Below are 57,348 nucleotides of genomic sequence, written 5' to 3'. Positions count from 1 at the left end.
TGCCTTCCCCCCGCAGCCTCCCCACCCCCATTCGACCCTGGAATCAATAGTGGGCGCTGATTTTTCACAATTGCAGCTGTCTGATTCATCAGTGAATAATTAAATCAGAGGCAGCCAGGCCTGCCTGGAGTCGGAATATAGGGGCCCCCTCCTCGAGCCCTTCAAACTGGGGGTCAATGGGAAGCTGAGAGGGCAGCCTCTGCCTAAGCCTAGGCTGGGAGAGCTACCTAGAAGGGGAGCCTTTCTGTGTGTGGCTGCGGAACCAGAGCCAGGTGTGGGGAGCAGGCCTGACTGCTGGGGAAGGTGAGAGAAAACGGGCGCTCCACAGAGACCCAGCTCAGATTCAACAGCCCCTTCCTGTGAACCACAGGCTGCAAACCAACCACCACACTAGAGTCCCTCGCTCCCAGTCGCAGCTGTGATTTGTGCAGACACCCTTCTCGGGCTGACTTTCCGAAGGGACAGGAAATCCACCCTCGGAAAGCCAGTTGCCTTTGAGGAAGATAGAAGCGCCTAGAAACGGCATTGATTTAGACATCAATCCTGACCTACTCCCTCCTCCTCCCCACTGGCTGGGCCGTGCCGCCCCCTCCTCGCAAAGAGAACCTTCGCCAGCCCCAGGGCTACTGGACTCGGCTGGCCGGCAACCAACCCGGCTCACGCAAGACCCCATAGCCAGCGTACCTGCCCCCCAAGGTCTCCAACCTACCTCCACAGCCTCAATACCTGCACCCACCATCCACGTCCACCCCTCCTCCACGATCTGCACACCAACCTTTACAACCTCGATACCCGACTCTGTGACCTCCAACCCACCTGACTCAGCCTCCAACCGGTCTCAGTCTGGAGGCCAGCACCCAGGGCCTCCGTGCCCAGTCCCTACCTCATCGGCCTTCCTCTGAAGTGTGTGGAGCCTCTAATTCCACACACACAACCTGCAGCCCAAACACCGAGGCCTCCACACCAACCCCCAGAGCCTCGACGCCCTCCTCTGTGGTCTCCACAGTCACCCTCGACCGGTTGGGCTCCCTTCCCACCTTCTCCACCACCACCTCCAGCCCATTCCACTCCTCCAAGCTTGGCCCGCCCAAACAGCCAACCCCACACCAGGGCTGTTCCACTGCCCTACAAATGCTACTTTGGGGGGGGGGGGGGGGGCAACAGGTCTTCCGGGCCCTCCAGGTTGCAGGGTGGCTACTTTGCTCTCTCAGCCCGGGGTCTGGATCTCAGTTTTCTTCTCCACAACCTTACCGACTGAGTCCGGCCAGGGAGCACACTGGTACATAGTGCAAATCTTTCTTCAAGAATGACTATAGCCCCCTGGCCACCTGCAACTCCCGCGGTAGCTAGTCTTGATTTCTAACAGGCGTTTGCAAACAAAACGATTCAGAATTCGTAAGGTGACATCGAGACAATTTTGTGGTCATGAAATTCTCCTAAAACAACCTTAAAGTATTGTGTGCCTTTTAATAGTCTTACCCCGAAAGATCGACTCAGAATGACTTAATTTATTAAATTTCTCTGAGAGCAGATAGTCGAAAAGCCTTTAAAAAATGCGCGAGCTTAATAAACGGACAGAATGCACAGAAACATTTTTTAACCCCTGTTATATTAGTTTTCGACTAAAAATATCTATTTTAAAATCGAAATTTCTATTTCTCAAGTTTCAGTTCTGGCCAGGGTATAAAATACTTTATGCTAAAAATCTTCTCCCGTGGTACCTACAACAAATGAAAGATATTTTAAATTCATTTTCACTGAGAAAGTACTGGGCATTCGTAGTAATGAATAAATAATGTTAAGTCCTCAAAAATCGTGATTTCTAGAACAAATAAATGATGTTTTTTAGAGGTTAATAAATTTTTAAAAAGTGATACCGTACTTAGTGTCTCCAGGCAACTTTAAAAAAAAAAAAGCTCCACTTTCAAGGAGCTAAATTTGTCCTTTTTACAACCAACTGCAACTTTTGCCTTTCTTTAGAAAAGACAACAAAAAGATTTCACGCGCAACTTGACCGGGACAAAGAGACCTCACGCCCGGTCTCCTTTTGCAAGGTGACAACTGACAAAAAGAAAAACTTCATCTTCAGCCCATTTGAGTAGTGCGTCTGGAAACACTCTGCAAAGGGAAAGCGTAGCGGACCCGCAAACTCTCCTAACCGAGGCCGCGGGGCTTTGAGGTCAAGGTGACAGGTAATCCTGAGAACTGAAAGTCGAGTAGGAGAAATGCCTCGTTCTTGGGCTTCAGGTTACTTATTTATGTGTGCCATGTAATTTTAGTGAAAATTAACCTCCTCCCGTCTCGGAAAATGTCACAAGCTTCCCCAAGGAAGTCCTCCGTATTTGACTATTCGCAAATTAGAGCCCTCAACTTCCCCTCATACATTATTATTATTATTATTATTATTATTATTACTATTATCATTATTGCATTTTCTACAAAGAGAAAAATGTTTCTCCATGCAGCTTCAGCAATGTTAGCAGCCTAGAAAACAGACCAAGAGAAGGGTGTGGGTGCAAATTCCAGACAGAAAAGGTAGTGCTGGCCCAGCCTATAGTATCTAGATTCAGCTAAGGTCTGTCCAGCTCAGAGGATTCACTACCTTTAGAACTCCTCCAGCCGTGAAGAAAGGGGACTAGGGAGCAAGAGACAGTAACACAGACAGATAAACTGGGCACCTAACTTTAGCCGGTTTCAAATCTACGAGGAGAAAGATTGGGGTAGGGGACCTAGTTCTTGGCTTTCTTTACAACCAAGCAGGTAGATCCGTTGGTGTCTCCGCTCAACTGAAGTCTAGTTTTGGCTGCCTCTGCAGAATTGTCAGTTCCTGTAAGCAAGTACCTATGCTCTTTAGGTTGGTGGCTGTCCCTTCTCACTTGTTCTCAAACATCCCCCCCCCCATACACACACACCTTCAACTCCACCTTCTAGTCTTATAGTTAAACTTGTCATTCCAAGAAAAAGCTTCTCCTGGAACCCGGCTTCTTGTAGCTCCAGTTTTCCCCCTAGGAGGCCAGATAAGCTGGAAGGAAAGATTAACAGATGCCAGCTCTCTGTACCTCTCAGCAAAGCGTCTTTTGCCAACCTTCTGCAGTTAGGGGCAGTCATTTGAAGGTTCTGTTCACCTAGAAATACTTTAACATGATCCATAAGAGGAGGCAGGAGTTCCCCCTCCAAGGACTGATTTGACTTCAACCACTAGAAAACTTTTTTAAAAATTATTATTATTAGCTGGGCGGTGGTGGCGCACGCCTTTAATCCCAGCACTTGGGAGGCAGAGGCAGGCGGATCTCTGTGAGTTCGAAACCAGCCTGGTCTACAAGAGCTAGTTCCAGGACAGGCTCCAAAACCACAGAGAAACCCTGTCTCGAAAAACCAAAAAAAAATATTATTATTATTATTATTATTATTATTATATTTCCTAGATCAACAGGACATTTGAAAGGTGTCAGTGGATTTACAGGGTGAGAAGCTGAAAGGACTTGGGCTGGGCTTTAGTTTTAGTTTTCTTCTTCCTGTGTTCAACCAGCCCAAGCTTTCAGACAGAAGAAAATTGAAGCTAATGGAGATATCAAACAGAGCCACAATTCTGAAGGCTCCCTCTTCGCCACAAACACCTACCGTGCATCTGCACGTGTAATCACAGAGACTGGCCGGGTCTTCATTACTACAGACTCTGAGAAAAGGGAAGAAAATTCTCCAGCATTAAAGGAAGCCTCTATTATCACTATTATTATTTGTGTACAGCAACATAAGAATTCCTTTCTCTTCTTGAAATTCCCCCACAATATTAAAACGCCATTTGTTGTCCGATTCATATAAACGCTTGAGGCCTTACTGGAAAACCATTACCATTCAATGGCTGGAAAATTGCTCTCCTTCCTTTAAAAAAAAATGAAAGACAGAAAGAAAAAAGAAGAAAAAGGCTGTCGCAGCAGCAACAGCAGCAGCTACACACAGACAACAAAAACTTTCTCCTGCATAATCCTCCTCGCACAATGACAAAGAAATGATATTGACTTACCCAGAAATGGATGATGTGTTTGATAAGGGGGGGGGGCGCTTTTTGTGTGTGAAGATTTCTGTCCCGGAGCTATACAGACAGCTGCAATTCATGGGCGATGCTGATTGCTAGAAAGGCTATGGATTGGCATGGGGTCTGCAGCTCACACACCCTGATCAATACCCCTACACTCACACGCCAGATGGTTTGGGGAAGGGCAAAAATAAAATAGTCCAAAACAGCCCACCATTATCCCCCCCCCTCCCTCCTTTGGTACTGCTCTGATCAACGTAGCTGTAGCACAAATGTGTTGGAGTCAACAGAAAACCTGGGTATATGCTGAGCGTGTGGGTGTTTTTCTAGTCCTGTGCCTTCTAGACTAGGCTATGGCTGCTGTTGGTTTCTGTCTGTTTGTTTTGTTTTAAGTTAAAACAAAGCCGTTTGTATCCTATCCAGATTGTATTGATTTAGGGTCTGTTTGTATTTTTTGTGAATAATTTATAGAGTTCCTGTTTTAATTGAGTCTCCCCAGTTTTAATATAGAAAGTACAAATGGAAAACTGAGAGCAAATATTTTCAGTGTTCTCATGCCATTTCTAACTGAAGCTTTGAATATTTCCTCTTCCATTGTGCAAAGATCTAGCTGTCGAACATTTTTTTCATTCTCATTTACATTTCGGATTGTGAAGGATGTGTGACCTGCAGATGTGGATCTCCGAGTCCTGACACAAAGCCTGACACAGGTCCCCAGATTCTAACAGGAACGGCTGCTGGGCAGTACAGTTCCATAGACTATTTGTGAATCAAATGCTGGAGAGGGAGGGAGAGCAGAGCACAAACCCCTGACCTAAAGAACTTGTGAAGCTCTGACCAGAGCATGGGGCTAAACAAGGGATGATTAAAAAGTAGCTCTTCCCTTCTGTTTTATTAAAGACATAATGAGAAAGAAACACCAAAGTGTTTCAAAACATATTTCAAAATCTCATTAGTATTGTTACTGTTCAAATTATCATGATGTGGAAAATAAATAGTTTTTCCTTTTTAAAAAGGATGAAAAAGGGACATCTAAAAGCCAAATCAGTAACAAAAAAAAATTAGAATGTTGACTAAGCAAGCATTTTCATTATCCCTTTAATTGGGTCTGAGTTGGAATATAAAACGTCAAAGCTATTAGAAAAACATCGTGGAAAAATCTGCTTTAATTTAACCCAATGAAATTATATACAAAGAAGCCCAATGCGATTTCATCATTTTCCTGAGATCGTCAATATTGATTGAGAGGAGGTGGAGGGGGGAGAGGAATGGAGGGAGAAAGGGAGGAGGGAGGAAGCCAGGCAGTGAGTGAGAAAAAAATGCAGCTCACCTTTCTGTTCTCAGCACAGAAACACAGTTCCCAGGAGCAGAGATACCTCGGAGGTCTGGCAAATTAGTTTATCATTGTGAAAAATATTTAAGTGGAAATTTATATGCTCAGGGTTCTGTGTGTTTGCTGCATCAGCCTAGGGAGTCACTGGCTACCACTTGAGCCTGAAGCCAGGGCAACAGCAACTTCAGCATGGGAGTCCATCAAAGAGACCTTTTCCAGCCCTGCCCTACCCTGTAGTTTGGGGTCCTGTCACTGAGCACTAGGGGACCAAAGCAGGTTGCTGTCTGGAGAACTTTTGTTTTACACCGTGTGTGTTTCAAACATTAGCTGGTTCAAATTCTCGTGTGTCCAACCACCAAAGATACAGTGAAGGAGGCAACATGGGAAGAAACCAGAGCAACAGAAAACTGCATTATTTTATGTGTCTCTTCTGTGACATTAAAGATGTGAGAACTGGGGTGTGCTGCTTTCTTCCCCAAGCTTTGATGTCACCGAGGATGCTATTTGAAAGAAAAATTGGCAACATATTGACCAGAGCTCAATACAGTTGATCTATGAATAACATCACCGGTACATTCATAGGTGGTGGTGGGGTATGTCTGTAGCTGGAAAAAAGAGGAGACCCACAGAAAAGGTCACTTCGAGAACTGTTTTCTAAATGAAGTAGACCATTCCCTAGTCCCAAGAAGGCACATACAGTATTCTGGGCTGTCCTTGTTTTCTTATCAAGTTTTCTCTAACAGCTGGAAATGGTCGGAGGGGGCTGTCTTAAGAAGACCCCCTGCTCTTCTTTTGACAGCTGATCAAAAGAAAATAGGTCACGCTTCTCAAACTTATGTCCACCCTTCCTTAATTACTGTCTCTTTAAACAAAGGCAACATCTGCGCAACCTCGAGCTAGCTTGAATCTTCGGAGGCAAACGGAGCGCAACCTGCTTTGGAAGAGACTGTTACTTTTAAGGCTTTCAATGCCGGGTGTTGGCCTCTCTGGCTGTCTTCTACCACCCCACCACCCCCACACAGTTCGCGGAAATGACTACCTCCTCCTCTCTGACCTCCCGACCTGGGTTTGCCAAACAACGGGAATTCTAGAAAGACAAAAGTGTACTTTTTAAAGCTACAGCTTTTCCGAGAGCGTTTTCCCTCGTATTCAACGCCCCAGGCTCGAATCTTTTTAGAGACCAGAGTGGAAAATGCAAATACGAGCGGAGTCTTACCGTTACCTACCCACAGCACTAACCTAGGGTGGACGATCCTCTCTAGAATTTGAGATAATTGAGTGGTGTGTGTGTGTGTGTGTGTGTGTGTGTGTGTGTGTGTGTGTGTGTGTGTGCTGGTAGAGGAAAAATAAGCCAGTACTGTCCCCACTATTCTTGCCCCCAGGAGAAGTTTGCGAAGCTGTGAATATCAATAACAATATTCACCCCCAACCCCACTCTCTCCCCCTCCCCTTCCCTGTTCTCTGAAGGAGCAAGCATTTGGTCACCTCGAAACCGCAGCTTCTGGAATTTTAGTTTTGTTTTGCAATCTAGTAGGGCCCTTCTGAAGCCTCATAACTGGGAGATTTATGGGCTGGCCAAGTAATTAAATGATGTTATTGTGTTAAGTTTGCATGCATTAGGGCTGCTTGTGCCGCCGACAGTGTGAACCTTCCGCCGCGGACGCCTCAGCTCTTAGGCAGTTGAGGCGTTCGAGCTGCCGTCCCCGCATAGATTATGCACATCCCAGTCTCGGAAATTTACCGTGCATTAGAACACATTAGCGCCTGCATTTTAAAAGCTAGACTGCTAGCTCCCGGCGAGGGACTCTGGGGAAGTGGCTAGGTAGGAGACGCGCGTTTGTTTTGACCATACTACGAGCTTACAAGAGTGAAGAAAAGCTTTGAGGTGAGACTAAAGAAACCGAAGCAATCAACCCAAATCGCAGCTGCCAGAAAGAGGCATCTCTCACATAATCCCCCTTGGTCCTCGCACTCTTGCTTCTTTCTCTCTCCCTAGTACCCCCCTTCTTCTCCTTGACGCTTGGTTCCAGGAGCAGAAAAAATGGGGGGCGGGGGGAGCGAACCGAGCTGTCAGCCAAACCTGAAACGCTGGTCCCCGCCCCTTCCACATTCATTGGCAGCTTCTCCGAGAAGGTCTGCCTTCCGAGGTACCTACTACCGCGGATTGGTTTCTGTTGATGCTCATCGAGCACGGTCCCGCCCCGGGCCCGGGAGGATAGGTTGGCTGCTCCCGCAAGCGGCAGAGCCCTTCTGGACAGCTCCCGCTCACCCAAACAGAAGACGTCGGCGCCAGAGTGGGCTCGGACATGGCGAGGCAGCGCGCCCGCACAAGCAGCGGGGCCCGGTGATCCCTCCCTCCTTCCCTACCCCCTCCCCTCTCCCGCACGCACGCCCTGTCCGCCCCCACCCCACCCCCACCCCGGGCGCGCCCGCCCGCAGCCCGGGGCACACACCCGCACGCACGCCCCAGCACACACTCCCGCACTCCCACGCCCGCCCCCGAGACCAGTGGCCGAACCACGCCACGCGTGCCTAGCCAGCCCACCGGCAGCCCCCGCCGCTCCCACCGCCCCCGGGCCCCGATGGACTGAATGAAGGCTGCCTACACCGCCTATCGATGCCTCACCAAAGACCTAGAAGGCTGCGCCATGAACCCGGAGCTGACAATGGAAAGTCTGGGCACTTTGCACGGGCCGGTCGGCGGCGGCAGCGGCGGGGGCGGCGGCGGGGGCGGAGGGGGCGGGGGCGGGGGCCCGGGCCATGAACAGGAGCTGCTGGCCAGCCCCAGCCCCCACCACCCTGGCCGCGGCGGTGCTGGCTCGCTGCGTGGCCCGCCGCCGCCGCCGGCCGCGCATCAGGAGCTGGGCACCGCGGCAGCGGCGGCAGCCGCGGCGTCGCGTTCGGCCATGGTCACCAGTATGGCCTCGATCCTGGACGGCAGCGACTACCGGCCTGAGCTTTCCATCCCGCTGCACCACGCTATGAGTATGTCCTGCGACTCGTCCCCGCCAGGCATGGGCATGAGCAACACCTACACTACGCTGACTCCGCTCCAGCCGCTGCCACCCATCTCCACGGTGTCAGACAAGTTCCACCACCCGCACCCTCACCACCACCCTCACCACCACCATCACCACCACCATCACCATCAGCGTCTGTCGGGCAACGTCAGTGGCAGCTTCACCCTCATGCGCGACGAGCGCGGGCTTCCGTCCATGAACAATCTTTATAGCCCTTACAAGGAGATGCCTAGTATGAGCCAGAGTCTGTCTCCGCTGGCTGCCACCCCGCTGGGCAACGGACTGGGTGGCCTTCACAACGCTCAGCAGAGCCTGCCCAACTATGGTCCGCCGGGCCACGACAAAATGCTCAGCCCCAATTTCGACGCGCACCACACTGCCATGCTGACCCGCGGTGAGCAACACCTGTCCCGAGGCCTGGGCACTCCGCCTGCAGCCATGATGTCTCACCTCAATGGCTTGCACCACCCGGGCCATACTCAGTCCCATGGGCCAGTCCTGGCTCCTAGCCGCGAGCGGCCCCCTTCGTCCTCCTCGGGGTCGCAGGTGGCCACGTCGGGACAGCTAGAGGAGATCAACACCAAAGAGGTGGCCCAGCGTATCACCGCCGAGCTGAAGCGCTACAGCATCCCACAGGCTATCTTCGCACAGAGGGTTCTATGCCGGTCTCAGGGGACTCTCTCCGACCTGCTCCGGAATCCCAAACCCTGGAGTAAACTCAAATCTGGCAGGGAGACCTTCCGCAGGATGTGGAAGTGGCTGCAGGAGCCCGAGTTCCAGCGCATGTCTGCCTTACGCCTGGCAGGTAAGCTCAAAGGCATCGGTAGCCAGGCTGCTGGGAGAAACTGTACGTGCTCCAGGGGCTGGTCTGTGCGCGAGCTCTGGTCTTTAGCTATGCTCCCTTCTCTCCTATATACTTCCCCCTTTCTTCTCTTTCTTTTTCTTCCATTTTCACTTTCTCTTCTCCGCTTGTTTCTCTTCTCCCTTTTTTCTTCTCTTGCTTTCTCACTCATTGCCTCCGAGTTTCATTGCCCCCTCCCTTTCATTTGTCCTCTTATCAGTGTGCCAACCTTTCCCCTCCTACAGTGGGAGGCGGGATCGGGTCTCTTAGCGTCCTCTAGAAGTCCTGTTTTGTGGACTCAACGCGAATCAAGAATTGCCCTTAGCCCAAACCGGTGTACTTGAACTTTCTTAGGACAACACTCTTCTGTTTTCCAGGGTGCCTAGTCTCCTTATGTAGATGCTTTTGACTGTTAGGGAGTTTTGTTCCTTAGAAAGGGAAAAGAGTTCTTCACTCCCCTCCTACCCACCAAAGCAGGCAAACTTCTTTGGCCATTGGCAGGAGGTACACCCTTGCGGCTCCGGGAACTAACGGCCAGAACCTCTCTGAGGCTTTGGTGTTAGCCCAAGGACTTTATGACCCACTAAAAGAGCGGAGTCTGTCTGGCTCCGCTGTCACTGACTGTAGAAAAGAGGGTGCAAAGACGAAGGCTGGCGCGGCCGCATTCATCGCTTTAGGAAGAAGCACCAGAGTAAAGGGCTCCCTGCCTCACTAGCCTGCAGCCCTTGCTGGGCTACAAACTAGGGTTTGCTGAGGTTTGACAGTACTCCAAGATAGATTAAGCTCTTCGATAGAGGTGCCGAGAAATTAAGAAGCGAGTTAGTTAAGGTTTCTTGGCCGCAGCAGGCTGTAAGCTCCGCCTTTGCATTAAGCGGGCGCTGATTGTGCGCCTAGCGGCGGCGTGGCAAAGAAGGCGAGCAGCCGCGGCAGGGGACCGGTCAACTCGCGGGTTACATTGTTCTGGAGCGGGCACGGCTCTCTGTGCCTCCTCTAGCGGCCGAGAGGCGAGGTACAGCCCTCTATTGTTCTAGGAACACTGAAACCTCCGGTGTGGGCGGTGGGTGCAAGAGCAAAAGACGCAGCCTGGGCTGCGCAGGCTGACTCAGTTGCGGAGCTTTTGTGCACGCAGACCCCTTTCCGAGAGTGCCACCACCGTACTACCCCCAGGCCTGAACCGCCGACCCAGACGGGCTAGGTGTCCAGACCTCCCACTAATGAGGACATACAATACCCAGCTGCAAGCCTGACTGGGACCTCTCTGGAAAGACTTGGCGCTCTAGAACAATTAGTGTTCGTCTTAATTTGCGTAAAATCTCTATTGAGACTCGCGTGGTTCTGAATCGGGCGCTCACTGCTCACTAGCGCTCTGAATCTGTTAGCTCAGTTGTCCTCTCCGGTCCCCAGGACTTTCTTCCACCACCGAGCCGGGCTTGTCCGGTGCATCTTAAGGTTGCCTAGCAGGACTAGGTCACTGCTCCGGAGGAGGAGGCGTTTCCGCCTACAGCCCCCGCCTTTGGCCACTGCTGGATTTTGTTCACTGTTCAGTAACCTTCCCTGCTAATCTAAAAGGGTAAAGAAAAATAAAAACAAGCAAACAGAGAAACAAACAAACAAAAAGATTTGTTCCAGAGAACTTCATTCAAAATCAGTGGACTTCGGCACTTTTGGAGTTCAAAGTCGTCTTTATCTTTTTTTTTCCCTCCCTTGGTTTATTCTTTATCCTCTCCTACATTTTCTTTGGATTTGCTCCTGGCCCCTAGCAAAGGTAAAGCTGGAGGCCTGGCTACAGCTCTCAGTGTAGTAACGCTTTTGTTTTAGACTCCCCTCTCTCCAATACAGCAGGAGCTCTGAGGGGTCTCCAGCCTCGGCTGGCTTCCAGCGCTTGGGGATAGAAGGAACTTGGCAGCTGCTCTTTGGGGTACAGTAAAAGGCTGGAAAACAGCTGTTCTACTCTGGCCCATCTCGGAGCGCTGCCGCCCCCTCACGCCGGTCGGGCAAAGGACAAGGCTGTTGGAAAACGCTAGGTTCTGCCTGTGTACGTCTTGAAAGTTAAGCCTCGCCTTGCTATGAGTTTTTAGGATAGCGCGTGAGAAAGAGTGTGGTACCTGGGTCTTCTGCAGAGTTGCCTGGTGGTACCTGGAGGCAAGCTTTCCAGACCGTGGAGAGATTCTCGGCGGGGACGCCTAAGGGAGAAGTGCACTGAGGACCCGGCTTTGCTCAAACATTTAAATGTGAGTCTGTTTTATTACCCTAGGTGAAAAGGGACAAGAGCCTTCGCCTTTTTATCTTGCCATTTTATCAGCAACTACAAGTGTGTGGAGTGGTTATTATTACATAGGAAGCCTTTCAGTACGGGGTCAGTAGATTGAGTCTCTTCTCTTCAGACACTGCGGCAAAAGCCAGGACAAGTAAATAGGTATTATGTGCTCAGGAGAGTAGGGAACAGAAGCACGGAGAGTAGAAAAGGGAGGCCTTTTGATTGTTATTGATCGATGGGAAACCCCGCTGGGAAGCAGCCGGGACCTAGGCCTTTGGGACCCGGGGTTAAGCAAGCCAGTGACTCCCCGGGATGGCCAACCCAGTCCAGAACCTACACGACCTGGAGCCACATCCGGCTGCCCATTCATATTCTCTTGTTCATTCATATAGTGTTCTCTCTCTCCCTCTCTCTCTCTCTCTCTCTTTCCCTCTCTCCCTTTCTCCCTCCCTCTCTCCTTTTATCATTTTGAGACCCATCTGAGGGTCTCTGAGTTTAAAACCTTTGGTTTGCCCACCATCTCCAAACTCTAGGTCAAGTATATCCAGTCACCTGGAAGATTGGGTCTTCCACCAATCTGCCCGGTCTCTCTGCTACCTGCACAGCCAAACCCATGTTGCTCTAGAGAGGATGCGGGAGGATGCTAGGGAAGCTCGGAGTGTCGGAGTGTCAGAGTGTCCCAACTTAGAAGTCTGAGAAAGGAACTCTGTGCGCCCTGGGTGGTGAGAATAGCAAGTGGTTGCCACTGGCCGAATAGGCTGGGAGTGGCCCAAGACGGGATCCCGCAGGGCGGTTCTTATTAAGTACTGGCCTGAGGACAAACTCACGCAGTTTTGAGCATACTTCCTAGGGCTTTGTTCCTCAAGGGCCTCGGCAAGCTAAGAAGGACCTCCAGGGTTCAGGGAAGAACCTGAGTCCATCGCCAGGTGGAGGAAAACCGAGATTTTAAAGATGAGGGGTTTGGGGTTTTTTGTTTTTTTTTTTTCTTCCAACGCAGGAAAACAATAGCATGGCTGTTGTTACTTTCATAACTCGGATTTCTGCCTCCTGGGAGGTAACCTCCGAGGTTGGCCCTCCCGGAGTCCGACTCTAGTGCCAACTGCGGGAAGACAGTGTGGCCTTCTCCAAGACACAGTCCCCAGACAGTCAGGATGGAGCCCACTCAGTTCAGGCGGTCTAAGGCCCTTAACCAGCCCGATGTCGTCGGACACACTTGATGCCCGCCTTAGTGGTTTGGACGGAGCGTTGATTGCTCCTGCCCAGACACACGTACCTGCGCGTCTCCAGTCGCGCGGTGAGGGTGTTTAGATGACGCAGGAGAGCATTTTTTGCTAAATTGAAGGGCTGGAAGAAGGCCTGAACCTTAGAGTTCCTTCTGTTCTCCACTCAGCCTTCCCCACCATCTTGTTTCTCCAACCGGGGGGCCAGACCGCCTCTCCGGAGGACTTAGTTCCGGGACCCGAGCCGGGAGGCCAAATCCTACACACGTCCGTGCAGAACAGACTGATCTGTTAGCCTGCTGGCTGATCGGATTAATAACTGCAAACCTCACTACCGGTGTCAGTGCTTCAAGTCCCTAGTCCCCAAAGAATGCCTTCCTAACTCAGATTGCGGTAGCCTGGAGCTTGCGGAGGAGGCGGGACACGAGGGAGCTGAGTGATTCCGAGTTTGAGACGTGTTTCACCCCGCAGGGAGCGGTGGATTAGAGGGGCTGCGCACTTCTTTTTATTCCAGGCTCTCCACCGTGTGGTTATGTCACTTTCTCAAACAAATGTGTATATGGAGGGAGATCGATGCTGATAATGTTTAGAAGATTAAAAGAGCATTAATGCTGGCAACAATAACGTAAACGTGTGGACCCAGATTTCATTGATCTGGAACCTGATCCGGCGCGTTTCCAGTAAGTCCGACGTCGGCGTGCTCTTCCCAGAAGAGCGCTCGCCAGTGCCCAGGATCCCTGGCGCTCCGGCCACGCCACTTCACCAGCTGGGGCCCGGTTCTCAGATCTGACCACAACTCCTCCCGTGAGCAGTCGCCGGAGCCAGCTCCATTCTCGCTAAGGTTTTCTTAGCCTTGTACGGGACTGCTGGACCCCCTTCCCCACCCCTGTGCGCGTCCTGTACACTCTCCGCACTCCTGGGTTCTCCCCGTCCTTGACCATCAAAGGGACCCTGGCTGGTTCGTGTTCTCTCTCTCTCTTTCTCTCTCTCTCTCTCTCTCTCTCTCTCTCTCTCTCTCTCTCTTCTCTCTCTCATCAAAACTGTTCGGGAAAGCCCCCCTTAATTTTGAAATTCGTTCTCGATTAAGTTTAGAAGGAATGTGTCTAAAGCTGCCTGGAACGTCGCATCTCGGTAACAAACGCCTGGGTTTCATTCCCCAAAATGGCCCGCTCTGCGGTGGACCAACTGGGTCAACCAGGGGAAGGATCTTGTCTTCTGTCTTGACTCTTGACTGTGGCCGGGATCTTAGGGCAAAGCTACTAGGAGAACACCCACCCTGCACTTTCCCACCTGACTCTGATGCCACAGGCCCATCCGGGGTGTGTGGGGGGAGAGGGGGCTTGGGAGGAGAGGGGCTTGCGCTGAGACAGACGTCCAATCTGCCAGATAAGAAAACTCTAGAACTTTTTCTTTCCGTCTACGGGGGGGGGGGGGGGGGGGAGCTACGTTCTTAACCCCTTTCCTTGCTAAATGGTGGCTTGCTCTTTGAGAAGCATTGCTGTGGGTTTTCTAGGAGAGGGCAAGAGCTGTTTTAGTATATATATGTTAGTTCTGTATATATAGAGAACTAATATTTTCTTTCAAAGAGGTGTTTTCCTACTTTCTTCCAAAAGGGAGGAGGGGGAGAAGAGATATAGAAATCTTGTGTTCTGCTTTGAAATGTGGGGAAAAGCAAGTGGTCATTTATCTTCCCACCAGTGACTTCTCTTAAAGCAAGGGAGCCCCCGCAGAGCACCCTAGTTTTGAAGATCACAAAGTACCCTATAGACTCCCTAAAAGCCATGTGGTCACCAGATTCCCCCAAAAGCATCGATGGTTTCCTTTTGGACTGGAAGGCAACTGGCCCACTGTCCCTCCAGGAGAGCTGGCGTGAGCCTTTGTTGAGTCAGAGTCTTGGTTTGTCCCCCCCCCACCCTCCCACCCCATTTAGAATCTAAACAGCGGGATTCCGGATGAGAGGTGTAGGGTGAGGATTAAATTGATTGTTCCACATTCTCTTTGTTCCCATAATGTCTTATCAATCCCTCTATTCTTAAGTCAGGAATGGCCAGAGAGCCCAGAACCCAAGACTTACTTTCCAGGAATTTCTTTTATGGCCACCTCTCTCTGGCTTTTCTCTCTTTAAAAAGCCCACTTGCACAGGAGACCAGAGTGACTGAGGCGGAGAGCTCTTGGGAAGGAAGCACTGCTTCTGTCATGGCTAGTGGTGAGGGTTGTCAGAAAATATCTTTGCAAAAGGCGGTATCATTCTGGGGAATCCCTAGAGAAATGAAAACCTCATAGAAAAAGCAGAGTTTTAGTTTCTGGATTCTTACCAAAGGAAGAGAAACGAAGAGGGCATAAATAGAAATAATTATCTGGACAAATGGCCCTGGGGAAGAGGCCGGGATTGGAGTGCCTTGGAGTTCATACTTCATTTGCACACTCTCTGGGTGTGCACCCTTTGGGGGACACTTTTCTCCCCTACCAAGCTGAGGAATGCCATTTCCTACAGAGGAGTAACTCCCCTTCCTGGACTGAGTGCATCAAGAGAAGTCCTGGGCTGTCCTTTAGTCTGTCTGGGGCAGAGGAGCCAGGGCAGCTTCCTCCTGGTGAGAGACAAGACCAGGGTTCTTCAGTCCAACCTTCCCTTCAACCACCCTCAGTGCCTTTGAGGGAGATATTTCTCAATTATCGGCAAAATAGAGACTGTAAAGATCACACAGGGTGGTTGGAGTAGGGAAATAGGGGGCAGGGAAGTTGGCTTAGGTATCCCAGACTTGTGACTTCTGGTGGACAAGGTACAGAGGCAGAGATTATCTCACTCAGAAAGCAGGATTCCTAGAAGCTGTGGGCGCTTGTTATGAATAAAAATCCCTGTCCCAGAGGGCTGGCCAGGAGGCTCGGCATTCCTCCTTGGTGCCTCTGTTACCACGTGGGGATCCATTACTCTTTCTGTAAAAAGCAGACTGTGTTTGGGTTGGAAGCACACCTCCAGTGTAATTTAATCAGCATTGGACTTTGGCTCCTGTAATCAAATATACATATACTTTCTCCTGTAGGAAGAAAAATAATTTCTCAGTAACTGGTATTGACTTGAAATCATGTAATTTTTGGGAGGCACCACATTTTTAAAGGGAAAGGTAAAAATTAACCAAGAAAGAAACCACGATTTTCGTGGTTTGCCTGGCCATTACTGAGAAGACCCAGCTACCACCTAAGGAAGGGCAAAATGAGTGCTCACAGAGCTCAGATGTTTACCTCTCCAGCTGTAGATATGTTCAATACAGCTCCTGTGCAGTTGGCCTCTTAGATCTGTAGATCTTAGATTGATAGGAAGCTAGATCACTGGCTCACCAGATCCCAGAATGTGGCTTTATATTGCCTATGCATTCTTAAAGGAACCTGCCTGTCTTGCATCTTTCTTGCTCCCCTCTTTGGGGAGGGCACAGGCAGTGGAATCTGAATGTGCAGTACACCAGTTGTTGTTTGGTGGCTATTACCAGCATATTCCCCATCCTTCCCTACAGCATCTCCCTGGGGCAGCTTGGTCTCCTCACCTCTAGGGTGAGGCCTTGGGCTTTGCCCAAGCTGAGTCTGTCAGGGAATCTGTTGTAAACACAGATCCATTGATTTGCATTTGTCAGAGAGTAAAGTTAAACCAGTGAAAAGAGAAGCCCTTACCCTTTTATGCAGGGCCAGGGAAACCTTTCATATTGATCCTATTGATCCAGCCTTTCCCTTTAAGGAAACCACATAGTTAAAGACCCTTGTTCAATAGATTTACCCTTCGTGCTTATGATATTCCTCTAAGTGTTCTCATCTAGGATAGCTGGGCATTAAGCCCACATTCCAAGCCAAACAAAAAAAATGAAAAGGGGAATGAAAGCGGAGGGAGGGGGTCAGGAGGCAGAATCGTGGGAAGTGAAATTAAATCAGACTGAAATGTATAGTGACACAGCTGGGGATGTTTTGATCATTCCGAGATGACATGCAGAGATAAAGATAAATTAGATGCATTTAGCATCTTTCTCCCCCAACCCACTTTGCCCACAAATGAAAATCAGTTTCTACGCATAAACTAGCAATATCTTTTCCTAATCTAGGGTGATCTCAACCAAACCACTAACTTGGCTCGTGTAAACTGGCTCGTGTAAAAGCACCATTGGTGCCACAATAATTATTTTGGTGTGTTTGTAGCAAATCAAGAATAGAGTTGTTCTTCCAAGTGCAATATCTTGAACTCCATATACGATCATGGATACCGAAACCACTTAAGAAGTAGGGGTTTCGAGCCATGTGCTCTGAGGGAAACAGTAGAAGCCAGTTTAAGAATAAAGTACAGGGTTTCATGGAGAGCACTCTAGACGAAATGGACGTTGCTGCATATGGCTCAGTGCTCTTCTTGCTTGCAGATACGAAAATGAAAATCCCTTCGTCCCTTGAACTATTGGCACAATCCCATTCTTTCTTTCCTGGCCCCTTTGTGTTCTGTAAGTAACTCCACTTGCGATATTTTTTAACATGGCACATGGATTATTCTCAATTGGCTACCTCTTGGGTTGTTTTTGGACATTCCTGTTTGTTTTATGTGATTGAAAAATATTAATGATTCCGTAGGTGAGCTAATGTATTTATCTGCCGAGGGAGTTCAAAGGGCAGAGTTCAGCTGTGGTTCAGATTAATTGAACAGGAAGTAGTGGGCTCGCTAGGCTGTGCTGAACAAGGGACTAGCCCCTTAAAATAGCACTCTTAACAAACACACAGTTTCACTGTCCTTATCCTGGAGCCTGACGTAAGAGGCTGGGGGGGGGGGCGGTGACTTGCATTGCCTGTTTAAAAACCTAAAGCAAAGTGCAGCAACTGCAGCAAACCCCAAGTCCCCCTCCAGGAAGAAGAGTTTTCTCATTGGCTAATTGCTTTATTGGTTGCCTGACCTGCAGAGCAGCTGCAGGGGCCTGGATGGAGGCTTAGACCTTGGAATAATGTGATCCATTAGAACAGGGAAAGTCATTTTTTTGTTTATTCAATTGGAGCTCTCTGGAAGGTGCCATTAACCCCATCCCAAATGTGTGTGCGCTGCAAAAGCCAGAGGTCACCCTGGTCATCTACTGGTGGAGCCAGCCTCTGCCTCCTGGCCAAGGGAGAGGGCGGGCATCTTGCTGGCACTGCCTGCCTTGGAGTTTGCTGTCGTCTTTTGGGTCTGTCTAGGGTTTGACCAAAGCTAGCAGATTCACCACTTGTTTACATTTCTCAACTGCTGAATCATGTTCTTGCTGATTAAACAGTTTTGATCTGCTCCCCAGCGTGCCTGCGCATGCGTGAGTGAGCGAGCACACACACACACACACACACACAGACACCCTCCTCCCCCAACTAACCCTCTCTGTTCTATTTATGTTTCCTCCATTACTGTGCCTTACAGTAAATAGAATTGTGCACACGATGCTTTTAGCAGAAACATAGTATGGATACGTTACTCGGATCCAGCGGACGACGGTATGGACTGGAGCAGGCGCAGAGTTAAGACTTGCCACACAGACAGTAGTAACTACAGCTTCCTCTGCTAGAAGTCTCTTATCAGCAGTGTGCTTCACGGCACCTCACCCAAGCTCATTCCTCACCTTCCACGCTGCTGCCTGTTGCAAACACTGTTTTTCTAGATATATCATAAGAGCGATTCTGCGTGCTCATTTGAGCATCCATCCTCTTCTTCTAATTCATTGCCAAGGCAAAGCCAATGAACAGTTCTGCCTGGAGTGAGGTCTCGTCCCACGGAGCTGTTGAGGTAACACTATCCTGCTAAGTTGGGTCGTGTTTGGGGTGGAGTGGGCAGAGAAAACAAGAAATGTGTGTGGGACCAAAGAGAAGTGATTACCTGTGGAAGGAGAATGACACCCTTGATGGCACCAGGGAAGGCCATGCCTAATGTGCAAAGGTAAATAAAGTGCTGTAAAAGAGAGAAGGGGGTGTGGAGAGAGCCAGGAAAAGTACAGACCTGAGCTAGTGAGGTAGACTTGAGGCCTAAGGGTGGAGCTGGCTGTAGCTCCAAAGTCTCCTCAAGTCCACCCCAGCCAGGAACCTCACCCCACCCTACCCAGTGCCCCTGGGTGGGTTGCAGACTCTCGCCTAAAGAGCTTCAGCACCACGAACAGCGCCAGCTATCAGCCCTCCAGTGGCTGTGCCTGGTGGCCGGACCCCCAGCCTAGACCACAGAGTGTTCTGGCATGAAGTTTGAGCAGAAACGTAGCTCCAGCCCTGGATATTTTCGTGCCCAGAGCAAAAAACTAGGGCCTCAGGTTTTCCTCATGCGGACAATTTTTGGGTGAGAAGATGCTTGAAAAACCAAACAAGAAAAGCTCACCTAAGGGGAAGAGCAGGGCATCTGTGCAAGGAGACAGGGTAAAGGTTGTCTGGATGTAGCTTTTTCTCTTTCCTTGTGATTTTCAAAGTCACCGATTGACACTCTCAACATGGTTTTTAAGATGTAGGGTCCCTTTTAAGCTCTACTGCCTAGTCGCCCTTTCCCCCAGGTATGGCGTGGCTCTCCACCTGCGTGCTTCTGGTTTTTGAAAACACAAGTCTCGTCATAATTAGCAGTATTCTTACAGAAAAATCAACAGTGACGTTTCAGAGAGACCCAATTACGAGACACTAACTCATATAAATCTAGGGTCCAAGCTTAGCTGCTCAAATGTCACTGGTGACTCAAATGTCATTGGTTATGGGGCTGTTTAAGAAGATATTTACTACCAGGTTTTCACATGGAAAGAACCTAGAGCCAAGACATTGAGGCTGCCTGGAGGAGGGTGAGAACTGACCTAGGCACTGACTGCAGATTCTGGCAGGCCTGCTACTCAGCAGGTGAGTTCCCTTGGTCACATAATTTGCATCTTCATTGGGTTTTAGGAAAATATCCCTTGACTTCCCCAAACTAATTAACATGCAAAGCCTCCTTTTGCTTGCTTTCAAGGGACTGCAGCTTTGGCCTAATCTATTACTAAGTGACTGTTGGGGAGGCAGAGCCTAGGGACAGAGGAGTGACTCCTTAACAAGAAGGCCAAGGGCAAAATGCATGAGGCTCTTTTCTACTAGCAATCCATTTTGAAATTTAGGCAGCTCTTTATGAAGATAACTGATGATCATCTAAAATCCAGTTCTGAGTGCATTCAGATAGCTCTGATGAAGGTAGTTTCTTCAGTTCGTAATTGGGTCTCTCAATTTTCAGACATTCGTTTCTAAGCAGCTGTTGGGTTATGCTTTTAAAATCTTTTCTAGTAAACACCAACAGTGTTCATGGCCCCCTTGGTCTCTGTCTCTCTCTCTCTGTCTCTCTCTGTCTCTCTCTCTCTCTCTCTCTCTCTCTCTCTCTCTCTCTCTCGTATTAACACTGCAACATGTGGTACTGGATTTTGTGAACTTTTTTTTTGTGGTCTTTGTGGTGAACTCAGTATGGCTTTTAAAAATACTTTGACAAGAAGCACGTAGTAGTGCCTTTTTTGTAGTCTCTGACTCTAAACATTAAAAGACATGTGGGATTAAATAGCTTCATATTCTTTCCAAATCAATGGCAGAGACCCCTAACTCTAAAATATACAGGAAATTTTTTTTCATGGATCCACTTGCCTCCTACTGTGTACCAAAGTTCACCTCAAGTCACATTCAAGGTACAAGAGCAGTTTGTTATTTCCCCTCAGTGTCGTACCCCTGGTCCTTTCCTTATCTTGCTGAAGGGAGAAGTGGTCTGGTGTGGAAGGCTAAATCCGCTGACTGGCTCTCCTCTCCTCAGGACCCCGCCCTTCCTTTACCTCTCTCTTTCAATTGGCTTCATTACGTCAGCGTTTTCCGGCCCCTCACTTCTGTCTACTTTTTAAAATGTGCCCCACCCATCCCACCTCCATTTCTGTAAAGAGTTATTATAGCTCTGTGTGTCTCTTGCCTCTGTGGTTGGCCTCGGCGCTAGGCAGTCTGGTCTCAGCGACTCCTAAATCCCAAACCTGCTCCTGCTTATCCCACCACTGTCTTTGTATCTAAGTTCACATCTCAGTTTAATATGTGTGTGTGTGTGTGTGTGTGTGTGTGTGTGTGTGTGTGTTATACACTAAATATCTTATTATTATTACCTGGTCTCTGCAGTTGAAACTGTTGGCCACCCTCATCCCCACACTTTTTTCCCACTGATTTCTAACATGTTATTCTCCCTCTCTTTCCCTCCCTCTTCCCCCTTTCTCCTACTTTATCTGGGTACACCTCCCCAGCCTCTTCTCTAGCCTCCCTCGAGTGTGGTTCTTTTCCCTAAGCTGTTTGGTTTTTTTTTCATTTATCATACTCAAAATTGAGGATCTTTCTTTTTAATATTTTCATTTGAATTTTATCTTAAAGAACACAAAATAATGAGTTTCATTTATCATTTTTGTAAATGTATGTCATTACATTTTGTTCTTATTCCTCTCCTCACTGTAGTCCCTTCCTCCCTCCCTGGCTCTCACAGGCTCTCTTCCTTCCTCCCAAACAGCCCCTTTCCCATGAGGTATGAAAAGCTGGGATTGGGTGGTCTGGGCTCTCAGGTGGAGAAACCACAGCAGCCTGGAAGCTCAGAGTGTTTATTACATAGAATTGAACACGAAGGCAGGGTTGTTACACAGCTGAACATGGAGGTGGGGTTTATAGTGTGCAGGTGAATCAAGGAGACAGGTTTAGCTAATCTCAGTACGAGCTGTCTCTACATAGAACAGTCTTTGGGCTGTAAATATCCAGGAGAAAGCTATGGTGGACATTTTCTGCACACACTATCCACATCCACACATGGACTTCCTACAGTCCTATGTTCAGTGTTTTGGGGAAAACTCCACAGTAATTTCTGCACGGTCTTGACCATTTGCGCTTCCGTCAGCTGTAAGGGTTCCTGGTCCCCTGTTGCCTCTCTGATGTTTGCCACCATGGTGTTTCCTTCATGAGAGCCATTCTGGGGTGAAATGGAACCACAATACAGTTTTAATTTGTATTTCCCTGATGACTAAGGATATTGAACATTTTTCAAATATTAATTGGCCATTTGTGTATCTTCACCCTGGAAGATCTTATCGATGTGGTCAACATCTCCCTATACTGAGTACCTCGGGACTCTCTCCCACTCTGGTATATCTCCCTTCCTCTCAAGCTCCAGGAACCCGTTTCCATCTGTGTTAGGACATCTTTGCCTAAATGGCCTCAAGCACAATTTATCGTAGAGTAAACCCATTTACTTATCCATCAGCATGACTCAACGGTCACCACATTGGAGACTTTTTGTTCAATCTTTGAATAATGATACCAAGTGTATAAGCTTTTAATTCAGAAGTCAGAATGTCAACACAGGTGGTTTTTTATTTTCTTTTTTTTAAAAAGATTTATTTATTTATTAAGCAGACAATGTACTTCTGGTAAGGAAGGCACCAGGTCTCATTACAGATGGTTGTGAGCCACCATGTGGTTGCTGGGAATTGAATGCGGGACCTCTGGAATCTGGAAAAGCAGCCAGTGCTCTTACCCTCTGAGCCATCTCTCCAGCCCCCATTTTTATTTTTTTTCTTTTTCTTCTTTTCCCATCAGTCAGTCATAAATTAGTCATGTGGGTTACAACATTTAAATATGCATGTCTGTTGCTCACTTCTGATAATGGCCCGATATTCATCAGTGACCTCTGACTAGTTTATCACCAGTGTTACCCTCTGTCGTCCATGTTCCAGGATTAAATTAGAGTGATTTTTCTGGAATCTAAATCTGACCCCATCATTATCAGTCTTCATAGCTTGAAACATGTTCCAGGTCCCTGAGTGGAACACACTGTCCCTGTGTGTTCTGACCTGCATGTTCTGACCTGTGTGTGTGTTCTGACCTGTGTGTTCTAACCTGTGTGTCCTGACCTGTGTGTCCTGACCTGTGTCTTCTGACCTCTGTGTGTGTTCTGACCTGTGTGTTCTGACCTGTGTGTGTGTTCTAACCTGTGTGTTCTAACCTGTGTGTCCTGACCTGCGTGTCCTGACCCGTGTGTCCTGACCTGTGTCTTCTGACCTGTGTGTTCTGACCTCTGTGTGTGTTCTGACCTGTGTGTCCTGACCTGTGTCTTCTGACCTGTGTGTGTGTTCTGACCTGTGTGTTCTGACTTAAGTGTTCTGACCTGTGTGTTCTAACCTGTGTGTTCTGACCTGTGTGTCCTGTGTGTTCTGACCTGTGTGTCCTGTGTGTTCTGACCTGTGTGTCCTGTGTGTTCTGACCTGTGTGTCCTGACCTGTGTGTCCTGACCTGTGTGTGTGTTCTGACCTGTGTGTTCTGACCTGCCATCAGCTTCTCCCACATCCCCACACACTCACTCTGGGTTAGACACAAACTGCCCTTCCTGGAGCTCCTCAAACATCAGACCAATATTTTGGCCCAGAGTTTTCCCCCCTTTACTTAACCAATTGAAGTCTTGGCTCTAAGGAATTTTCCCTGGTCTCCTGAACTGGGATATCTGTGAGCTGCTCTTCCTGGTGCATCTAGAACACAGAAAAGGGCACCTGTTCACTTGACGATGTGACCCTATTTGATTAAGTTCAAGAGAACAGAGATTAGGTATAACATCCACTAGGTGAGTAAGTATTTGTGAATAAATTTAGAAATACTTTATAGGATACTACTTCTGCCCATCATAGATTCCCTCCCCAAGTTATTACACAATATTCTAGGAAAAACGTAACCAGAATTGTCCCATCATTTAGAAGTATTGAGTAGTTCTCATTCTCAACTTCTTATCAATATCATTTCCCTCCAAAGCTCACATACTAATTTGAGGATTTATTTTAAAGGGGGTCATAGCGTGGAGTCTTAGTCGGGCTTCAGATTGGAACAGTGAGACAAGGGGAATACAGTAACAGGCACTCCAAAGGGAGCCCACTTTCCCATGCCTTGCTCCCCCAGGCATGACAGCTCTGCTTCCTTTCACGTGTTGTCCTGTTTATCATGCCCATGTGTTTGTTTGCGTATCTGCTTCCCTGGAATGCATCACCCCTTCTTCATCCTCCCTTGCCTCCTCCACTTACCCTAATGAAATCATTCCAGCTGAATTGACCTATTCTTTCCCCTCGAGTCCCTGAACGTCTGGATACAGTCATCTGCCCCAGACTGCACAATATAACTTCTTGGCTGATCTGACAATTCTCTTTAGCTATTTTCTCCCCGTGGCTCCCCTCTCTGTGGCTTTAGGGAGAAGGCTATATCCTTGTTACCCGTGGTTGCTGTCTGTGGTTTCTCGAATCACTCTGGACTATAAAATCTATTCCCTGCAGTCATCCTGAGAGTAGGTTGTATATGTTTGCATATGTCTACCGTTGTTTGTTTTCTTTTGTGTTACTGGGTATTGAACCCATGGCCTTATGCATGCTAGGCAAGCACTCTACAACTGAGCTCTGGTTCCAACCCTTTCCTCTTCCTAGCAGCTCTTTTAAAATGCGCCTTCTTTTCTAGAAGCGGTAAGGTCTCAGATAGACACGTCTGCTTACATAATTAAAAGTAGGTGTCAGTGTTATCCCACAGTCTGATGAGGGTAAAACAGTGCTTACAGTGGCTTGGTTACTACCAAAGAGTGATCTGCCTCAATACCAAGCGGAAATGCAATGCCGCACACCTTAGAGGAGCAGAGCCAGCAGCCTGCTTAGCAAATCAGAGAGACTAATTTGTAAAACATTTTAATTATTGGTAACCTAAATTTATATTTAAATGATCATAACTTGATATACTGCAAATTCTTAGACTGTTGTTGCCTTAGTTTGCTGAAAACAACAAAGCCAGAGGTCACCATTTTCTATTTATAAACTTAACCTCATTTTTATTTTTATTATGTATTGACAAGCAAATACATAAATAAGGCCACAGGATAGCTTTGGAACTCGGCAGTTCAACATTTCTAGGATGAATGTAGTTTTGCCGGCACAGTGCTGGGCCAGATAATTAAGATTGGGAGAAAATTAACCATATATACATACATGGTTAAATATTGGAGATAGTATCTGGCCTGGAAGTCACAGAGACCTGCCTGCCTCTGCCTCCCAAATGCTGGTGTGAAAGGCATGAGCCACCATGTCCAGCAGCTTTCCCGTCTGCTATCCCTGAATTTTAAAGATTTAAGTGCATATACTGTATTTACAATATCTATATGTTGTAGGGTAGGATTTCCTCTTCACTTTAGTAAGAAATAGTGAAACCATTTATTTGCCATATCATCTTGTGTGGACGCAACACATTGTACTGCGATGCTTTCCCTTTTGAGTTGTACTCCATCAGCTCTGCATTGTAAGCATAAGAGACTAGAGAGAGCAAGAGCAGAGCTGAAAGAATTACCGAAATTCAGACTTTTTAAGGCTGTTGGGTGTCATTTCGTTTTTCCAGACAGGGTTTCTTTGTGCAGCCCTGACAGCCCTGAAACTCACTCTACATGAGCTTGCCTCAAACTCAAAGATCTGCCTGCCTCTGCCTACAGAGTGCCTTGTCTTATTTTTTGATTCTTGACATCGGATGCATCACTGTGCTGCCTGATAGTTAGGTGTGTAAGGTTAAGAGCCTGTCAGTTGGGTGGCTGGCACAGCCAAGTCAAACTCCCTTTAATCATAAGGCTGAGAGATGACAGGCTTGAGCAGAAAAGGAGGCAGTTCTGAGGCCAACGTGAAGGGCCTTAGACTCCCACCTGCAGGTATGTCAATGGTCTCCTCTTTGGTTGGTCACCAGGGTCAGAATATATAGCATCATATCCTTCCTTTGTTCTCTTGCCTCAGCCTTTTGTCTGCCAAAGAGCTGGAAGGACCAGGAGGAGCTGGCAATGCTGGCTGGGCTCACCACCCCTTCTCAGGAAGTTCTCTATCAAAAGCCTCAGAGTGAGGTTTCCAGAGGTAGATTCTGGAAAGCCCCTTAAAAGTCATCATGGGAAGTGGTAGGTAGGTACGTTGGAGGATGAAGGAAGGCAAATCCTCGTTACAGATAAGTTGGCTTTTCCACCTTAAGCCATGCCAGCTCAGGAGCTCTCTTTAGATTTCTGGAAATCCTGAGGGTATGAATGTACAAACATCCCTCTTCTAGTTGTGGGGAGGAGCCTCAACTGAGACACCTTCTCTCCCAGGCTGCTCCAAAGGGGTTAAAGGAGCAAACTCTCTTCCTCCCCTCCCCTTTCTTTCTCCTTCTCCTCTATTTCTTCCAACCCCCTTGCTGATCTTTTAAGAAAAATCATGTCACACACACACACACACACACACACACACACTCCATGATGTAGGTGAAGATCAGAGGACAACTTATGGAATTTGGTTCACTATTTTCTACCATGTGGTCTCAGGGCCATCTTGCTAAACCTTACCTTGGCTGCTCGGAGAGAAACAGTAAGAACTACAAGGCACATAATAATGTAATGAGTGATCTTTGTGTTTGGAATCATACAGGCTCAGGTATATATAACTTTACCTTTGTATAATTTTAATTCAATCTCCCGGAACCTCAGTTTTCTCCCTTATGAAACGGGAGTAGTATGTTCATCTTAGAGAGCACATGCAGGTATTAGACATGATCCATGTAAAGTAACTGTCAGGTAGCAGACGGATGTATCTCCATGTTTTTTTCACAGAATCCCCTGCCTAGCGTAATGACCCAAGAGGCAAGATGCCTTTGGGTGTTGAGGGGTAAGAAAGCATATGAAGTACGTATGTTACTGAAGGTCTGTTATATTAAATCTATGTAACACATCACCTCCAGACTCATGGGACCCAACAATTAATACTTATTTCTCATGTATCTGCAGGAACCAGCTAATATAGGGTGGTCACAGATGGCTTTGCCCGTATGGTAGAGCTAAAATACTCAAGCAATAACCATCTCTGTCATCCCATCAATGAGAGCAAGTCACATGACTGAGCCCATTACCCGGTTCTATGTCTATGGCAAGAGTACAGAAGGGTACAGAAGAAAGTGAAATTGAAACGTTCAAATTTGTCTAGGTACTCTACCTCATGACACAGATTTCTCAGAGGAAGATGCTCTCCTAGTGGAGTATGGATATTAAGGAATGTCTACTAGAATAGCTTTAATGCTGGCAGTGAAGAGAAGGTAAATGTGGAAACAAAGGTATTTGATATTCATAAGGAAAGCTGCTGTGTCGATGTAGGACATTCACGACCTTCCCTACTAGATCACAGCAACCAGAGACCCCAAGATTTGCCCTGCCTTCTTTTCTCCTTAGCCTGCTACAGTGCCTAAGGCACAGTTAGTCAACACTCGGGAAATACGCGTGGCTAAATAACCCCAAGGTCACACAGCTACAGTGTGCTCTGGGTGTGGGTGGGATTAGAGTTTCTTTCCAGGAATTACTAGTGGATTTCATATTGTTGGATATGTGCTTTGCAGATGTTTATTTGGGGAGTTAGATTGTGGTTATATCTGTGTTTTGTGAAAAAAAATTCAAAGAAGCAGACGCTGTGTAAAGTTTTGCAATGACTATAGAAACCGTTTGGAGGCAGTATCCAAAAGGCGTTCTTGTTTATAACTCTATTCCGCGTCTCAAATTTTGTTTTGTTTTGAAGCCTCAGGTTCTACTTCTGGATCATGCCTTCTTTTTAATGGAAAGCAGCATTTAAAAAAAGAAAACAAAACACTTGAGTGTTTTGTCATGATTCTCCATGCAGGTGTTAAGGGATGTCTTCCATTAGGAAGCATGCCCCCAGATAACGTTCATTTGCATTTTCTTCTCTGCTTGTCTCTTAATGGTCTGGTACACAGAGGGCTACTTGAGCTGATTTATATGGATGTCAGCCACTCTCATTTGTGCATACTTAATTCAAAGAGGTGATCCCATTGATTTCCAAGCCCTGTATTCCAGGACATGGTACCGGCGTAGATCTTTCAGCTGCTCTAACTACGTTGTCTAAAAAAGGAAACCACTTTCACCTTCTAGAAGTAATTTTGATGGGCATCTCACAGTGCTCTGTAGTACTCGCATAATTAAATTCTCTTTACTGCGACTTTAAAATTAAATTGGCAAGCATTTTTTGAGTTCCACTGGGTAAATAACTTCATTCTGCATGCAGAGGAAATGGCACCTATAGCTTGATACACAGTTCCCCTTTCCCAGGTGTCCTTGTTTGCTTCTCTTTTGCTGTGATAAACACCATGTCTAAAAGCATCTGGAGAAGGGAAGGGTTTATTTGGCTTCCAGGTTATAATCCATCATCAGAAAAAAAGCCAGGGCAGGTGCTCAAGGCTCGGGAACCCAGAGGCAGGAACTGAAGGAGATCACAAAGGATCACTGTTTACTGACTTGCTCAGATATCTTTTTTATGTAGCCCAGGCACCTGATCCTGCCCACAGTGGCATTATGTCAATCAGCAGTTAAGAAACTACTCAGAGGTCAGCTCGTAAGGCAGTTCCTCAATTGAGATTCCTTATTCTCTGGTACGTCTAGGTTTGTGTCGTCAAAACCTAACCAGCACACCATGGGCGTGAAGAGGCATCACCCTCAGTAGGCAAGTGTTGCCTCATTGTATTAAGCTTGCTTACCCCAGAATTCCATAATCTTTGTGTTTTGTGCCTACTCGGTGCTTAGTGTTGAGAATACAATTTGTAACCTCCTCCCCCGAGGAACTCCCATTTAGTACATACAAGTGATGTGAATCCCAATGTCCCCCATCTTTGGGAAGGAGACACAGGAGTAGCCTCGTCTCTGGCCTGGTCTGCTGCCAAGAACAGGTAGCATGCTTCTTTTGTCCTGGAGATAACTGTTCCATCAATCCCCTTTAGTGTCAGAAATGTAACTGGAAAGCTGGCATTCCTTAAGCACGGGATTAATACTCTGAAAACAGTCCCAAAGAGGTGCACTGTTTCTTTCCCTTTGGACACTTTAGAATTCATTAGACTAATCAGTCTTACAGACTCTTCAAGACTTATTTTATTTATCTCTGGGCTTAGATAAGGTACCTTAGTGACTTCATGTATGTAGATGCTTAAAACTGTGTAGCACATGGTTGCTAATTGCTAATACAAATAATATTCATTGCTAACCTTGTTATAGCTTCTCTGAATATGAGCAAGAGACTGCCTCAGTGTGTGTGTGTGTGTGTGTGTGTGTGTGTGTGTATCTGTGTGTCTGTGTGTGTGTGCCTGTGTCTGTGTGTATGTTGTTTGGCATTGTCGCTGAGAACATGAGCATGGAAGTCACTTGCAGTTTCTCAGTCACCATTACGAGCCCAGTAGCCCCAGGCACATCTCCCCCCGCCCCCACAGACCTAGGAGATTTTGGTACCCACTTGAGCTGGTATGCAGATTGAAAGAGGAAGTGTGAGGATGCTCCATGCTGGCACAGCCACCTCGGATGACCTTAGTGAAGACATCTACTTGTCACACCTGGACACATCTGTTCTCCTGAGTGATCCTAGTGTCACCTTCAGTGGTAACATTAAAGATGGATGAGAGCTGGACATTGCCCCCACTGAATCCACTCTTTGTGTTCCCAGTGGTCCTTCAGCACATTATTTTACAGTTATAGCCTTTGGCTAAGTTGGTGCTTTGAGCCCAGAAGTTAAATGTGCGCACAGTGGGTCCAGCTGAATCCTACTGCGTCATGCTGGGAAGAATTAAGTCCATTTTGCAAGTTATTCCGCCACAATGTTCTCTGCCTGACGTATAGTAATTGCTACTGAGACAACGAGGCTCGGTTCATCCTTGTGAATAATAGTTCCAGTGTGGGAAGTGGGGTCGCAATAGAGAGTCATTTTCATCAACACCAAGGGGGTCCTGGGGCTACTGGTGCTTGGGAAAGCGACTCCCTCTTTCACATCCTTGCTGGTTTCAATGTGCCCAGACTCTGCCCTTATGCTACCATGCTGGCCAAAACCCATTTCAACTGTCTCTGAAGGGTTCCTGTTTGGTCTCACACTAGCGTGTTTGTTTCCACGTCCACAAACCTCAACAAGAAAAAAAAATAGCCGTTGCTTTTCTTTTTGAAGCAACAACTAATTTGCTTGCGTAAGATCTTGAAATCATAGCCTCTGAGTTGTCAATGTTCCCAGTCTGTGTAAACAATCTCCAGAATCCCTGCCTGACCCCAAATTACTCTGGAGCATTAATTGTCCTGGTGGTTTCGTGGCCACATTATTTCATATTCATTAGTGTTTTCATGAAAAATTACAACACTAATTAGAGCAGCTTCCAGTTAATTCACTTGGTGATTCATTACCTCTCTCCTCTCTTGGTGTTCTGCATGTGGTCATCCTGGAGAAAGCATCCGAGGGGTAATTACAGTTGTATTCCCTGAGGGAGCGCCTAATGCCATTAGTTCTGATCCACCTGCACAGCCCAGCAGCTCTGATGCAGTCTGGGTGCAGCTGCACCCTGCTCCATGCCCTGTGGATGTCCAGGGAGAGAGAAGGAAGAAGGGGAGCTCCCAGTGAAGACCGGTGATTAAGGAGGGATCCAGGACAGCAGAGGGGAGCAGAGCCTCAAAGGGAAGCGAGGGAGCTTAGGCATATGAACATCCCTATGGTGCCTTCTGCAGTCTGGAGTAAGGACAGGGTGGTGGGCATCCGTGCTTTGAATTTAGCATGCAAATGACCAGGCTAGACTTTTCCTTCTCAAAGTTCTGGTGTCTTGTTCATCTAGTAAGAAGTTCCGAGGACCTACTAGCATGGATGCTATAAAAAAAAAAAGTAGGAAATAACTTGTTGGGAAGGATGTGGAGAAACTGGAAGCTTATGCATCACCAGTAAGAGTGGAAAATTCTGAAGCTGCGGTGGAAACAGAATGATAGCTCAAATTAATGCTTTGCTTGGAAAGGCCACCTTAGATCCATACTGTAAAAGAACAGAAAACAGGGTCTCAGGAAATGTGTGCATATGCACTCATGTTTATTACAAGAAGGGGAACTTGAGCATTCATCCACGTATGAAGGGGCAAACAACATGCAGTACATATGTGTCTATATTGGCCTTTACTCAATCTTCAAAAGGAAGGAAATTCCGCCAGGCCTACTGGCACATGCCAATAATTCCAGGACTCAGAAAGCTGAGGTAGGGGATTGTGGCTTAGAGACCAGTCTGGGTTACAGAACAAGAGCCTGTCTGAAAAAAAAAAGAAGAAATTCTGATTCGTGGTGTGATATGGGTGAGCCTTGAAGATATGATAAGCCAGTTCCTAGAAAACAAATGCCTTATGATTTTACTACAGAGTGTCTAGCATGGTGAGCCTCACAGAAACAGAAAGCAGAAACCAGGTGTGGGTGTTCTGTGTCTGTCGTCTCAGCACTTGGGAGGTGGGAAACTGGGTGATCCAGGAATTCCAGGTCATCTTTGATTGTGTAGCAAGTTTAAGGCCAGCCTGATCTATGTGAAATCCTGTTCAAAATAAATAAACCAGAAGTAAAGAAAGCGGGGATAGGGTGGGGTGGGGTGGGGGACAGAATGGCAGTTGCTGGAGAGGAAGGGAAAGAGAACTACTTAGTGGGCTATAGTTTCTGTTCTGCAAGATGAAAAAGTCTGCTCAGTGATCTTGTATACTTGTAAACGGGTAAGATGGGCCCTGTGTGTGGCGGTGCATGCCTGTAATCCCAGCACTGGTAGGCTGAGACAAGTATTCAGCCTCTGCTACACTAAGAGACTCTGTCTCCCAAAAAATGTGTGTGTGTGTGCGTGTGTGTGTGGTAAATTTTACGTCACATATAATACAGTTTACATAAAGAAAGATGTAACTATATTGTAATGGGCACTCAATTTTTAAAACTCAGAAAATAGAAAACAAAGTTTTGCTAAAATATATTTCTGTTCTTTTGCAGTTTTCCTAGGCATTGCATTAAAATCTTGTTTTTAGGGCTGGAGAGATGGTTCGGTGGTAAAGAACACTGGCTGCTCTTCCAGATGACACAGGTTCAATTCCCAGTACCTACGTAATTTCTCACCACTGCCTGGAACTCCAGTTCCAGAGGATTCAGTGCCCTCTTTTGACATCTGCAGCCCCTGCATGCACATGGCGCCTAGACATACATGCAGGCAAGATGTCCCTACACATAAACATAAATAGATAAAACCTTGTCTGTGTAAAAATCAAACTGTAAATAATTTGATAAAGTCCTATTTACCTGCTCCCTTTAATCCCTTTCTCCCATATTACTTCTCTGAGGCAACCTCCGTTTGGGCTTCAAAGGTGTCTGCCAATCTAGCATGCATTTATTTGCCTACATATGCACTTGTATGTAAGTATGTGTGCGTTGCTTTAATATAAGGGCGTTCACAGAGCCCATACTGTTCCAGGACTCATCACTTTCATGTTGCAAATGTCTGTAAGTTTTCCACTTTGAATGAGATCCTCCCAGCTTCAGTCTACAGCAGAGCAAACCATGGAACTGGCAATTTCCTTTAGTCATTCTGTACTGATGAGCAGCTTGGGCCACCTTTATTACTGTTCCTGTTTGAGATGGGGTATTCCTGTTTGGCCCAGGTTTGCCTAGAACCTATCCTCCTGCCCCAGATTCCCTGGGTGCCAGAATTACAGGTGCAGACCCACCATACCAAATGATAAGGCTGTTGATCCTTTGGGTTCTTTTATTGACAAACTACATTGCATGAACACTTATGTGTTCCAGTGCAGATGCTTCCAGAGGTAGACAGTAAGAGGTGTCTCTCCACACCTATCAAAACTGGAGCCATTCTGTCTTCTTCATAGTCAATGTGTTAAAGTAGAGTTTGTGGTTTCTTTCTGGTTTGTTTGTTACTTTTCATGATTTCTAGTGAATATGGAGATATATGCACATACTTTCCAGATCCATTTCCTTCTGACAAAGTCCTGTTCCCATCTTTTATCTCTTTTTCTTCCTCTAATAATCTCTCTGTGTATCCTTCATATATTCTGCTTACAAATACTTTGTATTTTGCAAAAATGTTTTTTCCCATGTTAATTGGTTTTGGTTGGTTGTTTGAGGCTGGTATTGGTTTTGTTCACTTTAGTTTTGATTCTCTGAGATCAGCTTAGACTGTGCCCTAGACCTTTCTATATAGCCCAGGCTAGGTCTGAACTGAAGATTCTCCTGCTTCAGCCTCTAGGGTGCTAGAATTATAAGTGTCTGCCATCATACATGGTTCCAGACTATTTTATGAAACCTATGCATTGCTTGCTTTTCTGTTGCTGACTAAATCACCATGACCAAGGCAACTAAGAGAAGAGTTTATTTGGGATACAGTTCTAAAGAGTTAGAGGCCATGATGGTGGGCAAACATGGCAGCAGGCAGCAGGGATGGGGGCCAGAGCAGGAAACTGGACATGCATATCCTCAAACACAAGCATGAAGCAAAGAAAATAAACTAGGAATGGTCCTTATGTTCTCAAAACCCTTCCCCAGTCACTTACCTCCTCCAACAAGGCCACACCTCCAAGCCTCCCCAAACAGTGCCACCTACTGGGCACCAAATCTTCAAGTCTGTGAGCCTATGGGGGATGGTCTCATTCAGTCCACCACGTCCAATAAGGTATCTTTTAACTTAGTTGTGGTCAAATTCATCTTTCTGGTGGTGGTGTTCTATTTTATGTTTTCTTCCTAGGTAACTTTTAAACCTTGAATCTCTAATGCATCTTCAGGTTCATTTTATAAGAGGCATAATGTTGAGATCATAATGTCCCTCTCAGATGAGGAGCCGCTCAGTCCAGAACTACTTTCTGGTCATTGTTTTCTTCCCTATTATTGGAACTGCCTCTTAATCACACGTTAAGGTCCCTTATACACTTGGGTTTATTCCCATAAATCTGCTCTGTCCTGTGAATATGTTGGTTGCTCTGCCAACATCAGACCTTTAATGACTTTTACTAAAAGTGTCTTTTGCTTTGCCAAGGCTTATTTTTCTTCCTCTCTTTGGTTTCTGTGTTTGCTTTGCCTTCCTTACCCTTCCACTCTTCCAGAAAATTATAGAGCAGGCTGTAATTTATGAATGATTTTAATCTTCCTGATTGCATATAGACCAATGTACCATTTATTCCAATCTTTATGTCTTCCTTAAGAAAAGAGTTTGGGATTTGTCCTTTCCACTGTTTGGTTAAGGTCATTAGTAGTCACTCATTACTGTTGAGAAGGCATTATCCTTCTGTTCCTTTTTAAACAGATTAGTTCTGATGTATAGAAAAAGCTATAGCCTTCTCAAATGCATTTTTGTGAAGTAAAAGATAGATTGAAATACATAACACATTGATGTGTGACATTCTTTCTGGGAAGACAAGAACAAATATCTGCTTACCCCAGACAGGGAGCCATGACAGAGCAAAGAAAAGAGACCCCAAGATTCCAGCTTGGAAAGCAATGAGCTTTATTGAGGTTACTCATAGGAATATGAGTAAGGGGCTACTTATAGGATCAGAAATGACTCAGTGACATCACCAGGAGACCACGCCCATATGGATGACAGCTCACAAAACCTGGGAACCTGGAGCTCCCACAGCTTACAGGGAGCTCAACAAGTTGGAGAGTGTCCTTTGCAGATGGCCCAGTTTGTCTGGGCCTTTTCCAGGCAACTTGGCCGGTCTGGGCATCTTCTAGGAAACTCAATTTGTCTGAGATTCTCTCACAGCCATCCTTGCTGCTTAGCTATGCTTGTGCAGGGAGGATCTTAGTGTTTCTGCTCAGTTTCAGAGACTTCCAGAAGCCTCTGGGTTGTTTACGTCCTGGATTTCAGAAGCTTCTGTATAGGAGGGAATGTTTCACCTCCCCTTAGGATACTCTGTTGCTGGACTTTTTCTAACATTCTGTGCCTTTACAAGCTCCCCGCCCCCAAGACAGAAGTTTTAATATCAGAGGGAACATACACAGCACACGCAAACACACACTTAAATTCTGACGCACATTGAATATTGCTAGCTCTCTAGAGGGAATAGGTGATGTTCTTTAGCAAAACTCCTTCTCAAAGACAAGAAACATCTCAGTGGTCTGACTTAGGGGGGTTGCCTCTTGATTGGTTTCACCGCTCTTAACATTCCTGTCTGTACTCCTAAATGCCACGATTAAGTTTTTCTCATTTTAACATTGATCATATAGGTGTAGATTTTCCCAGTGTCTATTTTTGTGTCAAGGTTCTTTTCTTGAAGCTTTTTTTTATGCTGTTACATGTCATTTCGTGTAGAAGCTATCCCTTCTTTCCAGAGCCATGCCATCAAACCAGAATCAATCCATCCTCCTGTTGGTGAGCTCTTAGGGCATTCCTAGTCTTATCTTAAAGAGAGCCACTCTGGGTACTCCAGGTGCAGGTAATACCCTCAGTGTACACAGCGTCCATCTCAGGAGAGTTTTAGATTTCCTCAGAAGACCTTGAAACCGTGACTTAAGGATGGGTGGTCTTTTTGAAAAAAGGATTCTACAAAGTGCTTCTACACTGCTTCTCAACCTTCCTAATGCTGTGAGCCTTTAATGCAGTTTCTCACGTTGCGGTGATCCCCAACCATAGAATTATTTTTTTGTTGCTACTTCATAAGTGTGATTTGGCTACTGTTATGAGTCATAATGTAAATATCTGATGTGCAGGATATCTGGTATGCGACCCCTTTGAAAGGGTCATTCAGACTCCCCAAGGGGCTGTGAGCCCCAGGTTGAGAACCCCTGCACTAATAGAAGGCTGGAACAGTGACAGAAAGCCCAAGGAGAGTTGTTTAATGAGATGCATTCCCAGTGTCAGCAAATGGAGCTTGACCTTCTGTGACACTCTGTGCTATGCCATAGAAACCACACATTATGGATTTCTTGGTTTCGGTGGTGGATAAGTGCATAAAATGTATTCGATACTGAGTGTAAAACTTAATGTGCAGCTTCACGGCTTCTGTTCCGAACACCCGTTCTAACTGTATGGAAGTTCATTGAGTTGTGTAAATTCAAATTTTAGGTCCAGTTAATTTGGGCATGTGGTTTTTATTTGTGATTTTTTTTAACAATAAAGTTTATTTATGAAGGGAAGAAAGAAATAGCAAGGACGCATACATTCAGACACACCTCAGAGATGCCCTACCCAAGGAAGCCAGTTCATCTGGTAGCCCTAATTGCTCATTGACTGGGGAATTATAGAAGGGGTTCTCCAGTCTTGCCCATGGGCAGGGTTGGGCATGGCATACAGAGAAAGACTTCAAGCAAGGAAATGCCAAAGCTGACACTTGTGACTTGGGAGTGATGCTGGCATGAACTAGAGCAGTGAGGCCCCCTAGCGGCATGTGCATGTGCCTGGCACAAGCTGCTGAAGGAGCGTCTAAGAGCAGACTGCCAGCCATGGGGTCCCATGTGTTCACCTACTGAAGATGCTGTCAAGCTCTCCAAATGTTGTACCTTCCCAGATCAGTCCAGTCAGCTCCCTACAGACCCTAGCTTTACAGTTTTTGAAGAAAAAGACTTTTACATTTCTTGCCATTTTGGTGTGTGTGTGTGTGTGTGTGTGTGTGTGTGTGTGTGACATTTTAATTTGTATTCCTAGATTACCAATAATTTTTAGTAACGTTTTATATATTTATTGGAAACTCAAGTGTCTTCTGTGAAGTACAGTGTAGTCCCTTGCCTATTTTCATATTAGGATGTCTGGGTTTTGCTTATTGATTTCCGGTAGATTTTATATATTCTGGCTCCAAGCCCTTTGCCAATAACACGTATGGCAAATATCCACGACTTTCTTTCTACTCTGATTACTGTCTCCAGTAAACAGACGTTCTTAATTTTAATGGCTCCTAATAGATGGTTTTCTTTTGAATTAATACTTACTGAGTCTTAAGAGATCGTCCCAGGATTATCGGATGTTAGCTTGTATTATTTTTCTGAACATTTCATTTTTTTATATTCATTCTAAGGTTTATGATCTGTACAGAACTGTGTTCTGGGATGGGGGGATGACTCAGTAGGTGAAGCACCTACTGTGTGTGCAGAAAGATCTGAGTTTGAAGATCCAGAATGCACAGAAAGCCTGGTGCCGCACATATGGTCTATCATCCCGGCGTTCCCACGATGAGGTGGACAAGCTCTGGAAACTTACAGACATGTTTTGTCATTAACCAAGTTTTCATGGGTTTGAATCTCTCTTTGTGTCCTTGGCTCTGTTCCGTGGGCCTAGAGTTGTGTGCTTTCTCCTCCCCCACGTGGCACTATGTGCCTTACCGAACATCTGAGTAGCTGACATAACAGGGCTTTGCCGAGAGCAGCTTGGGCATTCTTTACCTCAGCGTTCCCTGTACATTTCCAGATTAGCTAATTAAACTCCAAAGACTGTCAAGAATGGAGGAAGAAGAAGTTTTCTAGGTAAAAATGAGATTATCGTGTAATGTAGCTTCTGTTTCTGTCTGGAGAAAGAGTATAGAGTACTGTAAATGCAAGGAGTCTCGAGTCAGACCACCCTATTTTTCATTTCTTTTCTTTTTTATCTTTATTTTATTTTTTGAGCCGTGGTCTCTCTGTAGCTCTGTCTCTCCGAGGACTCACTCTGTAGACTAGGCTGGCCTTGAACTCACAGTGATCCTCCTGCCTCTGTCACCCAAGTGCTGGGATTAAAGGCATGCACCACTATGCCTGACTGTATATACGACCCTAATTTTTATCCCAGTTTTGCTACTTGCTCTGGGGCTGAAATTAATTTGCTTAATTCTCTTGACCTTGGTGTCGCTAGTTATAAACAGCCCCTCACAGAGTGGCTGCAGGAATAGATGAGTTCTTGCCAATAGGAAGGAAGAGCCTGCAAAGAAAGAGAAGCCCCTGCTCAGTTTCTGCCATCCGTTTCCCTACTTCCTAAATCTCAACACTGTATCTGTTTGTTGTTAGTTTGTTTCATTGTAATGGCTACTTTCCCAGTGTAGAGCAGGATCGTAGTGGTGCTTGAAGGCCTCATCTAGAAACTCTGAAGCATAGCCTTCTGATTTTATTGTAGGAATATATTTTTTCTATATTTGATATATCTGACACAATTTGATATATTATTGTTCACCTCTGAGAGGTTGTGCTATTCACATAAAAATGGAAACACTGGTGCTGGAATTGTCTTTACCTACCACTGAGATGTGAAAGGAGAGACCGCCCGCCTGCCTCCCCATCCGCAAGGCTCCCCACCTACAGACCCATTAGTGTAACTTTTCCAGAAAACATGCTTTGATATGTTGTAAACCTGAGGCTGTTCATGATGAGATCATCACAGAACATGCTGGCCGTCCACTGTTTGAGAAGAGTATCAAATTCCTGAGCTTTTGTGTTTCACTAAACTCTTATTAACTTGAAGGACATCTTCAAGTTATTTTTCTTTTCAAGGAGAGAACACAGACTATGTTACTCCAGTAAAGATCAACTGACCAATATTATGGTCACTGTGTCCATATGCCTCAATGCTTCCTCTATATTCCTTAGTTTTCTGCAGATTTTTTAAATGTTTATTTATTTAGTGTGCACACACATACACAAACATAAACACACACACACACACACACACACACACACACACATATATATATATATATATATATATATATCCTGCTTAGTCTGTATAATGTTACTTGTATAGATATGATTTCAGGGCTGACCATTTAGTATTGGACAACCAATTAGGGAACTCATCCCTGGAGAAAACTGTTTCTTCCACTTTCAGCATTTTGTCCTTGCCTTCTGTTCTTTGTCTATGGGTAGGGGCACCATGAGATTCTTTATGTTAGCATGACAATGTTAGCATGGTGTACTTCTTCCGGTCTTGTTTAGGCAGCTATATCATTGAGACTTCATGGGCACAGCTTCCCTGCCATTTCTAGGAGACACAACTTCACAGCAGCCTTCCTGATCCTCTGGCCCTTACGTTCTTTCTGTCCCTTCTGCAATGTTCCCTGGGCTTTGGCGCAGGAGTTGTGTTGTAGATTTATTTCCTGGGGCTTGACAACCTATAACTTATTCTCTGTGTTTTCACTAGTTTATGGCTTGACAGTGGTCTCCTTCTGTTGCAGAGAGAGGTTTCTTTGGTGAGGGGTGAGAGCTCCACTTATCTATGGATATAAGGCTAGATATTTAAAACATATTTAGGGATTATTCTGGTTTAGTAAAGTATGAATCTTAGGCTCTCCTCTATGATCCATAACCTTACTAGCCCTGGCTGGTTAACTAGGTTTCTAGTACCAAGTATGATTTCTCTCCTATTGAGTAAGTAAGTCCAATTAGAGAGCTGTTGTTTACAACCACGATGTGAATGCCACTGTTGCACTCATGTCTTGGGGTTATCATGTCATTCTGGTCATCACTGTGGTTCATAGGCATTACAGCTGGGTAGGGCTATTGGATGCTTTCCTGTCTTGGCAGTTTGCATGCCACCTTCTGATATGTTGGCAGCTAGTCCTCAATGGGGGGTGGCTTCCAGGTCATATCCAACTAGCTCTCTGGGTCTTCTATGCGAAATGCATGGTGTCTTCAGCAATCGAGACTTACCTTCAACCTTGGGGAGACAGCCCAAGAGCTACAGCCATAGACTATATTGTTCTGAGAGTCTTTTGTTTTCCCCTGACCAAACATTCAAAGGGGGTGACTCATGATACTGCAGTTTTTTGTTTTTGTTTTGGGTAGTATATGGTCCTCGGAATGAGTATTATCAGACCAAGTGGGATAACTTCATTTATACTATATATATGCATATATAGATTTACATTATTGTATGTAGTTTAGATAAATAAATAATGGTATGATTCCTTGTGAGTTTTTCAGACTTCTTTGTTGTTACCATACCCTCCTCTCCTCCTCCTTCTGTGCTGACATCCCTCCCATCACCCCCAGTTATAGTTTTTACTGTGGTGAGTTTCTGCTTTCTTTTTGGTCTTTAAAATGGTTTTAGTGGGAAGTTGAGCCTTCCCTGGATCTTCTAGCCATTTGAAATCAGGCATTCCTACAACTGCTTTTGAAGCTTCTATTCCTAGCTGTCTCCAGCTATGTAGGGAGTTGGTGATTTCTTTAGGGCAGTGTTCTGCTTGAGTAGAGTGGATGGTCAACAATTGTGATTTCAAAGAGTGGGTTCTCCAATTTTTTATCATAGCAGCTAAATGAGAAACCCTTACTGGATCAGATGGGAGGACAGATGGATTCTCAGAGCTTGATCATTCCCTGGCAATGGTTAGGACCACACAAAACGAAGTCACCTCTAGGAGTTGTAGCCTCCTGTTCTTATCTAAGTGCTTTCTAAATTCTGTCGTCTTTGAACTTCATGGTTTTACAGCCAAGACCATCTGGCTTTGGCTGCCTGGTTTTTAGTGTTACTTATTTCTGCTCTCAGAGCTTCGGCTGAAAGGGAAGCAGAAGCAGAAAGCATAGCTGCTCTCAGTGCAGGCTTCCGCATGCTTCCTGACTGCCACCGGAGCCAGCTGGTAACGAAGAGAGCGACATCTGAGTGCTCTCATTTTGTAAGTCTCAGACCCTCAGTGACTTTGCATTCAAAGTAAAAAATAAGGACAGGAAATAGAGCTAGTTTTATACAAAGACTGCCCTTGAGGCATTGGAACTGAGATCAGCCCCTGTGCTGCCAGCCTTTCGTTGGAGGAGAGATGGACATTGCAAGGTTGCCGTGACGCTTATCCAAACCAGCCTACTTATAACCTGCCCAGCACTCACGTGAAAGCAGAGGATCTGGGGTGTGAAGAAAGAGCAGAAGTTCATCATCAATCAAAAGGGTAGAGGAGGATAACCTCAGAAACACCCACACGCTAAGCTCAATACACAGCACAGACATGCGTGGGCAGCACCAAGCCCCTTTGGCCTCCCGAATCTGTGAAATTAAGGCTACCTCTGCTGTCTGGACTCCAGAATGTTTGTATGTTCACATGTATGCAGATATTTGAAAGCCAGAGGTCAACCTTGGGTGTCATTCCACAGGTGCCATCCACCTCATTTTTAAGACAGGGTCTCCAGTGGCCTCGAATTCCGAACGTAGTCTAGGTTAGCTAGCCAGCGAGCCTCAGGAACCCACCTGTCTCTGCCTCCTCAGCATTGCGATCGCAAGTGTGCACTACCACACCTTGCTTATTTTTTATTTTATTGCCTTCTGGAAACATTTATTTTTTTTTTTGGAGAATTTCTTCCATACTAGTAAAATACATAGTGACAAACTAAATCAATAGCACAATTAATTGGAATCAAAAAGACTGATTTATGTACATATGTGCATACATATGTGTGTCTATACCATACATACCTGCACACATGTATGTTATATATGTGAATTATATACACCAGTATGTATATATAATTTATTATCCTTCCAGTTCCTGGGTAAAGGGTCATTTCTCAAATTTCTGAAAGAAGCAAGACAAAGAAACAACTTAAAACTGAATAAAAGATATCATACTGCTTTGGGCCTTTGGAACTTCAGGTTTGGGTCTGAGGCATCTCTGGCTGAGTCATGTATCTCAGTTTCTAGAACTAATGGAGTTCATTAATGCAGTCATGTCCTATGCAAAATAAATGAGCATAATTATCCATATTTTTAACCACCAGAACCAAAAATCATATGTTTCTTTTGATGTGAATAGGATCAATATTTATTATTGTGGCATGCATTCTTTTTTATCATTTTTATTGAGCTATACATTTTTCTCTGCTCCCCTCCCTTTCTTCCCTCTCTCCTTCTCCTGTGACCCTCACACTCCCAATTTACTAAGAAGATCTTGTCTTTTTCTCCTTCCTATGTAGACCCATGTAGACTACATCTCTTAGGATCCTCTTTGTTGTCTAGGTTCTCTGAGGTTGGGGACTGTAGGCTGTTTTTCTTTGCTTTGTGTCTAAAAGCCACCTATGAGTGGTACATATTACATTTGTCTTCATGTGTATTCAATTTTTTTCTAGATCTACCTGTTTGCCTGCAAATTTCAAGATGTCATTATTTTTTTACTGCTAAGTAGTACTCCATTGTGTAATTGTACCACATCTTCTTTATCCATTCTTTTTTTAAAAAAATATTTATTTATTTATTTATCATGTATACAATATTCTGTCTGTGTATATGCCTGCAGGCCAGAAGAGGGCACCAGACCCCATTACAGATGGTTGTGAGCCACCATGTGGTTGCTGGGACCTTTGGAAGAGCAGGTGATGCTCTTAACCTCTGAGCCATCTCTCCAGCCCTTCTTTATCCATTCTTCAGTTGAGAGGCATCTAGGTTGTTTCCAGTTCTGGCTATTATGAATAATTTTGCTATGAACGTAGTTGAGCACATGTCCTTGTGGTATGATTGTGCATTCTTTGGGAGTATACCCGAAAGTGGTATCACTGGGTCTTTTTTTTTTTTCTTTTTTTCTTTTTTTCTTTTTTTTTTTTTTTTTTGGTTTTTCGAGACAGGGTTTCTCTGTGGCTTTGGAACCTGTTCTGGAACTAGCTCTTGTAGACCACGCTGGTCTCAAACTCACAGAGATCCGCCTACCTCTGCCTCCCGAGTGCTGGGATTAAAGGCGTGCGCCACCACCGCCTGGCTCACTGGGTCTTGAGGTACATTGTTTCCTAATTTTCTGAGAAAATGCCATACTGATTTCCAAAGCAACTGTACAAGCTTGTGCACCCACCAGCAATGGAGGAGCATTCCTCTTTCCCCACATCTTCTCTGGCATAAGCTGTCATCGGTGTTTTTGATCGTGGCCATTCTGACAGGTGTACGATGGAATCTCATAGTTGTTTTGATTTACATTTCTCTGATGACTAAGGATGTTGACCATTTCCTTAAGTGTCTTTCAGCCATTTTAGATTCCTCTGTTGAGAGTTCTCTGTTTAGTCTGTACTCCATTTTTTTTATTGGATTGTTTGTTCTTTTGATGACCAGTTTCTTGAGTTCTTTACATATTTTGGAGATCAAACCTTTGTCTGATGTGTGATTGGTGAAGATCTTTTCCCATTCTGTAGGCTGCCGTTTTGTCTTGTTGACCGTGTCGTTTGCTTTACAGAAGCTTCTCAGTTTCAGGAGGTCTCATTTATTAATTATTTCTCTCAGTGTCTGTGCTGCTGGGGTTATATTTAGGAAGTGGTCTGTAGAGACAGTTTCTAAGGAAAGCAGCTTTCTCCTTTGAGAAAAAGCCAGTGTGCTTCCCATCTGACTCTAACCAAGGGAGAACTGAGGTAGTTAAGAGTTTAGCTTACAAGAACCAAGTTCGCGGTACTGCGTCTTTGGTCATCTGGATCATAGTGCACCTTATTGATAAGCCAGGAATTCAGAAAGGTAGGGAGAACTTGCAAACTACTTAGTTTCTTAAATTCCAGGAGCACAAAATAATAGGATAATGACTTTCAAACTGCCCCATGTTCAAAGTAAGCCCTTGCTTCACCCAGGTCATTCAACTGGCTCTCGGTAGCCAAGACGACATTTTGGAGCCTGAGACCAAGTCTCCTGTGCATCAGCCTCTACTCCCCATGTTCTTTTAGCACTGTACTGGCACCTGTCCCTCTGCTGGCCCAAGCAGCCTGCAGGACAGATTTACCAGCATCGATGGCCAACCGAACACTAAATCTGTACCAGCCCAGTCTGTGAGACCTGCTGGCTTCCTTGTTTGAATGTGAGGGATCCCTTTATTTTCCCTGTAGACTCTTGACTGTGCAAATTAGTTCCAGAGACAGGGTTAGCTCTCTCTCTGTCAGTACTGGAGTCACCTCTTACAAGCCCAGAAGTGAAGGGAGTTAATTTCCTTTCCTCTTTTCTCAGAAGCCCATAGACTGCGCAAAAAGAGCAGCATGAACTTTTTGCCCTTGGTGTTTTCCAACCCTGTCTCCCTGCATCTCTCTTGGGATGGGCCTCTTTGCCTTGAAGGTCACTCTCTCCCCTCTTTGGACAGTCCCTAGCTTCAGGCTCTTCAGCTGAAAAGACAAAGGATTTTTCTGCAAACTTCAGACCTATAGACTTGCAGGTGCTGACAGATCACACCAGTGATAGTTTCCTTTCCCCACCTCTGCCTCCATCTCCATCCTGGTAAGAGCGTCCTGAACTCTTCAGGGGAGTATTTACTGAACGCAAGGCGAATAAAGCGTGGCTGCATTATTTCTTAGGTGCTAACAAGACCCATCACAGATAGAATGTATTTGTACATAAATTAGTGATGTTAGGAAACAACTGTGGTCAGGAGCCTTTTAGGCCCTCTGACACAGGCAAAAAAAGGAAAGAAAAGAAAGTCCACCATGGTCTTATCTTTTGCATGATGCTGGGAACTAAATGAGAAAATAAGGAAAAACAAAACCATGAATTTTTATTTGCCATTAGCCCTATGGCAAGTTCATGTACTGTTAAGTAAGGTGTGAAAAACACTTGAAATAATGAATTAATTTTTTTAAATGTGTGTGTATGTCTCTGCCTTGAGTGCCTATCACATGTGTGCAAGTGCTCACGGGGCCCAGAAGTGAGCTCCTGGAGCTGGAGTGACTGGGAGGCCATCATGGGAGGCCCTGCATGGGCCGTTTTCCAGCACTGCAAACGCTTTTAACCATGGAGCTGTCTCTCTAGCCCTTCAGATCATGAACTCTAAACCTCCCTTCTGAAACCACGTTCCTTTTTGTCTGTGAAGGAGAGACAAGAGTCATGTTTACTGAACATCTGTGTATTGAATGTGACAGCTGGCATTGCGTGTGTGTGTGTGTGTGTGTGTGTGTATACACATGCACATGTGGGAACATGTGTGTATGCATTTGTGGAGGCCAGATGTTGATTCAGCTATGCTGGCTAGCCAGTGAGACGCGGGGATCCTCCTGTCTCCGTCCTCCTAGTGGTGGGGTAAGAGACACCACCAATTTGCTTGGTTTTTTACTTAGGTTCTGGGGATCCAAACTCAGGTCCTTGTGTCTGCGTAGCAGGCATGTTACTGACCTGGTTCTGTCCTCGGCCCACAGCGAGCTTCTTGATGTCCTAGAGTGGTGGGCGTTAGAGTTCCTAGTAAATGAGGACACTCAGGACGAAGGGAATGCAGCTGCTTAAGGGCCAATGGCGATCTGGACGTGGCTTGGCTCTGAGATGAAGCTTCAACCCTGCCTTTGACTCAGTCCATGAGCAGAGAGGCAAAGGCTGTTCTTGGCTTTGGTGTCTACCGGCTCTCACCACAATCAGGTTGCAAAACATAACCACAAAGCAGGTGGCAGATGTCAGCATTTATTTCTGCTCGGGAGTCTGTGGCTTGGCCTGGCTGTTTTGCTGATCCAGGCTGCACTCGGCTGATCTCAGCTGTGCTTCCTCAAGCATCTGCAGTCAGTTGCGGGGTCAGCTGCGGGGTGATCCAGTATGGCTGGAGTTGGGTCAGCTCATCTTCTCCCACAGTTAGCCTTGGCCTGTTGGTAGCATTCCCAGAGCCGAGACAAACTTTTATCCAGCGTGCTTGTGCTAAAGCCAGGCCCTTCATCACCAGCCCTCAGACTAGCTCCCCTCACCCAGCTCTGAGAGTCTCTGGCTGACTCTGTGTTTTGCTGACGGAGCCAGGACTCTTTCCTTATCTCAGCTTTCTGTAATGACCTCTATTTTCTTTGCTATGATGAAATACCTTCGACTGGGCACCTTACAAAGAAGAAAGGTGCATTTAACTCATTACTGGAGTGATATGGCATTGGTGTCATTGTGGCTTTGATGAGGAGTGTATAGCAGAAGGTCATAGGGCAGAAGGCTTTATGCCAAGTGAGAGCTAAAATGGAGATCAGATAGCGGGACAGGAAGCTAAAGGGAGACATGAGGCCAATGGACATCCTACAAGAATGACATTCGTTACTTTGGCGGCACACGTTAATAACCCCAGACCCTCCTACTAGATCCTGCCTCTTAATGCATGGCGGCAATCTTCTAAACATTTAAACTATATCCAAACTGTGGCATATAGTGCCTCTTTTTGGTGCAAGCACTCATGGTTTCAGAGGGGAGAGGGTTAAAAGAAAAAGCCATTTGCAAAGACTCTGGGTCTTACCAGATCGACACAGGAAGCAATGTCATACTTGGAGGTGACACATGAGCTGGGGGGGGGGGGAGGGAGGAGGGAGTGTGCTTCGGGGACAGAAAGGACACTTGGGTTCTTGGAGGACAAGGGTGGACAAGACAGTCCCAGAAAAGTAAGTGAGAACTGAATGGAAGCAGAAACACGTCTAGAAAAAACATAGAAGATCAGAGAGGAAGGGACAAACCATCATCCCCAGACACTGGGCTCCTCTTGGACCATATTCATCCTGCTGCTGTTTGGGACCAAGGACTTGCTCAGGCCTCTCTCTCCACCAAATAATTCATGAGCCTCCACTATGACAGTATAATTCTCTCCACGTGCATCCCCTAAAGCTGCTAGTATAGGAAGGATGAAAACCCATCTCTTCCTGTTGAATGAGGCCACTAGATGGGGGTTCTATTGTTATCTCATATTAATAATTCTGTTTCAGAGTTCCAGGCTTAAAGAGGGTCTCAGCCCAATATAAGAAAGGGCCACATACTGGTGGGAATCAGAATTCATGGTGCAAAACCCAGGCAATGGGGTGTGTTTCTGCTCTTGAAAGGCAGGGCAATTCAAGCCATGCTTTAAGTCACTTTTACTTCAAGGAGGGCATTATTAAGGGGTTGAAAAGGGAGGCTCTGAGTCTGCTGACTGTCAACCTCAGCAAAGAGGGGTCACTGAAATTTTATGAACTGTAAACAGGAATCCGTACCTCTACTTTACCTTCCTCTAAAACATGTGGAAAGAAAGTTCGATGGGGCATCTTGGTACTAACTTTGGTACTAACTTTGATTATGCTGGTTCTTATTTTTTCTGGGTTCCTCATTTTCCTTATGAAAGTGACAGCCTCTGACCAGACAAGGACCCCAAAGATCTATGACTATGGCAAAGACCAGGCTACAGGAGGTAAAAAGATGTTCAGGTGACCAGGTATGGTAGCTCATGCCTAGAATCCCAGCACTCATGTGTTAGAGGCAGGAGGGTTGCCACAAATTCAAGAAGAGCCTCAATGAAACAGCAATCTCTGTGCCAGTCAAGACTACATGTATCTTGTATTAAGCAAAGCAAGTAAGTGTTCAGAGGCTTTGGAGAAACTAAAGGCACTAAAGGCACTGAACCTATGGGATAAATCATGAGTCTAGGAGAAGTGTGGTACCCGAATGACCTCACCCAACTGTACGTGCCTCCAAAGCCAGTCAGACACTGCCTTACACATACACACACACACACACACACACACACACACACACCACACCACACACCTCCTGATGTCTTCCACAGATACAAATTGTCTCTGGCTTGATAAATCCCGACCCAGGTCTCCAACCACAATTCCTGCACATTGCCCAGGGTGACCAGTGGGCACAGCTAAAGACCTGAGTATCAGAGGACAACTGAGACCACATAATTCTAGAAGAAGCTCCCTTTCCAGAGCAAATAAGACTTGGCCATCTAGGGAGTTGAGATGGAGCCATGTGGAAAGAGAATCAGTCAGGAGAGAACTGATCTCTCCCTCCTGGTTAAGAAGGATCAGCTATGGGAAGTATCACATCCCAGGCTATTCAGTGTCTTATCTTATTAATCTCCTTGATACGCCAAAGGCAGCAAATCAAGTGGTGACCAGGTAAGAGGCAAGTTGAACTGTTGAGATGTGAGAGTTGGCTTGTGCCTGGACCAGAGCCTCCACTAGAAACAAATGGTTAACACCCCAGTCTATCACTGTGCCTGCATCTGTAGATAGGTAGCTGCCTGCTGTTCTTTCCTGTTAGTCACAGGTTATGGACAGATCCGTGGATTCTTGTCTGTCCAAAATTTACCAAGCTGAATCAGCGGGATTCCTTCTGGGAAGAGGAAACAGGCCTGGTGGCAGGGGCAGGTCACCTCGTGGTAGATAAACAGACGGTTATCCCCATCTCTGAGCTGGACAGGAACTTTTGAATGTCCTTATGCTCCACATTAGGAAGGTGGGGACAGTCACAGATGGCTGGAAGCTGCCTGGATTCACACCAGCCTCACTAGCATGGAGTTCATTCATTGACTCAGCTATGTTCTCTCTGCTTTTTTTTTTTTTCTTAAAGAGAAATGGATCCAGGTAGTCAGGATGCCATTGACCCACCTTCCAGTGTGAAATTCCCCTCGGACTGGCCAGCATTCGGCTGTAATAAGACTCCATCAACACTGCCTGTGAACACCTGCTGTTATTTGGGGTCTCTGACACATTCCTCAGTTGTAGGGAGACACTTGGCACTTTCCTAGCCACTCAGAAATGGGTACATATTGACTGTAGAGTTTAATAACAATACCGGAACCATTTACAGGCTACTTGTGTCTCTGGGGATAGCTGGGGCTGGTGCTTGTTTTGAGAATATTGAGGTTCTAGACAACAATGAAGACCCTAAGAGAGACATACATGGATCTTATCTACATGGGAAGTAGAAAAAGACAAGATCTCCTGAGTAAACTGGGAGCATGGGAACCATGGGAGAGGGTTGAAGGGGAAGGGAGAGGAAGAGAGGGGAGCAGAAAAAAATGTAGAGCTCAATAAAAATCAATTTAAAAAAAGAGTAACAACAACAACAAAAGAATACTGAGGTTCACAACCTCACGCCACCTGTCATTCCATCTGTTGACTTTTTTTAGACTTTCAAAGGTAAAACTATTCCATTCTGTTTCTGAGCAACTGACTTTGCTTTTTATTTGCTTATTATAATATACTATTTTAATTGATTATTTGAGAATTTGATGTGTCCATGCGATGTATTTCGACCATGTACTTCTGTCTCCCCACTTCCAGATGCCCTCTTTCACATCTCTCTCCTGACTGCATGACCTCATTTTCTATAGCTCACTGAGTCCAACCAGTGCTGCCCATATGTACATGAGTGAAGGGCCACTGGTCGTAAGCATGAACAACTTATCACACCACTAAAGAAAATGATCTCTTTTTAAAACTTTTATTTATTTATTTTTTAAAGAGTTATTTATTTATTATGTATACAGCATTCTGCCTGCATCTATCCCGACAGATCAGAAGAGGGCTCATATCTCATTATAGATGGTTGTGAGCCACCATGTGGTGGTTGGGAATTGAACTCAGGATGTCTGGAAGAGCAGCTAGTGCTCTTAACCTCTGAGCCATCTCTCCAGCCCTATTTATTTATTTTTACAACCAGACAACTGCTTCCTCCTCCTTCCTCACCTCCCAGTCCTCCCCTGTCACCTCCCCTCTGCACCCCCATCCACTCCTCCTCCATTTCTGTTCAGAGATGTGCAGGCCTTCCGTAGATATCAACCAAACACGGCATATCAAGTTGAAGATTGGACAAGGCAACTCAGTATGAGAAAAAGGGTCCCAGGAGCTAACACAAGTATCAGAGACAGCCCCTGCTCCCACTGTTAGGGAGCCCCACAAGAGGACCAGCTGTCACATATATGCAGATGGCCTAGGTCAGTCCCATGTGGGCTCCCTGGCTGTTGGTTCAGTCTCTGTGAGCTCCTATAAACCAGGTTAACTGGTTCTGTGGATTTTCTCATGGTGTCCTTGATCCCTGTGGCTCCCACAGTCCTTCCTCCCTCTCTTCTGCTGGATTCTCTGAACTCTCCCTAACATTTGGCTCTAGGTCTCTGCATCTGCTCCCATCAGTTGCTGGATGAAGTCTCTCTTACGACAATTGGGCTAGTCACTAATCTACGAATGTAGCAGAATATCATTAGGGATCATTTCACTGCCGTTATTTTTTCTTGGCGGCCATCAACTGCCAAACATCAATAGCGTCTCAGCTTGGGATGGGGCTTGAGAGCCCTTCTTCCAGCCTGGCTTGAGCTTATGTGGACACTTATAGCTTCTGTGAGCTCAGGGGGACAGTGGTCTTCTTGTGTCCAGAGACACTGTTTTGCCCCAGTCTTCCCCAAGTTCTGGCTCTTAGCATGTTCCTGCTCCCTCTTTTGCTATTTCCTAACCCTCGGGTGGGACGGTTGCAATATAGATGTCCCACTTATGGCTGAGCACTCCCCAAATACCTGTTCTCCACACCTGGACCAGTCACTGACCAGCTGATTTTGTGAGTGGAACTCATGAGTTGCCAACTTCCAGCTGTTGGTACTCTGAACAAGTTCAATCCGGCTATTTCATTACTTGGGCCTGCTTGACTTGGCATACATTTACTGGAACATGGTCTCTGCCGGTCTGTATTCTGGTGACTTCAGAAAGCCATTGGAAGAGCATAGGAAGAAAGTATCGATCCGTTATTTCTTGGCAGTGCTGAACATTTTAAGCATTTGATATTTTTCTAAGTATATAAATCTAATATCTATCTCATCTGTCTGTATCTCACCAAATACAATCTGACAAACCAATGTGGACTTCTCCCACACAGTGTAATCGCCCTACTAAAAACACAAATAGAGGCTTCTCTGAAGGGTAATCAATATCGGTATAAAAATTGAGGGCTTCAGGACTAATCCAGAGGCGGGCGAGTTGACAGAGGACCCCAGCCAATGTTTACAGAAGCTATTTGCTCAGATTTTATCAGGCGATAATTGGGCATCCCTATTTATTAAGAATCCTCCAGATGAAGGCTCCACCCCCAGGAGGCTGGGACAGGACTGGGGTGTGAGGACCTGAAGTGGCCATGAGTAGCCAGGCGCATTGTTTCCCACATCTCAGAAGAAGCTGTCCGGAGTGTAATAGCGCAGAACTCCGCAGGGTCTCTGGAGAGGACTAAACATTGCCCTGCACGGAGGCCCCTCCCCTTGCAACAGGAGCTGTTCCCTGGAAGGGAGGGAGGAAGCTTGGCCTCAGGACCATCACTCTCATTATCTAGGTGTCCTCTTATTTCCTTTTAAGATGACAATCATCCTGCCTGGTGATTGCTGGTGTAACCCAATGAGTGGAGACTGGCACTGTGAGCTCTTCTTATTTGGCTCAGAAATACAGGCCCTGAAGGGTTAAGCTCTCTGGGGTCCCAAGTCTTAGAAATGGGAGTCAAGACTTGAATCCAGGTACCTCTAGCCACAGAGCTTCCATGTAGCAGCTGCTCCGGAAAATTTTAGAAAGCAAGTAATTCAGACTGAGGCATGTGGACCACTGGGGACAGCATCACCTAGGAGCTAATGAAGAATGAGGACCCGCAACCCACCCCCAACCCTGGCTGCGCCCACACCTGTTTGTAAAATGCTCTTCAGATGCCTCCTGCACGCCGTAACGTTCAGGATCACTTTGATAGATGACCTGAAATATGACACGAGAGTCTCAACATGCGCTTAGGACAGCCAGACAGGAACCCACATAATCCAACAAGCCGTGAGAACTTGGTAGGGTGCGCAGGGGTGGGACTGAGCAAGGGAGTGTACATGGGGAAGCCATCCAAGGGTGGCAGGCAGTCTCAGTCACTGCTGCCTGAAATCACATCGCCAGGGAGCCTCCCTTCATGAAAAAAACCCTAAAGCCTCCAAGAAAAATGTACTTGTGTGGATATATTTACTTTTGAAAGATAATATGGTTCGTTTACTTTGTTTCTTCTTCATTTCTTCCTTCCTTCTCTCTCTCTCTCTCTCTCTCTCTCTCTCTCTCTCTTTCTCTCCTCTTTCTCCTATTTTTTTCTTCTTAATGAGAGGACAAACCAGGAAGAAATTATTTACCCAAACTGACAGGCCCCAGCAGCTTTCCCATCAGAGGTCCCTCTGTTCCTGCAGCCCTTAGAAGGTACACATCTTGTTTACTTCAGGAGTGAGTCCTCTTTGTTTCTGTATGGTACATAGACAGCATCTGTGAGTTTAGTGAGAGAAGCTTTAGTTTCCAGAGTATTTTCTCTATGAGTGTCGTCCTTGAGTTAAATCCTCTTCAAGTCCATTCCAGCTGCTATGGTAAAATATCATGAGCTGTATTATAACAACTGGGGTTCATTTTCTCAGGAGACTGGAAAGGAAAAAGAAATCAAGGGACTGTTCTCTGGTTCACAGATGATAGTATCACCGTGCACCCTCACACGTTTGGAAGGCATCCACTAGCGTTCCTATAAGAGCACTAGCCGCAAAGTCTCATGAACTAGCTACCTCCCCCAAGCCCCACCCTTCTAATGTTGACCTTGACTAGGATCTCAGCATATGAATTTAGTAAGGGTATATAAGCATCTACATAACAGCAGATCCCAAACTCTTCAAGAATGTTCCACAAGCAGGAATGCCTAGACTAAGGTCTAGGCACATTTGCCCATCAGTATTCTGAGATGTGCAGAAAGGTATCTGCTCACCACTGAGCATCTGTGGTTCCCATCCCGGGAGTCAGGTACCCAGTGGAATTTAACTGTAGAGGAGGCTGCCCAACCTCGTCTTTCCTGCCCTTCCCCACGTAACACTGTTGAGGCTATGCAACACCCCCAGGAAGCTTAAGACTCTCTCAAGTCATGTTAACCCGTGTTTTCGTGTCTCAACACAGTGGCATGAATGAATTGCATTATTTAGCCCTTATAATCACTTTTCTGGAAGTCCTGTGTGCTGCTTAGTTTTATATCAACTGCATACAAGCTGAAATTGAGAAAAATGCCTCCATAAGAGTCGTCTGCAAGGCATCTTTTTTATTACTAATTAATGGGAGAGAGCTCAGCCCATTGTAGATGGTACCATCCCTGGGTTGGGGGTTCTGGGTGCTATAAGAAAACAGGGTGAGCAAGCCATGAGGACTAAGCCAGTAAGCAGCACCCCTCCATGGCCTCTGCACCATCTCCTGCCTCCACCTTTCCACCTGCTTGACTTCCTGTCCTCACGGCTTTTGATGAACTGTTGCAGGGAACTCTTAGTGGAATAAAACCCTTTCCTTCCCAAGCTGCTTTTGGTCATGGCATTTCATCACAGCAGTAGAACACTGCCTAGGACAAATTGGCATCAGGAGTGGGGTGTTGCTATAACAGACCTTACCATGTTGATTTGGGGAGATGCCATCATGGGAGGACTTTGGAACTTTGGGCTAGAAAAGTCATTGAGTGCTGAGAGCTCAGTGAGATGCTCTTCAGAAACTTGGACGATCATAATGTTGAGAACAGTGCAGACAATGGAGGCCTGGTTCTGGAAGTTTCAGTAGGAAGAACTTAATTCCCTGAGTCAAGATGCCTTTTTTCACCACTGTGCCAAGTAGAACCTATGTGCCTGCTCCAAAGAGTCAGTTAGGAATGTCAGACACGATTGGTCCCTGCCTGCTAAGAAGTTGCAGACTAAGGGAGAGGTGCTGCTGGCTAAAATAATGTCCTGGTCACATATGTCATTCACATGTAGCTTCTCACGTCTACTATATCAAAGCATATGGCAATCGAGATATTTAGGACCCTAAAGGCTGTCGTTGCATCTTTGGCTTATTTCCTACCCCTCCACTCACACAAACACACACCTGTTTTCCTGTTCTGGCTTCACTTTAAAGTGGCCAAAATAGAGCTGGTTGAACTGACTTTTCCGTGATTTTTGTATGGCTGGTTTTGCTATTTGAATGTCTGGATGGACAGGATTTGGGTCAGGATGCTTTCATCTGTCGCCTTGTGTTTCATCCTGTTAACAACTTTTGGGGTTGTGTGAATTGAAGCCTTGCTTGTGTGTTGGGGGGGGGGGCTTTAACTTCAGAAGTGATTTCAGCTTAACAGAGAACAGCTGCAGAGGGTGAACGTGCAAAGGGCACCCCCTTGCCAACTGACTCTCCCCCTAATGCAGGGCTGCCCCATCTTCTTCACCACAACTGGTTCTGGGGGTGGGGTGGGGGCAAGGGGAGAAGAGAGAGAGGGAGAGGGAGGGAGGGGGAGGGGGTGATTGCTAACTGAGGCCTCCCATCACCAAGATGAACTAGGTAGGTTTGCTATTGACAGCTGAGCAATCCACACAATAAAACCTAACAGTTTCCGTCCCCTATACGATGTTGTCAATGTTTTCAATGGATCACCTTCCGGCTGGGTTCTCACACTACCACTGATCCCGTTCCCTTTTCTTTTCTCTCCCTCAAGCGTGCAAACGCAAGGAGCAAGAACCCAACAAAGACAGGAACAACTCCCAGAAGAAATCCCGCCTGGTGTTCACGGACCTCCAACGCCGAACGCTCTTCGCCATCTTCAAGGAGAACAAGCGTCCTTCAAAGGAAATGCAGATCACCATCTCCCAGCAACTGGGGCTGGAGCTGACCACGGTCAGTAACTTCTTCATGAACGCCCGGCGCCGCAGCCTGGAGAAATGGCAAGATGACCTAAGCACGGGGGGCTCCTCCTCCACCTCCAGCACTTGTACCAAAGCATGATCCAAGGATTCTCACCTGGGCACAAGTCACCTCCAAATGAGGACAACAGATACCAAAAAAAACCAAAAACCCAAAATACCAAAAAAAAAAAAAAAAAAAATCACAGACATCAGATTCTTAGCTGGGGCCCTTCACTGGTGACTTGAAAGCACAATTCTCTGGAAACGTCTCTTCTAGCTGTAATCATAGGCCAGGTGTTCATTGTGTTCGCTTTTGTTTTAAATGGCTACAGAGTCTAAGTGCACGCTGAAAACGAATCTCTCTGAACCAGACAGTGTCCTCTGAGCATGCTAGGCATCCCAGAGATCCAAATGGGGCCTTCTTGGAGCGAGCTCACCACAGCAGGGTGTCAGCCAAGCTCAGCATGGCTGTAAGCGTCAACAGTCCCATGGGGGGGGGGGGGGGGGCCCGTCTATCTCTTGCGTCCATTGCCCACGGGTAATAGTGGGAATTTGGCCTGAGTAAAGACACAGCGTAGGATTCCAAGACTCTACGTGATGAAAAGAATTCAACAACAAGAAAGACCTCATTTGCTTCCCAAGTGCTTAGCGTCTTTATATCACAATATACTAAAATTCTCAGCCATAACATTACAAAAAAAAATCAGAATGGTGATTACTGAGCACAAGTTTTAAATATGAAAATCAATAAAAATCCAAGGACCTGTTTTTTTCCAACTCAGGCATTTTTTCACTGGATAGTTTAGAAAGTTTTAGGTTGATTAATTTACAATGTTCCTTTTCCTTACCTCCTGGAAATCTCATGTGGTCTTTTGGATCCGTCGGGAGAAAAAAATAAAAGTCAGTTCACTTGAGCTCAAAGTATCAAGCACAACGAAGATAAAACAAATAAGGAAGGTTCTGGTTTCAATGCATCCAGTTTGACAAGGCGGTTTAGATCTGCCTTGCTGTTGTGAAGTCATTAGGAAATCATTGGAAATATGGCTTCAAGCACACTTTGCAGTTTGTTACAAATTCTATTTGTCCATAAGGCAGATGCACACTCAGGAGGCCAAGTTAACTGTTACAGTACAGGAGCAAATGCATCGTTTAAAAAGATGTAGATTTTTTTTTTTTAGATCATTACCATGCCCTTGATTTACTAGTCACCCGGTTCCTCCTCAGTGCATTACGACTACCATGCTGTTCATTCTCATTCTTGCTGATTTATGTTGTTCTCCATCCCATCCCATGAGTTGGGACGCTTCTGTTGTTTTCTAGAAAGAAACAGTTCAATAAGCCACATCCTGTCGTCTCTTCCTAACTCTCTTCCATTGTTGATTCATCCTTGTAAAACAGCTGACTGAATCTGGAAAGAACACAGCACACCAAAGAAGCAGAATACTGCAAACCAAAGACATTTATTACCTGCCATTTTCTAGCCTACAAATACTGTGATTACTTTTAGAGATCAGAACACCTCTGTAACTCCGAGTGGCATTCAGCTCTTGTCTTGGGCTCACCCTCTGGCTGAGCAACCCAGCTATGCCAATGACATTCGCCAGGCATCCAGGCGGTGGCTTCACCACGCCAGCTCTGGTTGTCACTTTCTCATAGCGAGTGGAAGAGGGCCCACAGAACTCTGGGAGATTACAAAGGTCACTATGTGCATATTTACCAGTGAATGGCCCCAGGTGGGCACCGTGAGGTGTTCCAAGCAAGCCAAACGCTGCAATGACTCTTTACAGACACTTAAGACTGACTTTTGTATGAATTACTTAATTGAAACCAAAGAATCTTTTTTCTGCACCTACTTCTGCAACAAACAGAACTGTCCCATTAAACTGAGTAAATGATCCCATCAGTCACCGGAAACCACCACCAACAAGAAAAGCACGCTAAAATAAAAACAAAAACGAAAAAAACACCGAAGACACACTGTGTTCAAACAGGCCTCTTGGGACATTTTTTTTTTTTTTTTTTGGAAGCAGATTTGAAAGGGTTGAGACAAGAATCAGAACACAGAAGAGCCTCAGTGGCCGCTGCTTCATTTGACAACTCACTCGGTAATCTTAAAGCTGAAGATTGTCTTTAATTTGTGCCTATGCAGTTTTTTCAAAAGAACATGGAACAGAGCAACAGAAACCTCAACAGCTACAATACCAAAGACGAGGATTCTCACACCTTTTGTCTCAGTTCGTTACCTTCTTTTGCCTGGCTAAAAATACTAATAGCGTCATTGATCTGTACAAAGGTAATTGATTTTGTTTCTTTAAGCAACGAAAGGAAAGGGTCATTCATTTGATTTCATTGCTTCCCTTTAGTTTTGTCTTATGGTTTTTTACTCAGCATGGAATCCCCCCAAAAGGTTCCATGGACCCCAAATTTGAGATGTTGGGATACTGAATGCTGTTCCCCTCTCTCTTCAACAGAGTCTGGGATATACTATTGTCGCTTGAATGTTTGTTGCTTAACCCTTAGACTTGGTTGCTTCTATGTTCAGTGTCTCATTATTAGGGGAAGGGAGGGGAGCAAGGGTCAGGGGTAGGAGTCTTGGTGATACATCCTCTCCAGAGCCACAGAACCAAAGAATTTATAGAGAAATTTACAACCTCATCTTCATGTGATTGCCACATATTAACAGGGCTTCATTTGGGGGTGGGGAAACATGTAAAAAGAATTGCCAGTTTCTACTTTTCTATTAGCTTTTTAAAAAAATCAGCTGTAAAGTTGCATTTCTGAAGAAAGATATAAATATATATATATATTAAATGTATGAGTACATATATAGACCAACCTGCATTGGTGACAACCCAAAGTTTTCCTGTCAACATGCCATCTTTTTGTCATATGTTCCATTTTCTCAGTATGGGGTTCACAACTGTTCTCATGTCTCATACCATTCCAGAGTTAATTTGCCACTATGGTTGTCTGGCAGTATTCGTATTTCTATGTCAATTTATGGGAAAAGTTGAAAGTCACATTTAAGTATTATTACATGTAACCTGATGATGAATGGATTCATGATATAAATGAGTTTTATTTGCATCTAGTCATCTCTATTCTATGCCTCAACCATGTTAAGCAAGGTTTCTCCACCAGGTTAGCTCAGAGCTACTGTGGCTGGCAATTCGGGGAATCCTTAGTGGTCCATTCCCACCCACTGTGGAGTAGAACTTCCAGAAATCCACCTTCCAGTAGGTGCCCCATCCATCAGGGTAGTCTAGATTCTTCATAGTGAGCAGAGCCACCACGGACTTCTCATGGGGAAGTCCAGCACCTATTGCAATAGGTTGACCAGGTGTTCTCAGGGTAGTAATTACCAATTTGTATTGAGAAGCTTGACTGCAACCATAGCTCCCACTGGAGTGGAACAGGGTCATGGGGGGGGGGGGGACATAGCTCAACCCTGGAGAAAAGACATATGGCAAATTGTGAGGAGAGTCCCAGATTCCCATCCCTGGGGAGCCACATTATCTGCTCTGTCCCCTCCTTCCATGCCCAGTGTGGCCTATTCTGTGCATGACCATCATTT

General features: G+C 45.9%; 1 protein-coding gene across 1 annotated transcript; it reads left to right on the top strand.

Annotated features, from left to right (window-relative positions):
• Nucleotides 1–7,817: 7,817 nt before the first annotated feature.
• On the top strand, nucleotides 7,818–54,256 carry LOC121440660 (one cut domain family member 2). The gene is made up of 2 exons (XM_041641452.1): nucleotides 7,818–9,194; nucleotides 53,588–54,256. Exons 1-2 carry the CDS (start codon nucleotides 7,961–7,963, stop codon nucleotides 53,872–53,874), a joined length of 1,521 nt encoding a protein of 506 aa, XP_041497386.1. The 5' UTR covers nucleotides 7,818–7,960; the 3' UTR covers nucleotides 53,875–54,256.
• Nucleotides 54,257–57,348: the final 3,092 nt, after the last annotated feature.

This window comes from Microtus oregoni, unplaced genomic scaffold, assembly GCF_018167655.1.
Source record: "Microtus oregoni isolate MIOR12 unplaced genomic scaffold, Mior012 000069F_ref0000032, whole genome shotgun sequence".
NCBI classification, from domain to species: domain Eukaryota; kingdom Metazoa; phylum Chordata; class Mammalia; order Rodentia; family Cricetidae; genus Microtus; species Microtus oregoni.
This window is presented reverse-complemented; position numbering and strand designations above follow the sequence as displayed.

Excerpts from the sequence above, each read along its gene's own strand:
- LOC121440660 (XM_041641452.1), top strand. The coding sequence starts at position 7,961 with ATGAAGGCTGCCTACACCGCCTATCGATGCCTCACCAAAGACCTAGAA. Across the intron at positions 9,195-53,587 it reads GTCTGCCTTACGCCTGGCAG|CGTGCAAACGCAAGGAGCAA; the intron begins GTAAGCTCAAAG and ends CTCTCCCTCAAG.